Genomic DNA, 72,089 nt, shown 5'->3' on the forward strand with positions numbered 1-72,089 from the left:
AAATTTATCCAAATGAAAAGGGCTTCTCCATTCAGGTTCATGGCTTTTCTCCTTGAGGATTTTCTAATTTAATGGGAACCATATATAGAACTGATATTTGACCAACTGGCCAGTATAAAACAGGGTGCTTCGTCAATGGTGTTTCTACTAACCTCAGCATTACTCAGGCTTGCATAAAGCTTCTGGTTTGTGTTATCAGCTGTCTTTGGTAGGTTTATACTTTATATGCCTCATATGTCACGACAACGACAGAATCTGGTTTATCATTCATGAATTATTGCCATGCAGGATCAGATATGGATTAAGACTGAAACAAATTAATAAGATGAATCAAAAGGATGGTGCTTCCAGCCATATATATTATGTGATTGGTAAAGCATAGTAGGATGCATCACAAGTTCAACTTTTATAGACCAGTGTGTGATAGGTCCAAGGATGTTTTAATGAGAAAGTTGGCTTCTCAGAACTAATCGAAAACCGACTCCAACCTGCTTGACGAATTGTATATGGTTTTATTGGTGGACTTACACCCTGTCCACTAATTCTCAGGTAAAGTGAAAAGCTAGGGTTCAAGTCTATATATAGCCTGCACAGATATTATCTCTTAAATTATAGCACTGCACAGTTGAGAATAATTAGGAGGCTTGACCTAATAGGTTAGCCAACCCTTTCTATATATATGAGTAGGGCAATATACAATAGTAAAGGTGGAGATTACCACATAAGAATATGACTACAATATTTCCTATATAATTACATTTTATAATACGCCCCCTCAAGCTGAGGGTGGAGGATCAACCCGAAGCTTGAATCTAAAAGCAGTAAATGAAGCAGCAGGAAGTGGCTTAGTGAAGACATCGGCAAGTTGATCATGAGAGGAAATAAAACGAATCTGAATCTCCTTCTTCGCAACTCTATCTCGGACAAAATGATAATCAATCTCAATATGTTTTGTGCGAGCATGAAATATAGGGTTTGCGGACAAATACGTGGCACCAAGGTTGTCACACCAGATAATAGGAGCAGAAGGAGTCGGAATCTGAAGATCCGTTAACAAGTACTGAAGCCAGATAACTTCAGCCGTGCCATCGGCTAAGGCTTTGTACTCAACTTCCGTCGAAGAACGAGCAACAGTGCGTTGCTTACTTGATTTCCATGAAATTGGCGTCTGACCAAAGAACACAAGATAACCACCTGTAGACTTTCTATCCTCAATACTACCTGCCCAATCTGCATCTGTAAAATCGTGTAAAGCAAAGGAAGAGCTGTGAGTAATATGTAAACCATGTGATGCCGTACCACGGAGATAACGCAAGATGCGTTTCACGGCAGCCCAATGGGATTCTGTAGGAGCATGCATAAATTGACAGACCCGGTTAACAGCAAAGCAAATATCCGGGCGTGTGAAAGTGAGATATTGGAGAGCACCAACAAGTTGCCGAAAATGAGTAGCATCAGAAAACAATGGATCCGGCATAATGGTGGCTTTGGATGCCGAAATAGGAGTATCAACTGGTTTACAGGATAACATACCAGCTCGTGTGAGGATATCAAGTGTATATTTATGTTGACAAAGCATAAGTCCCAGACCAGTACACTGCACTTCAATACCCAAGAAATAATGAACATCACCCAAATCCCGAAGTTTAAATTCGGAGCTCAGTAGCTGAATGAGTCGTTGTAGCAGAGTTCCATTATTACCCGTAAGCAGAATATCATCAACATAAACCAAAAGATAACAAATGTCACTACCAACCGAGAAGATAAACAATGAGGTATCCACTTTAGAAGCACGGAAACCAATGGATAATAGAAAATCATTCAGACGAGTGTACCAAGCCCGCGGAGCCTGTTTTAACCCATATAGAGATTTATGCAATCGACATACATGACCTGGGAGTGCAGAATCAACAAAACCTGGAGGTTGTTTCATGTAAACCTCTTCATCAAGGACTCCATTTAGAAATGCATTATGAATGTCAAGCTGATGAATTTTCCAACCACTCGAAACTGCAATGGAGAACACTAAGCGGATTGTTGCCTGTTTGATAACAGGACTAAAAGTTTCTGAGTAATCAATACCTTCTTGCTAAGTGAAGCCCCTAGCAACCAGGCGCGCCTTATACCTCTCAATGCTACCATCAGATTTGCGTTTAATTTTGTAGACCCATCGGCTACCAACAACATTCATGGACGGATGAAATGGCACTAAAGTCCATGTTCTGTTTGCGCGTAAGGCCTGAATTTCCTCTCGCATAGCATTATGCCACGCCTCATATCTGTTAGCATCAGGAAAAATAAGTGGCTCATGCGAGGGAGGAGAAGTTACCCGACTGAAGGAAGCAGCAGAGGTGGCTGCCGTGGTGGTGATCAGCGTTGTCTTGGGTTGTCTCGGACGAAGAACCATGGGGTGTTTAGGAGCAGCGGGACATGGAGTAGCAACACCTGTACCTGGAATGTGCTGAAGAGGATAAGAGGAGAGATCAACACAAAGTTGCAGACCAGGAGGTGAAGCCGGGGAGGTGCGGGGTTGTGCCGCAACTGAATCCTGCAAGTCAGAACCTGTTCCTGCACAATAATCATTGGAAAGACAAGCATGTGGTGATAGTATGGCTGTGTGGGTTGGTGAGGCAGGGTCGGCTAAATCAACGGGCAGGGGAGCAAGCTGAGGGGTTGCGGCAGGGGGCAAAGGTGAGTTGTGTGTTTTGCCAAGTTGGGAAGGAAGAGGCTGAAAACAGGAAGGGGGTTGCAGTGATGGAAGATAGGTAGGTGGAGTGGGGGGAACCGGGGGTGTTGTTACCTGTTCAGACTTTTGAAAAGGAAAGACACATTCATGAAAACGAACATGACGGGAGACATAGACACGACCAGACTCTAAATCAAGACACCGATAACCAAGATGAGACGAGCTATAGCCTAAAAACACACAAGGAGAAGACCGAAAATCTAATTTATGAGCATGATATGGACGTAAAAATGGAAAACAAAGACACCCAAAAGTGCGTAGAAAATTATAATCAGGAGTGCGATGAAACAGACACGCAAAAGGAGATTTATTTTGAAGAACAGGAGTAGGCATGCGATTAATAAGATAGACCGATGATTCCATAGCATAGTTCCAAAAACGCAATGGGGCATTACACTGTCCTAAGAGGGTTAGGCCAGTTTCGACAATATGTCTATGACGACGTTCAACTGTGCCATTTTGTTCATGAGTATGAGGACAAATTAATCGATGATGAATACCAATTGTTTGAAAAAATGTATTTAATTTACGATATTCACCACCCCAATCAGTTTGAACAGATTTAATTTTAAGAGAAAACTGACGCTCAACAAGTGTCTGAAAACGTTGAAACGTGGAAAATACATCAGATTTCGCAACAAGCGGATAATACCAGATATATTTAGTGTGCGCATCAACAAAGATAACAAAATAACGAAAACCATCAGAAGAAAACATTGGAGCAGGGCCCCAAACATCACTAAAAATTAATTCAAGTGGGGTAGAAGTTTTGTGACCCGTCGGTCGTAATGACAAACGGGATGACTTGCCTAAAGGACATGCTTGACATCGAGTAAAAAATCGTTTAGACGTACAAATAATTTTATGATCAGAAACTAACAAATTTAAAATGCGAGGAGTTGGATGACCTAAACGACAATGCCACAAGTCGGCAGTCGCGGAAATGCAAGGAGACCAAAAAGCTTGAGGAACTGACGTAGCCAAGGACTCGGAGAGAACATAAAGACCATTATGACTCCGACCGGAAAGAAGAACTTCCTTGGTGACGAGATCCTTCACATAAAACACAGAATCGTGAAATTCAAAATAAACATGATTATCACGACAGAATTTCTGAACAGATAACAACGGTTTGGTAATGTGAGGCACACGAAAAACATTAGTTAATGTAAACAAGCGTTTGGGGGAATATAAAGTAGTATGTCCAACATGGGATATGTCAAGGGCCTTACCATCACCAACATGCAAGAAATCATTACCAAGATAAGGAGCAAAATCAGTTAGAGTTGCAAGATCAGGCGTCACATGTTGATTCGCGCCGGTGTCGGGAAACCAAGTCGTTGCAGCTGAATCATTCGCAACAGCAAGGTGAGCAGAGGGCTGTTGTGTGCTGCTGTGAAACTGATAGCATTGAAGAGCTGAATGGCCAGGAGTGGAACATAATTGGCAGCGGACATGTCCAGACCACTGCCCCTGATTTGGCCGAAAATCTGCAGCAGAGGTGCGCCTGTTCTGCCACTAATTTTGCCTCCAATCTGCAGCGGAGTGACCTCTGTTTGGGGCCTGAAATCGGTTGGTGTTTGAGCGCCAATTACCTCTAGAACGTCCCCTGTTTTGGTTGTGATTAGTCATGGCATAATAAGCAGAATTCGGAGGTGTTGGCAGCAATGGTGGCTGCTGCGGCAGAGAAGAAGAAGACAGCAGTGATGAAGAGGATGAACCGACAGCCATGGAGTGAAAAGAGTTCTTGTGCAGAAACTCATGGGTAAGGAGATGGCTATGAAGATCAGCATACGATAACGGTTCAGCCTTGGTTATGAGACTAGTTACCAAGTCTTTGAACTCACCGCGAAGTCCACGAAACACATAGAGATTGAAATCTTCAAGGGATATTGGGCGACCAGCAGCAGCCAATTTGTCAAATAACGATTTGGCTTGCTGCATATACATACTAACCGATGCATCACCTTGCCGAAGGTCTTGAAAGGAGCCATGTAGTTGCATGATCCGAGAATTAGATGGAGAGGCAAGTGCCTTCTCAAGCGTGCGCCAAACACAATGTGAAGTAGAACAATCGACTGCAAGATGCAGCACATCCACGGAAAGAGAGGAGAGTAGAGCACTCAAAATAAGTTGATCTTGTTGCTTCCAACGAAGAAAAGAGGGGCTGATGGCAGAAGAAGAATCAGCCGAAGCATCAATCATATGAGATGGAGGACACGGCAAGGAGCCGTCAACAAACTAAAAAACACCTTGACCAAGGAGATATGGCTTCATCTGCATTCTCTAATAAAGATAGTTGGTGTTCGTAAGTTTCAACGACACAACATGGTGGGTGTTTGATAGAGGAACCATTGGAGATTGTGTTCCCATAAGAGGCAGAGGAACGGCAGAGCCAACAGCAGGAAGAGGGCTAGCCGGTGATGATGCATCACCGGTGGAGGGAGAGGTTGGAGCAACGGCAGCAGGAGGAGAGTCCATGGGGGAGAAAATTAGGGCCGGCTGCAAAGAGAGAAAATATTAGGAGGCTCTGATACCAAGTTGAGAATAATTAGGAGGCTTGACCTAATAGGTTAGCCAACCCTTTCTATATATATGAGTAGGGCAATATACAATAGTAAAGGTGGAGATTACCACATAAGAATATGACTATAATATTTCCTATATAATTACATTCCATAATATGCACAAAGCTGTTTTATGCACCATAAGTCCAATGGCTAACTTAAGATGTTTATTGTGCCTAGTCTTGGTACTGTTGCTTTTGTCAAGGGTCAATAGTCGCGCTTTCAATTTAAGGGTAAAGAGGAGGAATGTAAGCCAAATGTTCGAGGCATTCCATAAATTTGCCAGTGCATCTAACCAAACCAGGTACAAGCGGCCTGATAGGTAGTTGAGCCCTGGGGGACCTGATCCACATCATCACTAACTTGTTTAAAATCAACCAAGAAAGGATACTGCATTCTTGAGAGTTATATATTAATGTAATCTCAATCGTTGTAGCATTTGTTTTTATGAGAATGATTATATCATGTTACTGTTATTTATCAATGTGTGGATCTTGGTTCTTGTTCGTTTTCTCTTTGGATAAGGGGGCTTTGTTGGAAGAAAATTAGTGTAGGTGCTTATTATGGATAGTAATCCATATTTGCAGAGCTGAAAAACAAGAGAAAACTTATACTTTTTTAAGTGTTTTTCTTTAAGTTTTTTTTTCTTTTCTTTTTATATACACTCCTTTTAATTACAAGCTTATATATAGGCCTAAATTTCTAGATAAATAAGGAATTAAACTAAATAAAGAAGAATCTAATCTAATTAGGAAAAGTAATTATGGCAACTTAACTGAATGACTGATTCTTGACCGGTAGATCGATTCCTTTATTTCAACCAATCGACCAATTCTTAATTGATAGATCGATTCCTTTGTTTTTTAGAAAAACTAGAAATCTAGTTTATTTTCTACATCTCCCCTTAAACTTGATTTATAATAACTCCTAACATATTTCTCAGATAGACAAATACATCATGCATGTTGCTTTGTTAAAATATTTGCAACTTGGTCTTGGATCTTTACATACTTAACTTCCACTTTTTTGTATGTAATGTAATCTCAAGTTAAATTATAGTTTGTGATAATTTAATGAGCAACCAAATAAGGTAGGCTCCTCTACTATTTATACAATTAGGGAATTATACATGTGTTATGGTGCAACCTACCACACAAGATAAATCTATACAAGGAAAAGCATAATATTTCCTATTTTACAATACATCCCATAATATCTCATAGGTAATCAAATCTTGTGTCAATGTGTTTGCATCTGTCATGTACAGGATTCTTTGGTAAGGTAATGACTGATGGATTGTCTATATAAATTTCTGTAGGCTTCTCTTATGATATTTGCAACTCCTTCAACAATCTTCTTAGCCATATGGAATGAACGCATGTTGTAGTAGCTATGTATTTAGCTTCATAAGTTTATAATATGACTATAGATTGCTTCTTCAAACTTCAAGTAAATACTATGTCTCCTATGTAGAAGACAAAACCTATACTATTTTTTTTATAATCCATATCTCTAGCCCAATTGCTATGACTATAAACCATAAGATCAAACTTGTTAGAGTAACTATAAACAAGCTAAAATCTATGGTACCTTTGATATATCAAAGAATTCATTTGTGTTTTGAGATGAATCAAAGTTGGTGTCTTTATGAACTTGCTCACAAGCCCTACTCCAAAGAGAAAATTTGGACAAGTGCATATCAAATATCTCAAACTCCCAACTAGAATTTTTAATGTTATAGAGTTTATTTTTTCTCCTTCATCATTTTTTGACAACTTCACTCCACACTCAACTAGAGTATTTACTTTTTTTCAATTGTAGCAAAAACTTCATCATAGTCATCTCCTTATTTTTTTACTATAGCTTTTTGCCACTAATCTTGTCTTGTACCTCTCCACTTGTCCTTTGACTTTCTTCTTTTCTTTGTAGATCCACTTGATATCTATTGACTTCTTTCTTTTTGGTCTAGGAACCAATTTCCATGTGTCATTCTTCTTAAATATTGATGCAATCTCTTTATATATAACAATTCTCAACTTTTCATCCCTTAAGGCTTCTTTAAACACTATAGGTTCATAAGTCTCATATATCAAAGCCAATTCTCATCTTTCACACATGCCTTTAGGTACATCTGTCTCTATATTTAGCAAAAATATTATGTTCTTTGCCGTGGTCACCTTTGCAATCATAGTTCCATGAGTATTAAATAATGTTAAAGTATGATCTTTCATCTTAATTTCATAACTCTTCTTTAATAATTGTCCTAAACTCAATATATTACTCTTTATAGTTGGGATATAATAAACATACTAATAAATTAATGACGATCATCTTTTATTTAAATTAGAATTATACATTTTCCTTTGATAGAAACCTTTTAATGATCTACAAAGGTGACATCACTTTTAATTGATTCATTAAGCTCCATGAACTTGTCTTTGTCTACTATGTGATTGTTGCTCCATTTTTAAAATACCATATTTTTTCTTTGGTTCTCATTTGTTCATCGTAGACTAATAATAGGGTAGCTTCCTACTCCTCTTCCATTACTAGATTGGCATTCTATTTAACCATTTTGGTTAGATTCAAAGAACCATTGACATAATGACCTATTTTTAAAAATTACAAGACTTAAATGTTTCTTTTATCAAACCTAGGTCTTGGATTGCTACCGTCTGAGGATATGGTTGATCAATTAGCTTCAATCGGTCAACTAGTTGATCTATTGAGGCTACCCCGACTTCCTCTTCCAAATCCTTCACTTCCTCCTCTTCCTCTACCTTGTCCATGACCTCTACCTTCTTGGCTATATCCATAGCCATCTTGCTTCTCTTTTGTAGAGAATTTTGAGAAGAGTACTTGTGCACCCATGTCTTTTTTAATTTTGTTGACTCTTTTTTCATGGGCTTGTATTTTTCCCATGAGAACTTGAATTGTTAAAAAAAATCCATATTTTGTAATTTCTCTATCTTAACCACCATATTGTGGAGTTTCTTCTGCAGCGACCATAAGATACTTTCTACCATATGCGTTTCTTTCATATTCTCCTCATATTTTCATTTGATTGTATGTGGATAATACTCTAGCAAAGTAATATGAAATACTCTCTGATTTAAGCATTTGTAATTTTTCAAAGTTAACTTATAACTTTTGTAGGCGTACCTTTTTTACATTAATAGATCCTTGGTTTGATTGTTGCAAAACTTCCCATGTTTGCTTAGCGGTGACTGCGTTAGAAACTATCTAAGAAGTGGTATCATCTAGACATTGGTGGATGATTATGATTGCTTGTTGATCATTTCTTCATGCCTTTTACAAAGTCTCTTTTTGGACCGAAGTCAACATCACTACTTCCCTATGCTATTCAAAGCCCTTTTCAACTGTTCCCTACACATATTAGGAACCTACCCAAGCTTTATTACAAATACACCAAATTTCATAGTTATCCTTTATCAAACGAGGACATTGAAGTGAGAAGTTTAGATTGACCATGTCAAACAATCAAAACAAGCTCTGATACTATTTATTGAAAGAAAATTAGTACAATAGCTTATTATGGATAGTAATGCTAAATTGCAAAGCTAAAGAACAACACAAATTTGAGAGGAATGTATATTTTTTTGAAGTTTTTTTTTCTAAGTTTTCTTTTCTATACACTTTTTTAACACTTACATTATGCTTCTTATTACAAATTTATTTATAGGACTAAAATCCTAGACAAATAAGGAATTAAACTAAAGAAAAAATAATCAAATCTTATTAGAAAAAAGTAATTATGCCAACTTAACCGGTCAATCGGTAGGCCGATTTCTCTATTTTTGAAAAAAACTAAAAATCTAGTTCATTTTCAACAGCAATTCCTAAATAATAGATTGATATAATTATCACAATCCATAAATGATTCAAAACCGACTTATAAAAGAGTTTCTTGAGATGATCTAGGTGCCAGAAAAGAGAAAATAATCAAATTGCCTATTATGCAGATCAAATAAGACGAGGAATCCTGAATTTATACAGGACTGGAGAATGGCAGCGACCAAATGAAATCCCTGCTTGCAATAAAAGCAAACTTCTTGCCCTCACAAGCTGCTGAAGACTACACAATAACATGGATTCCAATTTCATACCTAATTAAGAAATGCAATACTTCATTTTTAGTGTAACATGGATTCGGTTAATTAGTTTTCTTTACTTTATGTGATTAATCCATTTGATTTGTCATTACATGGCTGCAACATGTACTGATAATTTATCTTAGCTCCTAGTAAAAAGTACACATGATCTAACTTGTTCATTTTTACTAACATTGCTCATACGAGAATCTCATAATATAATGTTTGTTTTTCTTTCGTCAAGTTTGCTAAAATCGATACATTTCATTGCCTACATGGGTAATTCGTAGACAGGCCACAAAAATGGAAATAACACAAGAAAAACAATAAGAACAAGTAATATAGAATTTTGCCAAATAAAATTACCATACAGAAACTATTTTGAATATTTTATCTTCAAGTGGGTTGCCTTTTTAAGAGATTAAGAACTATTTATATCAACCTAAAAACCAACCTAAACAAATTAAAAAACTGAAAATAAAGAAAAAAGTAATTCAAATCCTAAACAAACTATAAAATCTAAACATAAAGATGAAAAATAACAAAATTAACATGAACAACTATTGTAGAATAGGAAATTAATATAGGATGTTGTTATCATTACAGTTACTCATGTATCTATCAGAATAGGAAAGTAATATAGAATGTTGTAATCATTACAGTTACTACAGTGTTCTACTGCCTCTATATAAATAGGAAGGTTGGCTAAGGTACAACCCAACACATTCTATTATTTTCAACTTGGTATCAGAGCCACAAAACCCTAAAATAAATTAAAGCTACATTTCTCACAGCCTCCCAGCCTCCCTTCTTCAATGGAACAGCCGCCACATACATCTTCAAATTCTGCAGCACCAGCAGTCCAGCTTTCTTCTTCTCCGGCAGTGCAGCCCTCTTCTCTTGCAACGCCTTCTTTGCTTTCCTCTACTACATCACCGCCTGGATTCTCCTTTGCCATGGCCGGTGAACGCCTCCTATTGCAGCCCACGTCTGCTGCCTCTATTGCCGCAAGCATTATCTCTCTTTCTCATACTCATCAAGTCATCTCCCTTAAATTAACAAACACCAATTATTTATATTAGCGTATGCAGATGTTGCCTTATCTCCTAGGGCAAGGAGTTTTTGGTTTCGTTGATGGCTCCAACACATGTCCATCAACACATGTTCTTGCCCATGATGGTATCTCTCTTCAGGTAAATCCGCTTTTTCAAACCTAGAAACAACAGGACCAACTCATTCTAAGTGCTCTTCTTTCCTCCCTATCTATGGAAGTTTCCATCTTGTTGTTGGCTATTAAAGTTCTTGTTCAGCTTGGGGCACTCATGAGCGAGCTCTCGCTTCCACCTCCTACTCTCGTATTATGCAACTTCACGGTTCTCTTCAGGATGTTCGACAGAGTGATGAATTAGTAACTCAATTTATGCAAAAAGAGAAGGCCTTATTTAATGAATTGGCCGCTGCTGGTCGGCCAGTTTCACTTGAAGATTTCAATTTATATGTGTTTCGTGGTCTTCGGTGAGAGTTTAAAGACTTAGTTACCAGTCTTATTACCAAGGCTGAACCTTTATCATATGCAGATCTTCACAGCCATCTCCTCACACATGAATTTCTTCACAAATCATCTGCTACCATACATGCTCCTCTGCTGCCCGCACCCAGCATTCCATCTTCTGCTCTTGTTGCGCAGCGCCAGACTTTTGGCAATTCTGGTCGCAGCAGGGGCCGCTTCAATGGTGGCTAGTGTACCAAACAGTCCAACAGCAGAGGCAACCGATTTGCTGGCTCGAGACCTGATCACGATAGCTTCCAAAAGTCCTCCTTTGGTGACAATAGGCAGGGCTCTTGGTAGGGCAATAGGGGGCAGAATCCACGCTGCCAACTATGTCAGAATTTCAGCCATACAGCTCCCCATTGCTCTCAATTCCAGCAGCGAGGTTATGGCCAATAGCCTACTGCCAACCTGGTGTAGCGCAATCTCTCCTCAATCAGTTCTGTTGATTGGTTTCCGGATACTGGTGTCATTCAACACGTCACACCTGATCTTGCCACCTTGACTGCTTCAGAACCGTATCTTGGTAATGATAATTTGCATGTTGGTGATGGTAAGGGCCTTCCTATATCTCATCTTGGTCATACAAAAATATATACACCACATTGTTCTTTCACCTTATCTAATGTTCTTCATGTTCCTGCAATCACGAAACCTCTACTCTCTGTTCAAAAATTTTGTCTTGATAATAATGTTTATTTTGAATTTCACCCTCGTGTGTTTTATGTCAAGGATTTCAACACCCATGAAGTCCTCTTAGGTCAGAGTAAAGATGGTCTCTATGCCCTGACCAAGTCTTCCGTCACGTCAGTTCCTCAAGCCTATTGGTCTCCCTGCACTTCTGCCTCTGTCGATTTATGGCATCGTCGACTAGGTCATCCTACTTCATGTATTTTTCAATTGTTAATCTCAAAAAATAAGATCATTTGTAACACCAAACGTCTTAATTTTCAATGTCAAAGTTTTCATTTAGGAAAATCATCGTGTTTGTCTTTAGGGCCTACGGGTCACAAAACTTCTGCTCCACTTGAATTAATTTTTAGTGATGTATGGGGCCCTGCTCCTCTTTTTTCTTCAGATGGCTATTGTTATTTTGTTATCTTTGTTGATGCTTATACTAAATATGTATGGTATTATCCTCTCGTTGCCAAGTCTGATGTTTACTCTGTTTTTCATCAATTTTAGACTCTTGTCGAACGTCAATTTTCATTAAAAATAAAATCTGTTCAAACTGATTGGGGCAGTAAATACCAAAAACTATCCACATTTTTTCAGACCATTGGTATTCATCATCATCTAATTTGTGCCCACACTTATGAACAAAATGGAACAGTAGAGCGTCGTCATAGGCATATTATGGAAATAGGTCTTACTCTTTTAGGGCAATGTAAAACACCGTTTCGATTCTGGAATTATGCTTTTGAAACCTCTGTTTATCTTATAAATCACATGCCTACTCCTATTCTTGCCCATCACTCTCCGTTTGATTGTTTATTTCAACGGTCTCCTGATTATCATTTTTTACGTACCTTTAGGTGTCTTTGTTTTCCTTTTCTGTGTCCATATAATAATCATAAATTGGATTTTCGTTCCTCTCCATGTGTGTTTTTTGGATATAGTTCCTCGCATCTTGGTTATCAATGTCTTGACATTGCATCTCACCATATTTATATTTCTCGTCATGTTCGTTTCCATGAACATGTGTTTCCATTTGATAATTCTGAACAAATTGCAAAGGTCTCCACCACAACCCCCACCCCACCCGCTATTGTCACCCTCCCAAATTTGCTACACCGCCCACTACCACCCACTTTCACCAGCCACCCAAACAGCCCACAACTCTTCGCTCTGCCACTCCAAACAGCCACCCGACCACAGCCTCCACCCATCCCTTGGCCATCATCCCATGCTTGTTTATCTAACCCTTATAATGCAGGTCCAGATCGTCAATTGGTCTCCTCTCCTCATGGTCTTGGGACACTTTCTAGTCCCTCCTCTGCTTCGCCCTCCCTAGCCAGCACTCCTGCATCTTTAGACTCTGCTTCCAACCCCTCCTTTGCTGACAGTCCTGTGCTTGAGGCTACTTCTTTATCATCCTCTCCCGCTGGTCTGCAACTTATGGTTGATTTGTCTTCTTATCAGCTGCCACAGGTCTCCTCGCTACAACTATGTTCCCCTGTGTCTCCACCAGCACACAGCAGACATCCTATGACTCTTAGACCGCGGCAGTCGAAGACAGCTAATCTGGTTGCTTCCGCTGCCGCTACTTCTACTTCCACACGGGTACTGTATTCTCCCTCTTCTGAGCCTTTTTCATTCTCTGATGCTGACCGGTCTGCAGTTTGACATAATGCTTTGTGATGATATCGCTGCTTTACCGAAAATCTATTCAAACTGATTGGGGTGGTGAATACCGAAAATGATCCATATTTTTTCAGACCATTGGTATTCATCATCGTCTGATTTGTCCCCACGCTCATAAACAAAATGGAACAGTAGAGCGTCGTCATAGGCATATTATGGAAACAAGTCTTACTCTTTTAGGGCAATGTAAAGCACCTTTTCGATTCTGGAATTATGCTTTTGAAACCTCTATTTATCTTATAAATCGCATGCCTACTCCTGTTCTTGACCATCACTCTCTGTTTGATTGTTTATTTCAACGGTCTCCTGATTATCATTTTTTGCCTACCTTTGGGTGTCTCTGTTTTCCTTTTATTTATCCATATAATAATCATAAATTGGATTTTCATTCCTCTCCAAGTGTGTTTTTTGGATATAGTTCCTCGCATCTTGGTTATCGATGTCTTGACATTGCATCTCATCGTATTTATTTTCATGTCATGTCCGCTTCCATGAACATGTGTTTCCATATGATAATTTTGAACAGATTGCAAAGGTCTCCACCACAACCCCCACCCCACCTGCTACTGTCACCCTCCCAAATTTGCTACACCACCCACCACCACTCACACAGCCCACAACACTCTGCTCTGCCACTCCAAAGAGCCACCTGACCATAGCCTCCACCCATCCCTTGGCCATCATCCCATGCTTGTTTATCTAACCCTTATGATGCAGGTTTAGATCGTCAATTGGTCTCCTCTCCTCATGGTCTTGGGGCACTTTCTAGTCCCTCCCCTGCTTCGCCCTCCCTGGCCAGCACTCCTACAGCTTCAGTCTCTGTTTCCAGCCCCTCCTCTACTAACAGTCCTATGCTTAAGGCTGCTTCTTTATCATCCTCTCCTGCTGGTCTGCAACTTATGGTTGATTTGTCTTCTTATCAGCTGCTACAGGTCTCCTCGCTACAACCGTCTTCCCCTGCGTCTCCACCAGCACACAGCAGACATCCTATGACTCTTAAACCGCGGCAACCGAAGACAGCTGATCTGGTTGCTTCTGCTGCCACTACTTCTACCTCCACATAGGTACTGTATTCTCCCTCTTTTGAGCCTTTTGCATTCTCTGATGCTGACCGGTATGCAGTTTGGCATAATGATATGTGTGATGAGATCACGTTTTACACGAAAATCACACTTGGTCTTTGGTTCCATTTTATCCTTTGATGAATGTTGTTGGTAGTAGATGGGTATATCGGATCAAACATCGTGTTGATGGCAGTATTGAGCGCTATAAAGCGCGCCTTGTTGCTAGAGGTTTTACCCAGCAGAAAGGTATTGATTATTCTGAAACCTTCAGTCCAGTTATTAAGCAGACCACTGTCCGATTAGTTTTCTCTATCGCGGTTTCACGAAATTGGAAGATTCATCAGCTTGATATTCATAATACCTTCCTCAATGGTGTTCTTACTAAAGAGGTCTACATGAAACAGCCTCCAGGTTTCGTTGACTCTTCTCTTCCATCTCATGTGTGTGGATTACACAAATCATTATATGGTTTGAAACAGGCACCGAGAGCATGGTACACTCGTCTAAGTGATTTTTTGCTCTCCATTGGTTTCCGAGCTTCCAAGGTTGACACCTCCCTGTTTATCTTATCTGATGGTACTAATATCTTTTATCTCCTGGTGTATGTTGATGATATTCTGCTCACGGGTAGCAACTCTGCTATGCTCCATCACCTTATATAGTTACTTAGCTCTGAGTTCAAGCTTCGTGACTTAGTGTTGTTCACTACTTTCTGGGTATTGAAGTTTAGTCTACCGGTATGGGTTTAATGTTATGTCAACATAAATATATTCTTGACACCCTCACCCGAGCTGGTATGACTTCCTGCAAACCAGTTGATACTCTAGTCTCCCCTTCGAAAGTCATTTTATTACCGGATCATTCATTCTCTGATCCTACACGATTTCGTCATTTCATGGGTGCTATTCAATATCTTACCTTCACCCGTCCAAATATATGCTTTGCTGTTAACAGAGTCTGTCAGTTTATGCATGCTCCTACAGATTCTCATTGGGCCACTGTCAAATGTATTTAACGTTATCTTAAAGGTACAACATCTTATGGTTTCCATATCACTCGAGGCTCCTCTTTTGCTCTACATGGCTTTACAGATGCAGATTGGGCAGGTAGTATTGATGATCGCAAGTCTACGGGCGACTATCTTGTCTTTTTTGGTCAGACGCTAATTTCTTGGAAATTCGGCAAGCAATGCACTGTTGCTCGCTCCTCTACTGAGGCTGAGTATAAAGCCTTTGCTGATGGTACCGCTGAAGTCATTTGGCTTCAATACTTGTTAATAGATTTGCAAATTCCCTCAGTCTCTGCTCCTACCATTTGGTTTGATAATCTTGGTGCTACCTATCTCTTAGTAAATCCTATCTTCCATGCTCGTACTAAGCATGTTGAAGTGGATTATCACTTTGTCCATGACCATGTTGCCAAGAAAGAAATTCATATTCGTTTTGTTCCCTCTCGGGATCAACTTGCCGATGTCTTCACTAAACCGCTTCCTGTTGCATCCTTTACTTCTTTTTTGTTCAAGCTTCAAGTTGATCCCCCACCCTTAGCTTGAGGGGGCATATTGTAGAATAGGAAATTAATATAGGATGTTGTTATCATTACAGTTACTCATGTATCTATCAGAATAGGAAAGTAATATAGGATGTTGTAATCATTACAGTTACTGCAGTGTTCTGCTGCCTCTATATAAATAGGAAGATTGGCTAAGGCACAACCCAACACATTCCATTATTCTCAACTACAACTCTTTTTATGCCTAATTCAAAGGTCTTTTGAACCTCAAGCAGTCAAATTTTGTTTTTATATAACTGAACTTTTAGAATTTTCAAGAAAAGTTTGAGCATAGTCCGATCAAGTGGCGGAACAAAAGTTATAGGAAAATTAACCTACACAAAACATCTCTTCAAAGTTATCCTTGTAGCTCAATTATAGCTGATCCCTGGCTGACTAATTAGAAGCAGCAGCAACAACAAAAATATTGGATAAATGTTAAAGTAATATGTTAATTTTAGTGCCAAATTTCTTTGTCATCTAGGTAGTCAAGGAATTAGTCAAGTCATGAGTTTCAATGAGAAACCTAAAATTGCAATCCTTCTTGCTGATCAAATAACATTTTCCAAGTCCTGAAAGTCTACTATTTTAATTTTGAGCGCCTCCGTGCATTTAATTACTTGATGTGCTCTGCTTTCCCGAGTTTCTAATTCACACACTAAGAGACTATCAATAGGTGGAAAATCTTCTCTGCCTCTGTAGCAAAAGTTGCATTTGAGTGCATATCATGAGCGACCCATGTTCATGATCAATATATGATTTAAGTGGGATCTTTATATCTACTAGCTATAACTTTTTGAATGGATGATGACATAATCATTCCTTTTTTTCAATCATGGGCAATGCCAAGTTGAAAGTATTCAATCCCTGACTATCTTCAGCTTCAAAAGTTTGCGATCTTTATCCAAAAAAACAAAACAGAAAAACATTCTCCCTCTCTCAGGTTGTCTTTTCTTGTCGTGTCCTGTATTGCTTTAGAAACTTAAAAGATTTCTAATGGGACTGTGCATGAGCCAAAATAATTAGTTAAAGTAAACAGCATTAACTGCTAACCAAATGAGGCATCAAAGGAGGTAATTTTATATTTGCAATGACCAGGTGGAAAGACATTAGCCAACATCAAAAGTTGGAACGCTTTTGTATGTGGCGATTGAAATGTTATTGAATGAATTAAAAAAATGTGCACTCCTTTGTTTTATTGTTCAAAGGCTTCCGTACTCCTAGCATTTCTTGATAGTTTATCAAGAACTGTCCAAATTTTCAGATATAAAAGAACAGATGATGAGTAGACCAACAAGTTCTAGTTGGCCAATCTAAGATATTAGCAGCACCTGATTATCATTCATGGGTGATTTTTAGTGCGGACTATAGACAAAGGATTCGAGTAATTTAAGGTGACGGCGGGTTACATGTGCAGACCTCCAATGAAGAAAAAAGGCAGCAATACACAGGGGATAGAAGTGATATTTGTTATTGTTTAATCTACAAAATCTTGGGTATTTCTTACGCATTTGCATTATAAATCCATGCATGCTCTTTAAGTTTGCTTCAGTGATCCTCTCAAACATTTTCTTAGGGAATTATACATGGCTAATTCAACTGTCTTGCGAGTTTCAATGCTGATCCTGGTCATTTTATCTGCAAATATGATTAATTTTGAAGCAATAAGTTATCGAGGGCTCGAGTCTATACCTAAAAGGATTGCTAGCAGCTCTCACTTGCAGAAATTAGGCTATGATATGTCAAAAAGGAATGTGACCGATACATCACCTTCAAGACTTTCACCTGGAGGGCCAGATCCTGAACATCACCTGTTCCAACCAATGTCAGAAAAGCCTTAGTAGAAGCACAAATAGCCCAGCACAAGATGGATAAAACCACCTATTTCTTTACATTTGGTACAAATAGTGATCAGTGTTTGCAAAGTATTAACAAATTATTTTTTAACATCCCGAGACCAGAAACGGGATAGTCACGGTTAGCCTCACAACCTTTTTAAAAAATAGTTTGGCTATTCTGTATGCATCTGCGTTTTCTTATAAGTTAGGAAGTGTGTCCTTTTAAATGTTTAGAACACTTTTCAACCACAACACAAACAAATTAAACTCATTACTCGTTGAGTTGGAGAAATGTCGAACACAAAAAACATAGACAAATCCTTGTAGATGTGCTCAGGAACAGAAAACGGCATGTATAGACTGGTATATTGGGACGGGAGTGGACGATGGCATTTATAGAGCAGTATTTTGGGACTTTTCCTTGAGTCTCTGACAGAATAGAACTGTGCAAATTTTATAGCGTCCTGCTTTAGCTGTAGCCAATAGATATGTCTGCAACAGTTAAAATATTCTTATCTCTGCTTATACTCCCAGCCAGTCTGCCACCATATAGGTCACAGATCAATTTCTCTCTAAGGGATGATCGTGGAACATAGCGTAGGTTACTTTTTCTTGAGTAATCATATATCATGAATGTGGCAGTCCCCTGTTCGCTGCTTTAATCAGAACTTGTCCCAAGTCTCCTGAAAATCTTCATCAAGAGCATATAATTCTTTCAGGACATTGAACCCTACAGTTTCAATATACTCCAGATCACTAGAAAATCTGTATGCCTACTCAAAGCATCAACCATTCTATTTCGCACGCTAGATTTGTGCTGTGAACTGAACGAGAATTTCTGTAAAAAGTAATACATATCATTGTTAATCCTCTTCAAACTGTCCAAGTGCTCAAGTGTCTGATGATCAGAATACAGGACAAATGACATGATCAAATAGTGCTCCTAGTGTTTCAAATCCTGCACTGCTTTCTAAATTTATTAGTTGGACCACTTCAGTCAAGCCTCATTCAACTGATGTTCTAAATCAATGCTGTCTACAGAAGCTCAAATTGTAGACATATGGCCAAATGACCAAAACAAATTCAAAAGGGAGCCATGTTAGAAGAAAGAAATTCAAAAAGACTGAAGAGAACCTCACTTTACCCCCTCAACTGTAAACTGACTCTTAGTATTACTCAACCTGTGATCATAAGAGTGTTACTCCTCAGAAAGAAAAATATTTTGGGTGTAATGGCTACAATCTCAAGAATCATTCTCTATATCAAAGTGGATTTTCCAAAGATATTTCAAAGTTTAACAAAATAAGGAGCACTATAAATTATTCAATAATAGAGTGAGATAGAGATGCGATACGATCCTTGGCTTTCATAATCTAGAAGAACATAACAACAAACATGAATATTATGACATAACGAGCTACATTCATTGGAATTCAGAGAGTGAGTCACCATTCTGAATGTTTGAAATTGTGCTTTTCTCAAAATGATGTCAACCTTTGAATAGTGCAACTTATAAACAGTACATTAATAACCCTCAAATGCCTTGAGTGGATCCTTAGGGTCAATGTCGGGCTCCTCCAGTATCTTGACCACTTCCTCGAACACAATCCTGTTGCCAGTCTGAGTAAGATGCAAGCCATCACTGCAATTCAAAACAAGTATTGATCAGAGTTACCTAACCTGCATTTTAGTTTAATTTATTCAATCCACGGTAGTGGAAAATCGCAGAAATGGATGCCAATCTTAAATACCAGAAAAAACCCCATACAAGAACCAGATATTTTACATATTTGAACCAAGAAAGCGATTACTCAGATTCCCAAATAGTTCATTAACATCTTTGCAATAATAGATGATAGGATTTACAAATACTCATACATGTCTCTGAACACTATAGGGTAACATTGATATAGAAAAAAACATGACCAGCAAACAAGCGCATATTTCAGTGTTCAAGACGTACAGAGTATTCTTCATTGAAAGAGGTACATAGTAGGCCTCCCGTTTTTTTTTTCTCTTTCCTCTTTTCTTCTTGTAGTTTGTGAAGAGAGAAGAGAAAGAAAAAAAAAAATCATAAAAGTCATAAAATCCTGGAAATAAACTAAAATTCTGGTGACGACATTACTAATACCATTAAAAAAATCTATTAAAATAAATCTAACAACATTAGAAAAGGTTTTCAATGGTGAACAGAGCATGCCATATGAGCCGTCTAAAAACAAATAAGCCCCAACATATTTAGATGGCTTGTGTAATTTACTCCGGTTACAATTTGTGACTTTTCTTGATGTTGATGGATTCATACCGTTAATATCTTTCCAACAATAATAATAATGTCATCATTGAAATTTTGATATGTCTTCAAAGTTTTTTTTCTTGTTTTCCTTCCTTGTTCTTTTATCTCTACTCTCTTCTCTGGAAGAAATTCAAAGAATTCGTTAAATGAATTTACTAGCAATAGAGGATTAGTTATCAGCTATTTAGAAAATACATGATATTGAAACATCCATCATGTTCACCCCTGCAGCAAACTATGAATTGTATATAGACAAGCAAGATAAAATCTAAAATACCATAGACAAACTTCCTTCCAGTCAGGAAACTCTTGTATTTTGGTCCAGAGATCTACCACTGGGCATCCACATTCTTTGGCAACAGAAATGCATATCTGAGCATAAGCACCAGCAGCTTCATTTGTCCTCTCAGGTAGACCTGATGGGTTCTCCATGTATGGATGTCTGCAAAATTTTAATGCATGTCTGAGCATAAACCCTGTAAGGCTGCAAGAATATGCTTTGACATCTATTCTAGCTAATAGCAACGACATAAGCATAATAATTATACATAAGACATGCATAAAGCTGTTAAGGGCATCCGTATTCCTACCGGAGGCGTGCATCTTCGTCAATTGGAGGAGGAGTGACCAGGAGAATGACAGTCTCTGCCCAACGCTTCTGATATTAAACATAAACATAAAGATGTTAGCTTTAACTTCAAATCATTTAAAATGTATTGGTAGAGGTTTGATGGGTACGAATCCAAACTACTTGATATTAAAACATTTATTCTATAACAAATTAAGCAATCGTCGATCATATAGCAGGTTCTTTCAAAAAATTAATAAGGCTGACAGCGGACAACGCTATAGGGGTACTAAATCTTTTTGTTAAATTTTGCTTACCGAGTGTGATGCACTAGCTTGCTAATATATATATATTTTGATTGGCGAGTAAGGAGATGATGCAGCAACTTAAATTATTTTATTATATGTATTTTTCACTTGATGACTAAATAGTCACCTTTACTTAACAGGTGAGTTGCCTTGTGTTTTCTAGAGTGTTTGTTTTTTAGATAGTTTTTGTGGTTGTAGTTTTTTAAAAAATAAATTTTAAAAAAGTGTGGTTAGTTGGATTTAGATATGTGTTTGGTAAAATTTAGAAGTGTGGTTACGGTTACTTTTCAAAGTGTTTTTTACTTGGAAATGCATCAAAATAATAATTTTTTTATTTTCTAAAAATTATTTTTGATATTAGCGCATTAAAATGATATGAAATACAAAAAAAAATAATTTTGAAGTAAAGAAAAAATAAAATAAAATAAAATTTTAAAAAAAATACTTTTGAAACGCAAAAACAAACACCCTCAATTAAAAAAACAATTAAAAACTGACTCACAAAAACTGCATTTCAAACTCAATTTTTTGGTTGAAAACACATTTTTATAATTAACATAGGTTTCACAAAAATTATTTTTGACATTAACATATCAAACTAATCTAAAAATAAAAATAAAAAAGATTAATTTGAAGTAATTAAAGAAAAAAATAAAAAAAATTTCAAAGTTTTTGCAAAAGCGCTTTTGAAACGCAAAAACAAATAGTATTTTATGAAATTCAGTTAAAAAAATATGTAAAATCTGCTTCACAAAATTTTTATTTCAAACTCAATTTTTTAGTAGATATCATAGTAAAAAATACAGTTTGATGTATTACCAAACATCTTACTGTATTTTTTACACCACAAATGTAAAATTTAAAGTTAAACAAATGCACCTTAGTGACATCTTTCTCTGGTATAAGAATCTGTGAACATGAGCTGAGAAGAAGTTTTGGTGAAATTTTACAGTGTGTATCTATTTATAACAAAAAAAAAAACAAAAACAAAAAACATGTGCATTTGATCAAGAGAAATTATTGCTTTATTTTACATATTGTAATTTTCTTTTTTATCTTTATTTCTTTACTTTCTTTAATAACCTGCTAAACAAAATTAAGAATTTCACATTCGTTTGATTTGCAAGATGGGGTAAAAAGAAATCTTCCAAGAATAGAAGCCTAGAATACATGTTATTTGCTATTCGGTGAAAAACTTGTTTACGTGATTTGTGATTTTTTATGCGTTTAAAAAATATTTTAATAAATTTTTAAATTTTTTTTTTTGAATTAATTTGTTTTTTAATTTTAAATATTTTCACGTGTTAATATCAAAAATAAATCTTAAAAAATATTATTTTAATGTATTTCTAAATAAAAAACACTTTAAAAAATAAATTTTATAATAATCTTAAACATAATTTAAGATATTTTTTATAAAATGGCTATACCAAATTAAAAACTACATATTCTAGCGCCCAAAAAGTTTTTAGGCTTGAAATAATGTGCCAAATGAAAGAGTAGAAAATGCTTGTTCAAAAATATGATTTCTTCTCATAGCATGGATTTAAAATAAAAAAAAAAGATATTACACAAAAACATATAGACGCTTGACAAAATATTTATTCAACAAGTTTATGAAAATGATAATCTACAAGATAGCCTTCCAAAATCTCAAATATACAAGTTTATGAAAATTATTTTAATATATTTTTAAATAAAAATAATTTTTTAAAAAATACTATATTATACAAACAAGAGAAGAAGACAACGAAAAACCCAATAAAACTTGTGACGAAATCAACTAGAATCCAATCAATGACCATATACTCATTAAGAATCATGACGAGCAAAAAATAAAATAAAATAAACCAACAGCTCATCAACTAGATGTTAAATAAATTTTTTTAAAAAAAAAATTAAGAAAGACAGGCATTGGCTACACGCGTACCCACTCCAAGCACACTTTTGCATGTTGCGCTGAGCCATTATTATTTTTCGCATAATATATATTATAGGTAGTCATAAAAGCACAATGGCCAACAATAACAGCGACACCTGGGCTCACCCACCACAGCAAGTTTTAGCACCATCTTTCTATTAAATTTTTTTAAGAGAAATATTATTTTAATATAATTTTAAATAAAATAAAAATCATTTTTATTACACTTCCAAATAGCTAAATAACATTTAATAAATACTATAATGCCCAACTTCAACCCTAATATTTCATCGTTGAATTAATAAGTTTCATCAACTTCATGTACGGTCCTGAATATGACATCAAGCTACCAAACAGAGAAAGTCATTATTTTGTGTGTGTGTGTTTAAGAACCTATGAACCTACGTTAAGATAGGTCCCATATTTCCTAATTAAGATGTAAGAGAGTTGTATGCAAAACCTACCTAACACCAAGTATATAATTTTCATGGCTGATCTATGGCTATTTAATCTTGAAAAGACAGAGAAAGTCATTGTTTTTTTTGTGTGTGTGTGTGAGAGAGAGAGAGAGAGAGTGAGGTAAAGTGTATTTTTTTAATCACTTTTTGAGTAAACCAACACTAAATCTCTTATCAAAATGATAGTGAAAATTTATCCTGAGGCACGAAAATAAATCTTTAATATTCAAATTTTAAAAGTACGGTGGTATTGCGGTTGGAAAGTTTTTTAAAAAAAAATAATTTTTTTAATTTTTTTTAATTTTAAATTAATATAGTTTTGGTATTTTTAAATCATTTTAATATATTGATATCAAAAATAATTTTTAAAAAATAAAAAAAAAAATATTATTTTAATATGTTTTAAAATAAAAAATATTTTAAAAAACAACCACTGTAATACTCTCAAACAGCCTCAGAAAAAAGACTCCTTGGCCTTATATTACTATTTGTTTTTGTACTACAAAAAATATTTTAAAAAAAATAAAAAACTTTTAAATTATTTTTTGTATTTTTAAATTTTTTTGATGTATTAATTTAAAAAATAAATTCTAAAAAAATAAAAAATATATTATTTTAATATATTTTTAAGTAAATATTACTTTTAGAAATAAATATTATTATAATATTACAATATCATACATTATTACATTATCAGAGCGTTATCTTTTAATTGCTCATAATAGTAATAGGTGATAGTAAGTTTTGAGAAATAAAGCATTAATTTAATTTCTGCATTACCAAGGGCATGACTGGACTCCACATGTCCACATGTCCACATGGAAAATGATAGGATGAGCATTGCGTTTTTAAAACTAATCTAGAAAACATATATAATTTTTTAATTTTATTAAATTAACCTTCCAACTAGTAGTATCTAGACCATGACCAAATAAAAACGATCAATTACTATAATAATTTACATATAGATAACATAAAAAAAAATGAAAATAATGTATGTATATACCTTGAAAAATGAGATGAGAGAGTGAAGGTTCTGCTTGTATTCATGGAGAGGCACGTGTTGAAAGGCAGCGTATCTATCGGAAAGGCAAGCATCGTTAGCACCAAAAAACACAGTAACAGCCAAAGTGGGGGCACCACCACTTCCCACCGGCGGAAATATCCTCTCTGCCACCTTAAGAGCCCACCTGGTATTGTACCCACTATGCCCTTTCAGCACCACATCAACCTGGAAAACTCAAGAACCAAATACATAACTAAGAAACATTAAGACAAGAAATATATTCAGAACTCCTTAATTAGCAGCTTGTAATAAGAAAATTTAGCAGAGGGTGAAAGAAACAAGTGAGTTACTACCGTGCGAGAGAAATGGTTGCTGAGAGAGGCAGCCCAACCACCATCACCAAAGGAAACTTCAGTGATAGAGTCGCCAAAGAGATAAATCTTTGGTCTCATCTTTAACAAATCTGTAGATGCGCGCAGGATACACTATTTCTTCAAAGTGATGTTTGGTTATGCCCCAAAAACACTACTTGAACAAGCACTCAAGAAACAAAATTCTGAACTTTCGTTTTGCCTTCTTTTATTATATATAGATGGTATTTTGAATAGCTTATATGCACCGAACTAAATTATTATATTTTAAATAAAACTTGTAAAATAAGATATACACCATGTAATTCGTGTCCATTAATATTAATAAATAAAAGGAATCTAACTGGAGTCTATATATATAAAAAATATACCTCTTGGCATTATTTATTTACCAACCCAACCACCCAATATGGTTGTTTTGCCTTCTCTTCAGTATTTCCTTTAACTTGTTTTCTCACTTTTGGCTCTCTCGCCTATTATAGGATCAAAAAGCTGCTTTCTGAACTCAAATTATTAATATTTGAGAGTTACTAACTCAAATTAAATAATAAAATAAAAGGTTAATCTTTATTGTAAAGATAAAAGATCGATAGGAATATAAATATTTGACATAATCTATCCATTTTATTTTACACATTCTCATTTGTTTTATGTTAAAAGTTAATTCACGTTGCTAATAATAAATTATTTTTTATTTTTATAAGTTCTTCATGAAAATACAACTCATTTAAATAAAATATTTTAGAAAAAAACTACATTTTAAATATTTTATAAGTAATCTTTTCAAAACATTATGAAATTAAAAAAATATTTCAAAAGATCAACCATCATTTTAAGAAAATTTTAAAAAATAATAAAAAAAGGAAATTAAGCAATATTTAAAAAGAAAGAATCAGTGGAAAAAAAAACACAAAAAGGTGATACATTGTTGGGTTTAGCCAACAATCAAAGAGTCTCCATGAGCCTCGGCTTGGAAGCCTAGGTTTGAGTGCTTGGCTTTTTTTATATATATATTTATCTATTTTGCATGAATGGAGTCCAATTTTTTTTCTAGATAGGTGATAGGTTGCCTTTATGACGAAAAACTTGTTGCTTGTTAGACTATTTTATGGTAATAAAAAATTAGGGTTTAAGTTTTTAAATTCTAAATGTTTATTTTTCAACTAGTTTTTTTCTTATAAACATCTCAAAAATACTATAAGAATCTTAATATACCCATATCAAATTTCAAAATATCCTTTAATTACTTAAAAAAAAATTAAATGAATTAAAAAAAATACTAAACAGATCCTAATTTAATTTTTGCAATATTGTTACAGGCAAATACTATTTTTATTGAGCTCCTTTAAAGAAAATGACTTGTTAACTCAAATGTCGATATTTTGACAGTTAGAGTTAATATGATCATTTAAGTATTTTTTTTTTTTAAGTTTTTTTTTTATGACTTTCTCTTTCATTTTTCAATATGAAAAAACTGAAATACAAAGAATAAATTTTGATGTTGAAATGTTAATTTTGTTTTCTTAAAATAATTAATCAAATGGTAAGAAAACAAAAACACAGGGATTAAACTTGTTTTTCACAAAAAAGTCTGGGTTGTGTTTTTAAAAACATTTATATCCTCAATCTTGATTCATCTTTGATGTAGCAAAATTAAAACCCTATTAATCTTTCTTCTTTTTTTTTCTTATTCAAGTATCCTTATACTTTTTTAAAAGATTAAATTAATCATGTTCAGGGTTTATGGTTGCCCCTCCCAATAAATATGCTTCCTAAAAATCAAACTTGTATTTTCATCCTTATAAAGATATCAGTGCCTTAACCACTAAATCAACACTTCATTGATAAAACCCTATCAACCTTGTAATACTAATGCAAATCCGACATGAGAGATAATGCAAACTAAAAAATATATATAAAAAAAAATCATGATAATGTAACTTCCAGTAATGTAATTGAAAAGTTAAAAGAAAAATGTTTAAGGTAGTGTTTGATATTATGATAGTAGTTATTTTTTAAAATATTTTTTTGTCTAGAAATATATTAAAATAATATATTTTTTATTTTTTAAAATTTATTTTCTACATCAACACATCAAAATGAATTAAAAATATAAAAAAATTAATTTAAAAATAATTCAATTTTTTAAAAACATGCGGCCAGCCAAGAAAACAAACACATCTCATCTTTCGGTTTCTTCTGTAATAATGTTCTTAACTTTCATTCACATATTAGAACACACCTCATTAAAATTGACATGATGTTTAAACATGTAATTGAAACATAAAGTCAATAACTTTGTGTTATAATGAAGTTATTGATAATCCGGAGTGAAAGCACGGACTTCCATCAAGAACAACGCTAAATTCAAAAAAAAAAAATTCACTGATTAAACAGTCTCAATTGCATGTTTTGTAAAAATTACAAAACCAAGGGCAGTTTTTCATTGTATGTACTCGGATTTTTTTCCCAACTATTTGGAATATGTAACCTTACATCTTTTCTTCTTCTTGTTTTTTTTTTTTTTTTTTTTTGAATAATGCTATGATTCAAAGAAGTTCTTGTTCTATCCCCAAGCCATAACCAATGCCTGTGCCATTACTTTTTCCTCAAAACGACCACATTTCTCCCAAGCTTCTATCAGCTCTGTCAAATAAAACGATTCTTCATCACAGGCAACTGAACAAATCAAATGGCAACATGAAAGAGGTCAAACTAGCCACAATCAGACCGTACATTTTCTCATCAACCCGTAACTACACACCTCTTCGCCCATCAAATGTATTCCCGCCAAATCAAGAAGACTACATCACCCACCATACTCCCACCACTCTGTCCTCAGCTCTTCAACACTACATCAACTCGGATACCCCTTTTCATGGCCAAAAGATCCATACCCATATTTTAAAAACTGGGTTTCGACCCAATATTAATATCTCTATCAAACTTCTGATCCTCCATTTAAAATGTCGGTGCCTGAAGTATGCACACCAGCTGTTTGATGAATTGCCTCAACGAACTCTTTCAGCTTATAATTATATGATTGGTGGGTACTTGAGACAAGGGTTATTTGAAGAGTCGATTAGTATGGTTCGTAGGTTGGATCTTGATGGTGAAAGGCCTGATGGGTTTACCTTTTCGATGATTTTAAAGGCTTCTACTAGTGGTGCTAATGTTATGTTGCCCCGTAATACAGGGGGTTTGGTGCATGCCCAGATATTGAAACTAGATGTTAAGGCCGATGATGTTCTTTATACAGCGCTTGTTGATTCGTATGTGAAGAGTGGGAAGGTTGGCTATGCAAGGAAAGTTTTTGATCTGATGTTGGAAAAGAATGTGATTTGTTCGACATCGATGATTTCTGGGTACATGAATCAAGGCTTTGTGGAAGATGCTGAAGAGATTTTTTGGAAGACAGTTGAAAAAGACATCGTGGTTTTTAATGCAATGATTGAAGGATATAGCAAATCTGTTGAAACAGCTATGAAAGCTATTGAGGTATATGTTGATATGCAACGGTTTGGCTTGAGGCCTAACGCTTCCACTTTTGCAAGTGTCACTGGGGCTTGCTCTGTGGTGGCAGGATTTGAGATTGGTCAGCAAGTTCAGTGCCAGCTTATGAAGAGTGGGTTTTTCAACGGTGTAAAAATGGGAAGTGCTCTTATAGACATGTATTCAAAATGTGGTAGAATTGAGGATGCAAGAAGAGTTTTCAACTACATGCCAGTGAGAAATGTGTTTTCCTGGACTTCAATGATTGATGGATATGGGAAGAATGGAGAACCCTGGGAAGCGCTTGAGCTATTTCATAGGATGCAACAGTGTAATATTGAGCCCAATCACGTTACTTTCCTTGGTGCTCTGTCAGCCTGTGGACACGCTGGCTTGGTCACTAAAGGCCGTGAGATCTTTGATAGTATGGAGAGAGATTATTCCACGAAACCACGGATGGAGCATTATGCTTGCATGGTTGATTTGTTAGGCCGTGCTGGAAATTTACAGCAGGCATGGGAGCTTGTTAAAGGAATGCCTGAGAAGCCAAATTCTGATGTTTGGGGAGCTCTGCTTAGTTCTTGTAATATGCATGGGAATGTAGAAATGGCACGTATAGCTGCCAATAAACTTTTTAAGATAAATGCTATAGGTCGACCTGGTGCGTATGTTGCGTTATCGAATACCTTGGCTGCTGCTGAGAGATGGGATAGTGTGAGTGAGCTTAGGGAGATGATGAAGTTAAGAGGGATATCAAAAGATACTGCTTGTAGTTGGGTTGGGACTGAAGTTGATTTATAAGGTTTCGAGTTGCGCAAAAGATGTGAACCAGCCATATTAAATGAGAAGGGCTATCTGTTTGAATTTATTTCTACATCATTGTTCACACGAGTCATCTATCTAAGGGCATTTTTTAAAAATATATCCAATTTTGTTGCCCTTTGCTCGTAATGCTGCCATTGAAGCTTGCAAGATACACTAGATTAATTTACATTCTCAATCATGAAATTGCTTTTACTATTACAACTTCGGAGCATTGGATTGAGGTACAGACACTGATGAATTTTTTAGAAGTCATAGAACCATAGAAGTCAAGAATTGGGGTTACTCCTGAGAAGTTCAAGAAATTACCCCAGTAACTCCCTTCATGTTATCAAGTGTGATCTACAGCTGCCTGATTCATTTACGTTCTCAAGGATTATGTGTCCTGCTCAATTCTCAATAGACAAAAGAAAAGTCTTGTATCCTGGTATTTGGAAGTCCCGTTTCCTCGCCAATGCATGATTTTTAGTTGAGCAAAGTTAGTCATTATTCTTATCGGTGCCATTTCCTTTTTGCACAGAAAATTGAGATGGGAGATTTCCAGAATGGATTAGAGGTTTCATCTATATATTTACCCAGTCAAAGTCATTGGTGTCCAAAAGGGAGATGAAGAATAAACCACAATTAGTCTCCTTAGACATTGATGTGAGTTTGCTCTCAGTTGTGGTTCTCATCTGGTGAATCAGGGGGAGGGAAAAAAAAACATATGTTCTAACTATGTTCATTGTTTTTTGTGGTTTAATAAATTGATTGTCTTGAAAATAAAATATAATAAATTGCTGCTTAATTACTAGCCTTTAGTTAATAGTCAGTCAGTCATAACCAAATCTTGTCTTGTAGTCACGATCATGGATCAACATATTTTGTTTTTGTTTTTTTGTTTATTGGTTATCATTAAGAGTAATATTTTGGACTTAATTAAGCATTAAGTCCAGTTATATATGGCTATTGTGAACTGTCAAACCTAATTATCCCGGGCTCAGCCAAGCTCTTAACCCAACATGAATGGGTTTTACGACCTGTTAAACCCAACATCTTCTAGATTCAGTCAAGCGTTAAGCCTAATCATGTATAAGTTTGGTCATTTGCCAGACCTAGCTTTCCTAGGCTCAACCAAGCATTGAGCCCAGGTTTGAGCAGGTATGGTGATTTACCAAACTCAACATCTCCTAGGCTTAGCCAAACGTTGAGTCTAATCATGTATGAGTTTGGTTGCCTGACCAAGCTTTCCTGGACTTAAACAAGCACGTAAGCCCAAACATGAATGAGTTTGGTGGTATGTCAAACTCAGCTTTTCTAGGCTCCGCCCCAAGCGCCAAGCCCGGGCATGAATAAGTCTGGCAATCTGACAGATTCAACATCTCTTGACCTATACTAAGCGTTGAACCTAATCATGTTTAAGTATGGTGATCTGCCAGACCTAGCTCTTTTGGGTTGAGCCAAATGCCAAACCTAGGCATGAATGGATCTAACAACCAGACCCAACATATCCTAAGTTCAACTAAGCTCTAAGCCTAATCATGTATGGGTCTAGTGATCTACCATACTTAGCTCTCCTAGGCTAAGCTAAGCACTAAGCCCAATCATGTAGAGATATTTTTCCTCTGATCAAGTCAGAGATATGTTTTCTTTTTGACAAAAGGGAAGGGGGAATGCAATAAAGAAAAAGAGATAATGGACTATAAAGATTTTATCTTTAGAAAAGGGGTTCTTAATTTTCATTCTCTACTATATATTTATTTTTAGTCTCTCTCTAAAATATTATTGTGTTTTCTTTTAAATAGATACTTAAGCATCAAAAAGTCCTTAAATTCATCAAAGAGAACTTTTTACAGGTATCGGACACTAACCACCTTATATAGGAAGAATGGATTAGATTGTAATAATTAAGAAATAATTGATTATCCAAGACGTAAACCTTGTCCTCAAGCTACTTGGAGTTTTTAGAACATCATTGGCTTTGTTTGTGGAAATCTGATAGAAAAAGGCATTAATAGTATTCAAGAACTTGTTTATTAATGTTCCCAATCACCATCAATGGAGGATAATCAAAACACTCTTGAAATGGGACGTGTTATAAGCTTTTCTATAGTTGTTTGCACATTTTTTCCATTAAAGCCTTAACAACTCTTTAATAAGAAGGAAAGGTTGTGTAGTAATTTGATTGCCCTAAGTATGGTTTTTCTACTTGCGTATGGGCTTAATGAGACAACCAAATTTGGGTTAGGTGTTTTCCAACTTTATAAGTACAGTTGGAGCCTCAAGATTTTGGGAAAGCTTTCAAAAAGTGCAAGTAAAATATTGGTTCAAACCATAAAACATATGAAGTCTGTTTATTAATCATCTAGAAAACATCTACTGAAAAATCTCTTTTCTCACCTTTTTTGGAGCTAAGACTATGATGTCAACAAAAATATCACCAAGATAATTATACCGTAAAAGGCAACAAAAATGTATCATGGTCAATAACTAGAAATGTAACTTTCTTATATATAAATTAAATTATGCATATTAATGATGTCTTTTTTTTTAAAGTGATATCTAGGACAATGGTCTCACAACCTTTCAAGGACAAGATGGATACAGTCTCTCTAATGCGATTATATAAATTACCTTGAAAGTGATTGATTTGAAGCATCCCTAATATGATTGCACCATTCTTCAAGAATGGGATTGACATGATACTTTTTCAAGGTAATGAGGCTTCACAACCTTTCGAGGATAGGGTAAACTACCTCCACAATGATGTTTTTCTTAATGACAATAGCATCAATCCCCACTTTCTACCTAGTGGTTTTTCAACAATCCACTACAGATTCATTTGGATTTTCAAGAATATACCTAAAACCATGATTTCCTCTTGATTTTAGGCAGGGGGCAAATCCCTTCTAAATCTTGATTAAGGTTAGACAATCAAAGTTTAAATTTGATAAATACTTTTTTATATGCAAGTGTTAGATCTATATAAAATTTTAACAATTTCTTAAGGGTTTGTGGACCTTGTATGTAATTTTTAATATAGGTGTTGGAGCCATACAAGTTCAAGTTTGATAATTTTTCTATGTTCGGGTGGTGGACCCATACAACTTTTTAATAATTTCTTAAGGGTTTATGGACCCTGTATGAGATTTTTAATATGGACATTGGACCCATACAAGTTCAAACTTGACAAATGTTTTTTTATATACAGGTGTTAGATCTATACAAAATTTCAAATGTATTCTAAGGGACTTGAACCGCACATGAAATATTTACTATGGGCGTGAGATCCATACACAAGAGTAAACCAAGAAATAAATATGAATCAAAATGTTATAAAATGAAAATGCCATATAAATAAACCCCTTAAAACTGGGGGTGTGTACATTAATAAGGGGAAAGGCGGAAAGAAGACTTAAATATCTAGTTTGGGCTCATCGACTAGATATTTCCCACGTTGGGCAACAACCCTAATTGTTAACACATCCACAAAGTTAGGCATCAAGACTAGATGAAAGGCAGCACTAAAATCCACCTACATTCTTCTTGATTGATTGAAGAAATACAAATTAGATATTGCAAGGAATATTTTATCTCTAACTGTTTCAATCGAAGCTGTAAACCCCCCTAAAAGATTCCTGAAAATCCTCAGGAGAGTTCCTCAAAACCTTAAGTTGAGCCTAGGAACTTCGAGCTTCTTTCATGATAGCAAAAAGCTCAGCCCTAAAACTGTATTATATGGTCTCCGACTCAAGAATCTCTCACTTTAGGGAATTCACTTAGTTATAGGTGCCCTGAAGCAGCTTATCATTATAATCTAACTAAAGAACAATGTCTTATATTTGTTCTTTCAACATTGAATAAACCACCTCGAAACTCTTCAGTTTGGCCTCTACAGTAGTTTAATAGCTTGAGGGCAGCTTGGTTTGCCTAGTTTGGCCTCCCTTACATGATTCATCTCGGCCACCTAACACCTTTACGAATAAGTTCACATCATGAAGGTTTTCCAAAAAAACAAGTGTTAGGAACAATAGTCACAGAACTAAATAAAAGGTGAACAAGAAAGTTCCTTACATTAAACATCATTTGACCAACTATAGCTAAATAATGGTTATAACTCTCATCAGACATCATGAAGATGTTTGATGGGATGGTGATAATATTTTCCAACATTCTTTTCACGTCAAAGCCAACATCTCAATGTCTGACCTTCCACTAACATAGCTTCCATAAAATGCCTCTTCTTATCAATTAAGGCAAGGAAATTGAAGGGGGATTGATCAAGAGCAAGGTTAGCAAAAGCATCCTCAAATTTAGCTCTATCAGGAACATTCTAAGTAGAATGCCTAGTTGTTGCAACCTTTGCCAATAAGGCTAGAAGTTAAGGCAAAGAAAATGCTATCGTTGGAGCCTCTACAATCAAGATCAGAACACCAGGCTCCATAGGGGTGGAGACTATCTTCCTTTTAAAATGGGTGGCAACACCGTGATCATTTCAGGGGGAGTCAAATCTACTTCACCCTCGGTTAGGAGAGTACGACTACCTTTAATTTCATTTTCTGTGGGAGTTTTGACTCTCGTTGTTGTTTCTTCGAGAATAGAGAGTTCATCAACAATGACAGGGGTAATCTTTCATCACTTTTTAAGCCCTACCATCAACCACAACAAGAGATGAAGACTTTTTTTGTGAACTTTCTTCTACATACCTTGCTGAAGTTTCTCCCTATCTTTTAGTTGTTAGCCCTATATAAATAAAGAAATTAATAATCAACTTGGCAATAAAGCGACAAAAGAATAAATAATTGATATACTTTGCAAATCAACCTAATAATATCCTTTGGTCATCCTATTGACTTCATACTTTGTTGAAGTCGAGGCTAGCACATCACATGTTTTCTCCTCATCTTAGCACAAACAAGGCTTGCAGTTTGCATCAAGGTGATGAGCCCTCTAGTAATGAGAACAACCTTAGATTTATTGCATTATACCTCTGTGATTGACTGGCCTATTATACCTCATTGTTAGCCATCTTCTCCTTTATTTTTTAACATGCATAAGCTTTCCACACAAAGTTCCCTTCATAGCTCATATGGGTCTATTGGTGAAGGTAGAAAAACAACGTAAGTTGTTACCACCATTGGTGCTAACAACCAAATAATAGAAAAGGCTCAATTCCAATGAGTCTACAAAACTTGTCAAAAGTGAACAAAATGATCCACCTTTTTGGATGAAGCTAGTCGAGATCTAGCTGGTAATATTTGAACACTTCCCTCATGAATCCTTGGACAAGGAAGGAATACTCCATCGTATACATGCAAAAAAGGGCCATAATCTCAAAATAACCCTAGACAGAGCCCAAGGTCTCCTAACTAATATGCTCAACTTGGTCAAGCATCCAAGTTGTGTACTCAATATGAAGGCGAGAAACAGACTCTATATCCTCCGCACCTAAAGTGCTTGGAACATCCTCCTCATGGGTTTGAGGTAGCCTCCCCCTCTCTTGGGATTCTTTGGTAACAACAAAAGAAGGACTTTTGAGAGGAGAGATACTCTCCTCCTAACCAGTTGTGAAAACTAGGGTGTCACTCCCTCTAATCTTATAGCCTAGTCTAATGGACCCCTACCCTTTGTCAATTCTTCAAGTCTCGAGTTGGAACTTGAACTCCTTTTTTAGGGTAGCAACACCTTTTTTTTTAGAGATAGATTTTTTTTTCTTCTATTTTTTGGGTTTGAAGTAGAGAATGAAAGAAGTTGCTGATGGAGAATACTTAGAAATAAGTTTGTCTTCTTGTATTGGAACTAAAATAGTTTGGGATCATCAATAGAATGTTTTTAAAATTTCAAAAAGTAAAAGAAAAGATAGAGGCAAAAAAGAGTAGGGTTATAAAGGAAACATCTTTCTACCCTCATCATTGGAAGAATGGCATTTCATGCCATTTCAATTCTCCAAACATCCATTTAGTTATTGTATTAAATACATGCCTCCATTTTGCTTCCTAAGAGATGCCTCCTTCAAATATAAATGAGCCACCTAGCCACGAGGAATCTTAATAGTCTTTAAAGGACAAAAAAATCTTATAGAAAAGGTAAAAAGGGCTATCATTTACTGCTGGTAACCTTTTCAAATATTTACGTAATAAATATGCAAAGACTTATGGCACTATTGATGGATCAACATATTTTATTTTTGTTTTTATTTTTATTTTGAGTTCTCATTTAAAGGAACCGGAGACAATATGATAACCCAACATCCTTATGCTCAACCAAGCACTGAGCCTAACCATGTATGGGTCTGGTAAATTGCCAAACCTAATTCTCCTAGGCTCAGCCATGTGCTAAGTCGAGGAATGAATTAGTCTAGTGACTTACCAGACCCAACATCTCCTAGACTCAATCAAGCATTAAGCCCAGGCTTCAATGGGTCTTATGATTTGTTAGAACCAACTCTCCTAGGCTCATTCAAGGGCTAACCTTAATTATGTATGGGTATGGTCGCCAGAACCAACTCTCATGGGCTTAGTTAAGTGTTGAGCTCGTGCATGAATGGGTCTAACAATCTGTCAAACCCAACATCTCTTTGGCTCAACCAAGCACTAAGCCTAATCATGTATGGTTCTAACGATCTATCATACCTAGCTCTTCTTGGCTCAGCCAAGCATTGAGTCCACGCATGTAGAGATATTTTTCCTCTTATTAAGTTAGAGATATTGTATCTCTTGGATAGACGAAAGGGGGGAATACGATAAAGAAAATGAGAGGATGGGCTCTAAAGACCCATTGGTATCCTTAGAAAAGGGGGTTCTCAATCATCATTCTTTACAATATATTTATTTTCAGAGTATCTCTAAAATATCATTGCATTTTCTTTAAAAAAGATACGTACTTAAACATTGGAGAATTTCCAAATTCACCAAAAAAACCTTTTGCATGTATCAAACACCAACCACCTTTGTTTAGAAGAATGAATTAGATTTCTAGAATTAAGATATTAACCAATTATCCAAGATGTAATTCTTATCTCTAAGCTATTTGAATTTTTTGAAATATCATTAATGGAGAAAGTGACTGAGAGTGAAGATTTACAAGTTTTTTTTTTTTTTAAAAAAAAAAAAACCTCTTTCACGGCATCAAATATATAATTTGAGTAAAACGTTATTATTTATATGGAAATAAAACCATATGCAATCACATCAGATTAGCAATACCTACTAACCAAGTCACTTTCTGGTGGATTTCTTTATTATCTATCCATGTTTTTTTTCTCTCCTCAAGATAAAGAAACAGAACAGCTAATTTGAGTTTAAAAAATCTTCATTGAATAAGGAAAATGGTTCACTCACAAGGAAGTTTCAATAATCCTCCATTAAGAATACTGAAACTTACGTGGGAATTTGGCATAGTTTGGTTGGTCATCCGTTTCTTTCAATGATTGTGGGCTCAGCAGAGGCTACACGTTACGTATAAATAAACAAGTTCTTAGCTGTTTGTCTCATTGATGTTTTTCTTTTGCACACTCCGTCAAACTTTCATGTATTTGTTCTACCTATAACATAGACTTCCAACAAAAACAACCAAACCTCATAACAAGAAACCATGTGTTGCTGCTGCTGTGATGATGATTGTAAATGCAGGCCTCTAGGCTTTCTCTTAGGCCTGCCTTTTGCTTTCCTCTCCGTAATCCTCTCTATCATCGGGGTTTTCGTGTGGATTGTTGGGTTAGTATCATCAACTTTCTTTACAATTTGATTCCTTAAAGTTTGAAGAACTTAAATGTTATACGATGGGTAGATGTCTGCTTGTGTAGCACTAGATTTTTATGGCATGAAACTAATGTGGAGTTGGCTTGTTTTTTCATGTGTTACACAGATTGGTGTTGACTTGCATATGCCCTTGTTGCTTGTGTGTGACCATCATAGTTGAGTTTGCACTGGGGTTGATCAAGGCTCCCATTCTGGTTATGAAGTGGTTCACCTCAAAGATTCCTTGCTAGGGTTCTTGATTCAGAGTGCATATAGATGTCAAGATTCGTCAATTTCTGTTTTCCAGTATATGCGATTGCATTCATTGTTGATTATTGTTGGATGTAGTTTGACTTCTTTTTTGGACATGGGAATATGATGCCTGTATTTTCTGGCCCATCTCGATTCCCCATGTTCTTTACCTCATGTTAAATTTGATTCTTCCTTCTTTTGATTATTTGACATATTATAAGATATGAACGTAGCTCGTCTTTTTTTCTTTCTAACTTTATTTCAATTATTAAGTTGAAAACATAATACCTAGTTCATAAGAAAAAACTATAAGATTTTTCTTTCTCAAGGGGAAAAAAAAAACCTGCAGTCTCTCTGTGTATGATGATATTTCTTTTCAAATCCAGAAAATCTCCTCTCCAAAACTGTCTTTTAAAAAATACAGACTCACTGAAATTTGATCGTTCCCTTGCAGAATGGGTTCACTAGTAGGCAGGTGCATGCCAACAGCGAAATAGACTGCATGGAAAGCCTATCGGGCCCAAACTTGATTGGGCATGATTAGACTGATAGGCATAATGGGTCAATCTTCAAACCATCGGACTGGAACTGTGCATGATGATGGCGTTTGCAGCAGATAGAATTATTATCATCCAAAGTTTCTTTACAATTTGCTCAGGTTGAATTTTTTTTTTTTATCTTGAATAATCAGAATTTAGATCAAGTTGCAACAGGTAAAATTTGGGATGGCAGCCGAAATTGCATCAGATAAGATTATAGTTAAGTGGATTTATTAACGAAAACCTAAAAGCTATGGAAAAATGAGTGTGCGCCAAAACAGTTTACTTGGATTGGAATTTTGTTTTTTGTTTTTTTATGGTTTTTTATTTTTTTTTCTTTGACCATTAAATTTCTTTTTATTGATTTTGTCCATTTTGCTTTAATTTTTTTTTTTATGAGATTATGAGAATGCCAGAAAAATCTCATCATGGGGTTGATGTTTCATTTTGTATTAAAAAAACTTGATTTTATTACATAAGAAAAAAAATTTCATTGAAAAGTTGATGATCAAAATTCATAGAGGCAAGCGAATAAAGTCTTCCTTTCCCGGTGCTGTACATCCAGCGCATTGTTAAAAGAAATTTGCCTGTGAATTTTGTTTTTCATTTTTTTTTTTTTTTTTTGAAGTTCTAGTTTGAAGCTCTAACATTTTGGTTCAAAATATAAATTTGTATATACTTTTGTCCATGTGAGTGTGAGATGAGTGAGAGTCATCGCAAAACAACAAAAAAGAATAAAGTGATCAATGAAACTTAACTTCCTCTTCTTTTATATTCGTTTTTTGTTTACTTTGATTTGTTTAACATAGTATTAAAACATATTTCATAAAACAAGGCTTAAAACAAGGCTTAATCTCAAATATAACTTTCACATGTCTAATTTTTTAGAGTGATGTTTGTTCAGTTTCTGCAAATCTGGTATTTCATCTTTCTTTTAGTTTCAACAATTTGGTATTTCATCTTCTCTTTAATTTCTGTAATTTGGTATTTGCGTTATGTTTCTGCAAATTTGATAGATATTTTTTTCAGTTTCTATGATATTTGTTCAATTTCTATAATCTAGTATTTTTGTTTTCGTTTCTTTTGCATTCTAGTTTTCTTTAGTTGTTGATTATGGCTACTTAAAAAGATAATTCGCTTTAATATGTGAGTGTAAAGTTGGATGGAAAGAACTATTCATATTGAAGTTATGTAATAAGAAATTTTGTTAAGGGTAAAAAGATGTGGGGATATGTTAATGGAACTTATGTGATACCTACAATACTGATGAAGGGTATGCTACTTTGATAGATGCATAGGAAGTAAACAATGTAAATATTGTTATTTGGATTAATAATTATATTAAGCATTCTATAGGTACACAGTTGGTGAAGTATGAGACAACAAAGGAGGTTTGTGACCATTTACAAAGGTTATTTATGGAATCAAATTTTATAAAGCAGTATCAATTAGAGAATGACATACGAGCTCTTTACTAGAAGAATAAGAGTATTTATGAGTTTTATTCTGTTATGATAGATCTTTAGGATCAATTGACTCTTACAGAATCAACATAATTAAATGCATGTGTGCTTATATTGATCGTAGAGAGTATCAATGATTGATACAATTTGTAACATCATTTCATAGTGATTTTAAAGGATTTAGAGGTTCAATTTTGCATCGTTCTCCACTACCTTCTATTGAACTATTACCAGTGAGTTACTGACTGGAAAAATACATCTCTGGTCTTATTCTGAACATTCTTAGAAAGAATGAAATATACATTTTGGATGAGTTAAAAGTGTTAGTTATTGTTATTGCTACTACTAGTGTTGATTTGTCTTTTTTTTTTTTTTTCATTTGATTCCTTTATCTTGTAATTTTTATTTATGACATTCTCATCTACATCATGTTTCGTCTTTTTATTTGAGATTTTTGGCATCTACAAAAGCTTTAGAAAATTTACAAACTTGTGATATTTTTTATTGTAATAAATGTAAACTGGCAAAATTTTCTGTTTTACCTTTTAATTGAAGTATTTCCATTTTTTCTTCCTCATTTGACTTAATTCATTCTGATATATAGGGACCTTCTCTTATTGCCACAAAAAAGGGTCTTGATATCATGTTTCTTTTATTGATGATCATACTCATTAATATTTGGTTTATTTAATAAAACATCATTCTGAATTCCTTGAGATGTATACAGTCTTTCGAGCTATTGTCAAAACTCAACATTATATTGTTATCAAATGTTTTAGGTGTGATTTGGGTGGGGAACACACCTCTAATAAATTATGTGAGTTGCTTGTCTTAGATGGAATCATTCACCAAACTTCATGTTTAGATACTCTTGAGCAAAATGAAGTTGCTAAAAAAAAACATAGGCTTATTGTCGAAATTACTCGTTCTCTTTTATTGTTTGCTTCTGTTCCTAATGAGTTTTAAGAGAAGTTATTCTTACTATTGTAAATTTAATTAATACAATTTCATCTTCTTATATTTTAGGTTTTTTCTCATTTTAAAAAGTTATATGGCTATCCCCTGATTATTCATCCTTTAGAGTTTTTGGTTGGACCTATTTCTTTATTCGTCCTCATGTAGAATGCAATAAGTTATCCTTAAGATCTGTTGTTTATGTATTTCTCAATTATAGTGAAGGTAAAAAGGGGTATCATTGTTTTGATCCAATAACTAAGAAACTTTATGTCTCGTCATGTTATCTTTCTCAAGCATATACCTTTCTTTTATATTTCATCCACTACTTATAACTTGACTAGATCTAATCTTATTCATATAAATCTTTTTTTCTGAGGATTATGATAGTTTATCATCTTAAGTTCCTAGTACCTCAGATACTCATCCTCATATTCGACCAATTCATACCAATCATTTTGCAAGTACTAACACTTTAATCTTCGGCACACCTGAAGCTCTATTCTTCTCTATAGTCTTTCGAGCTTCGTCTGAGATTGTGGATCCACCTTTACATCAATCCACACACATTCATAAGTCTACAAAGTTACCAAATTTTACTTATTCTTATTATTATTCATTATTTACTTTTTTTTAGCTTCTATTCATTGTCTCTCTAAGTCATCTTCCTATAAAGAGGCAATTCTTGATCCTATGTGGCAGCAAACTATGGATGATGAACTTTCTACTTTGCATAAGATAAAAACTTGGGTTTTAGTTCCTCTACCTTCTAGTAAGAGTGTTGTTATTTGTCGTTTGATGTATAAAATCAAGACAAATTCTGATAGGTCTATTGAGCAATACAAAGCTAGGTTGGTTGCAAAAGGATACTCTCAATAGTATGGTATGGATTATAAAGAGACCCTGTTGCAAAAATAACTACTATTCACGCTCTTATTGTCGTAGCTTTAGTTCATCAGTGGCATATCACTCAACTTGATGTTAAAAATATCTTATTGAATGGAGATCTTTAAGAAAAAGTTTATATGACGCCCCTCTTGGTGTTTCACATGATTTTGGGTATGTTTGTAAGCTCAAGAAAGCGTTATATGGTCTCAAAGAAGCACCTCGTGTTTGGTTTGAGAAATTTTCTATTGTGATCTCTTCTCTTAGATTAAGTACACTGATGCAGGTCATATAATTATGTCTTTATATGTTGATGACAATGATGGTATTTAAGTTTTGAAAACAAAGTTGGTTAGATAGTTTGAAATAAAAGATTTGGGTTATCTTTGATATTTTTTGGGTATTGATGTATCTTACTCACCCAAAGGTTACCTTCTTTCTTAGTCGAAATATGTTGTAGATATTATTGAGCGAGCTAGACTTACTGATAATAAGACTGTGGATATTGTCATTAAGGTTAACGCAAGATATTCTTCTTCTGATGGTTTACCTTTGTCAGATCCTACTTTATACTGTATTATTATTAGGAGCTTTGTATATCTCATTATTACTCATTCAGATATTGCATATGCTATTCATGTTGTTAGTTAGTTTGTTACTTTTCCTCCTACCGTTTATTGGGTAATTGTTCTTCATATTTTATTATATCTTTGTGGTACAGTCTTTCAGAGTCTTTTACTTTCATTCACCTCTTTCTTGGAGCTGCGTGCATACTTTAATGCTAATCATGACAGTGATCCCACAGATCACAAGTCTATTACTAGTTTTTGTATCTTTTTAGGTGATTCTCTTATTTCTTGGAAGAGCAAGAAACAATCTATTGTTTTTCAATCTTCAACCGAAGCAAAATATCGTGTTGTGACATCTATTACCAAAGAGATTGTGTTGGTTATATTGGTTATTTATGGATATGAGAGTCTCTATTTCTCATTTTACTCATATGTATTGTGATAACCAGAGTTTTATTCAGATTGCTCACAACTCGATTTTTTACTAACGAATTGAGCACATTAAGATCAATTGTTATTTTACTCATCATCATTTAAGCATTACACCATTATTTTGTCTTTTGTTTCTTCTTCTTTACAAATTGTAAATTTCTTTACCAAGTCGCATTCCATTTCTCGTTTTCATTTTCTAATTGGAAAACTCTTGATGCTTGTAGCTACCGTATCGAGAATTTAAAGGCAGATGTTAAGAAATATATATATTTTTTTTATTTATTAAGGGTAAAATAACATTTTTAGTTTCACTTCAGAATAAAGTGATCAATAAAACCCTAACCTCCTCTTCTCTTATATTCGTATTATTTTTTGCTTAATTTGGATTGTTTAACATAGTATGAAAGCATGGTTTTATGGAACGAGGCTTAATCTCAAACATAACTTTCACGAATCTAATTTTTTAGACTGATATTTGTTCAGTTTCTGCAAATCTACTATTTCATCTTTCTTTCAGTTTTAGCAATTTGGTATTTTTTTTCCCTAAAGTTTCTGTAATTTGATATTTGCGTTCTGTTTCTGCAAATTTGATAGATATTTTTTTAGTTTCTACAATCTGTTATTTTGTTTTTCGCTTCTTTTGTGTTCTGGTTTTCTTTGTTTGTTGATTATAGTTACTAAAAAAAATGATTTGCTTTAGTATATGAGTATGAGGTTGGATGAAAAGAAATATTCGTATTGGAATTATATAATGAAAAATTTTCTAGGAATATATTAATAGAACTTATGTAATACCTAGAAATACTAATAAAAAGTATATTGCTTTGATAGATACTATGGGTGTTCACAGTCTAGTTCGGTCAAGTTTTAACTCAAAAATTCAACCTAACCAAAAAATAGTATTCCCTTTTCCATATGACACGGACCGGACCGAGAACCAGTTAAAACTGAACTAATTTTTTGTGGTTCGGGTTGTTTTTTAGCGATAAAAACCTGAAAAACCAGAAACCAATTAAATAGGCTTGTTTTTATTGCTGTCGTTATACCAAAGCCCTCTAATTCCTTCATTTCACAATGAACCAAAGATGAGAGAGATGTTTAGATCTATAAATGCATATTGAGCCATTACAACCACCAAAAAAGGTGCAATCCTTGCTCTTTTAGCACCAGATAGAGTTCGCAAACATAAATTTCTATTACTTTCTACTTAATAGAAAAAGACTCCATTCAGATGAAAGGATCTAGATTAAGCCTGAAAAACTGAAACTGGTTCTTGATGTGTGGGTTGTTGTCGGTGGTTGTTGATAGGAGTAAAATGAAGGTTATGGATGGCATTGCTATATGGAAGAAGATCTAGATCAAGCTTGAAAAACTGAAACTGGTTCTTGATGTGTGGGTTGTTGTCGGTGGTTGATGATAGAAGTAAAGTGAATTTTGTGGATGGCGCTATCATATAAAAGACCAGAGTGATGGTAGGAGGACGTGGGGAGCTCTGGGTTAAAAACTCAAAATGAGGATTTAATATTAGGTTAACAAAAGAGAAAATGAGAGAGAAGAGGAGAGGGAGGCTATTGGAAAGTGATAAAATGATTTAGGGTTAAGGATGTTGGTTTTTATATCTTGTTTTTGAAGTTATTCAAATTCAATTAAACCAGCCCGATTTGATTTGGTTTAATTGGCTTAAGCTTTTTAAAATCAAAATCAAACCGAATTGAGTGATTTTTTAAAATATTTGTATTCAATTTTTTTTATTAGTTTAATATTTTTAATTAATTTTTTTGTTTTTTTTTTTATTTAATCAATTGATTGGTTTTTTTAACCACCATAATATACAAAATAATCAAACAATACAAATATCGTTGCTTGAATTAACAAGTATTCTCTAAATGTCAAGTCACAACAAATAAGCCACCGACAGGCTATTGAGTGATCGATAGATATTATTGTACGGAGACAATTCTGACTCCTGCAAGAATCCCCCCCTCCCATCAAAACATTTGCACTCAATTTTCAACCTTTGCTGCTTCAAAATAATTATGCATCCAGATGAACAAGAAAAACCAGCTTGTTTAAAAGAAATGTCAATAAAATGGTGATAGTTTGATGATTAAGATAATTTTTGTTTATGCGATGAAAATTTTTTTTAAAAATTTTTTATGTTTTATTTTTATTATTTTAGGTGCATGAGCAGTTATATATGAATGTGTATATTCAATTTCATTTTATGGGGTTGTGGCAGAACATAATAAATTAAAATCTCTGGTCCTTGAAAAAAAAACAGAGAATTCAGCTAGCGGCTGCTTGTCTCCAATGAGACTCTTTTGAGTCCAAGTCTAGAAAAACAAAATGAAGGCATGCCCTGCTAATTGCGAATCAATTACGGGTATAACTGATAAATATATGAATATTTTTTATTATTATTTTTAAAGTGGGATAGATATTATATTTTAAAATATTTTTTATTTAGAAATATATTAAAATTTTATTTTTTTTAAAATTTTATTTTATATCAGCAAAGTAGAATGATTTAAAAATATAAAAAAATAATTAATTTAAACCTAAAAATATTTCAAATTGTAAACAAATAATATTTTAACCACTCTGAAAACATCCTTAAAATTCATGCCTAAACGTTTACAATACGTGGAATTGTAGTAAAGAGCACTAATTTTTTTTTCCTTTTTTATAAAAGAAGAAAGAAAAGATAAGAATTAGGAAGTGTTTGGGAACGCGGCATTCCCATCAAATTTGATTTTTTTTTTTGGTTAAAATTTAATGCGATTTGTATTTTTTGGATCGTTTTGATGTACTGATATAAAAAATAATTTTTTAAAAATAAAAAAACATCATTTATATGTATTTCAGTATAAAAAATTATTTAAAAAACAATCATTACTACACTATCATTTTTAAAAAGCACATTGAAGGAGCATAAAATTCTAACACAACGCAGCCTCCATCTTTTATGTGCCTGAAAGTTTTTAAAGGTGAGAAAAAGTTTTTTTTTTTGAAAAAATTTAATTTTTAATTTTTAATTAATTTATTTTCTATATTTTTAAATTGTTTTAATATGTTAATATTAAAAATAAATTTTAAAAAATAAAATAATAATTTTAATATATTTTAAAATAAAAAATATTTTAAAAAATAATTTTTACTGCCGTAAATTTACGCCAATCCACACGTCTTTAAAACTGGTGACATCCAATCCAATCCAAGTGGAAATCCAAAACGTACGAGTTAAAAACGAGACAGCAGTCAACAATCACCATCTCTGATTTTTCTTTCTTTTTATTTTTCAATTATTGTCCTTTTTCTAGTAAAACCAGCAACAAACCAAAAACAAGAATTAAGAAACTAAAACCCACCATGTAATAATAGACCCTAGTTTTTCATGTTCCCCAGATCTTTGTTGCTAGTGGATGTCTTACTTTTCTCTCAAGCTTCCTCCTTCTCGTCTTCGCCTGCCATTTGCCCATAGCTTTCAAAACCAAGACCAGAAGAACCAGCACTTAATTTTACACTAAAACCCCACCTGTCAAAACCTATATAATCACACACACAACCCTCCAAAACCCACCAAACACTATCAACTCTTTCGTTACCCTCTTAAAGCTTCAAACCCTCACTTCATATTTTTGCATTACTTTTGTTTTATCGTGGAATTAATCTGCAAACCAACTTGGCTCAATGGCACACCCCAGCTCAGCTCTAGCTCCAGCTCCAGCTCCAGCTCCTGTTCCTGGACATACCTTCAGTGGAACTTTGGGGCATCATTTAGCTCGGCGGCTAGTAGAGATCGGCGTGAGTGATGTGTTCTCTGTTCCTGGAGACTTCAACTTGACACTTTTAGACCATTTGATAGATGAACCAGAGCTGAACTTGATCGGCTGCTGTAACGAGCTGAACGCTGGCTATGCTGCTGATGGGTATGCACGTGCCAAAGGTGTCGGGGCATGTGTGGTGACTTTTACTGTAGGTGGGCTTAGTGTGCTTAATGCGATTGCTGGTGCTTATAGTGAGAATTTGCCTATTATCTGTATTGTTGGTGGGCCCAATTCCAATGATTATGGAACGAACAGGATTCTGCATCACACTACTGGGTTGCCTGATTTTACACAGGAGCTCAGGTGCTTTCAGACGGTCACTTGCGCTCAAGTAAGTTAATAATAAATCAATGCTATACAAGCAAAGTTATTATAACGTGAAGTAATTCTGTTCGTCCATAATATTACTCATTGATTTGTGTTAGAAAAATGTATTTGAGGAAAATCATGGATCCTTTTTATGTTTTATGTAATGATTTTTGTGCACAAGGAACTTCAGTATATGTTGTGTGTGTTATCTCATAATGGGGTAATGGTGGTGGTAACGTGTGACAGGCAGTGGTGAACAACTTGGACGATGCACATGAGCAGATTGACACGGCAATTTCTACTGCTCTGAAGGAAAGTAAACCAGCTTATATTAGTATAAGCTGTAATTTGTCAGGAATCCCTCATCCAACTTTCTCTAGGGAACCTGTGCCATTCTTTCTGGCACCTAAGTAAGTCTTTTCTCTCATTTTTCTAGTCTCCTTGTTTTGACTTGTTTAAAAGTCATCACTTGTATGAAATACTTGTTATAGAGATATTGAAGCAGCTATACTTCGCTTTTCATACAGGGTTAGCAACTATTTAGGATTAGAAGCAGCTGTTGAAGCAACTGCTGAATTTCTGAATAAAGCTGTGAAGCCTGTCATTATTGGCGGACCCAAGCTTCGAGTAGCAAAGGCGCAGAAGGCCTTTATAGAATTAGCAGATGCCAGTGGATATCCCATAGCTGTCATGCCTTCTGGGAAAGGGCTAGTGCCAGAGCACCACCCTCACTTCATCGGGACATATTGGGGTGCTGCCAGCACCAGCTTCTGTGCGGAGATAGTAGAGTCTGCTGACGCCTATGTTTTTGTTGGTCCCATCTTCAATGATTATAGCTCTGTTGGATATTCTTTGCTGATCAAGAAGGAGAAATCAATCATAGTGCAGCCTAATCGTGTGACTATTGGCAATGGCCTTTCGCTTGGATGGGTTTTTATGGCTGACTTCTTAAGTGCTTTGGCCAAAAAACTGAAGAAAAATAGCACAGCTTTGGAAAATTACAGACGCATCTTTGTCCCTCCTGGCATGCCTTTGATGCGTGAGAAAGATGAGCCTCTTAGGGTCAATGTACTCTTCAAGCACATTCAGGTAAGGCTAAAAAAGAATGATGTGATGCAATATTTGGAACTGGATTATGTCAGAGAGCCTAAACAATTCCTTTGTTTATTAACAGATATGCTTCTTGTGAATAGTAAAAGTCCAAATGTATATCTTGCATGTTTGTCCTGCCTTCTTTCCTTTATGTCCCTTTTCATTTAAGAAGGGGAAAAAAATGCTTGTAAAGGTCGTTTGTGCATCCACTGTCATTTCGCCATCCATGTAATCGTATGGGGTTAGGCCACCATGATAACATGGATTGCTAGGTCTCTTAAAAGAGTTTTGATTGAAGATTCTGAACAGTAAATACTTAGGATCCGCTTTTTTGTTTATTCCTACTTCATTATTGTTTACTTCCAATTGTTGTAACAAAATTGAACATTCAACAGAACATGTTAGGGGGAGATTCTGCTGTAATTGCTGAAACCGGAGACTCATGGTTTAACTGTCAGAAACTCTGCCTCCCTGAGAACTGTGGGTAAGTTGGAGTCTTTAATAAGAGCAATTTAAGCTCCTCTATGATTTAAGTTTAAGCAGGTTGGTAACTGTTCATTAACAATTTTATGCAGGTATGAATTTCAGATGCAGTATGGATCAATTGGCTGGTCAGTTGGTGCAACTCTTGGTTATGCTCAGGCAGCTAGAGATAAGCGTGTGATTGCCTGTATAGGTGATGGGAGTTTCCAGGTGAGTGATGCCATTTGAAATACACTTCAGTAACTCATCTGCAATGATTGGAAACTCTTCACCATCATGTGGCGTTAAGGAAATACATACAAAAGGGAAGAAAAAGATAAACAAATCTACTCTGTTTGAGTGCCAAAACTTCTGTCACTTGTAAACCAGTATATTCAATCATGGGTATATAAAAAATTGTCACTGAGGTTATAAAGATAGCGTCAAGGAAATTGAAATAGGTTACTATAACCCATAGCAATACCTAAAGAAAATGTTTCAAATCCTGATCGTGGTCTAGTCTTGATTATAACTTCTCTATGCTAATTTTACCTTGTGGTTAACAGTTTTCTCCTTACTCAGGTAACAGCTCAAGATATTTCAACTATGATCCGATGTGGGCAAAGGACTATCATATTCCTCATCAACAATGGAGGTTATACGATTGAAGTAGAGATTCATGATGGTCCTTACAATGTGATCAAGAACTGGGACTACACTGGTCTTGTTAATGCCATCCACAATGGCGAAGGAAAATGCTGGACAGCAAAGGTTAGCATAAATAGATTTGAGATATTCGTTTTCCCCCTCAAATCGTTTTGACTTCTGCTCCAAATTCAGACTGTTCCCCTTCCACTTAATTTTAATGTGCATTTAGCAAAATTTTCCCTTCGGCTGTTCCCAAAGTCCCATCGTTTCTCAACTGCAGCATTGAGTAATTTCTATCGACTCCTTGAGTTATAGCTCTCTAACCACATGAAAGAACAAGTGATCCCATACCATAAACTTCTTTGAATTGCAAACCTCATAGAACAGGGTGGCAATATATACATTCAACAAGCTAAAAGACAAATTTATGAAGCTAATTCGCAAGTAATTGATTTCTTCAATATAAGCTGATGGGTTATGCTGTGAAATACAGGTGCGCACGGAGGATGAATTGACAGCAGCAATAGCGACAGTAACAGGAGAACAAAAGGATTCTCTCTGTTTCATTGAGATTTTCGCGCACAAGGATGACACTAGCAAAGAGCTGCTGGAGTGGGGATCTCGAGTTTCAGCCGCAAACAGCAGACCTCCAAACCCCCAGTAATTGAGCTAATGCTATAGCATTTCTGCGATTGGTAAATAGGAGGAATTGAAGCCACAGTAACACGAGCCTAGACATCACTTTCTACATTATAACTAGAAATAAGAGGAAAGATGGGATTCCTTTCTTTGTATGAAATTGTTACTAGTCCTGTCACTGCTTTCAGCTTCCGATTCTAAACCATCCATAATGAGGTTTAAACTCTATAGCACTCTGTCAATTATAGAAAGGAGTTGGATATGTGATGTGAATTAATTTAGTTGTCTTGTTGATGAGGTTGTTTATATATGTATGGCAAAGAGCAATATAGAGTTGATCTCAGTTTTATGATTAGCTTCTGCAATTCAGTTTTTATGTTCTGGTCTATTTACAGAGCTCATAGAACCTCTCCAGATTCAGTTCCATTAATTAAATACTAACTCATCTTTCTCAAGACCATAAGTTCCGATACAGCCCCCTTGTTAGTTTTAAAGAAAGAAAGGAGTATAACAGAGGTAGAAGTTTATGGATATGGAGAAGGGAGAAAGATAGAAATAGTAGATAAGGGAATACAAACTGGGAATTCAAATATTATTATGCAGCAAGCTTACATTAAATAGAAACAGAAAAAAAAACTGAAACCGAGAATTAAGCCATGAACATCAACGTGTGCCATGAACAGCAACGTGTGCCAACAAACTAACCACTTCCTAAAGACTAGGACAAACTAAAAACAGAATGAAAGCATAAAATAATTTCTGATACTTAGACACGTTGCAGTCCTAAAACAATCAACTAACACTCCTCCATGATTTAGGAGCTGCAAACTCCAAGTCTTTGCCTAAGAGGTTCAAACTTGTTTGCTGGCAAAGGTTTTGTAAAAATGTCTGCGAGCTGATCTTCAGATTTGCAATAAATGAGGCTCACTTCACCTTCCTTCTGCACTTCCCTTAAAAAGAAAAATTTGATCTTGAAATGCTTGGTTTTTCCATGAAAAACTGGATTGTGGGAGATTGCAATTGCTGCCTGATTGTCCACAAACACCTCTGTATCATTTTGTTGCTTCAAATGTAAATCACAGAACAACTTCCTCAGCCGCAAAGCTTGGTTCACTGCTGCTGTAGCAGCAATAAATTCAGCCTCGGCAGTAGACTGTGCTACAGTCTCTTGCTTCTTGGAACTCCATGAGAAAACTCCTGATCCTAGGCTAAAACAGTACCCAGATGTACTCCATGTCATCCACTGATCCACCCCAATCACTGTCAGAAAATCCCAGCAACTTGAAGTTTTGACAGTACTTGAATTTTACACCAAAATCAATAGTTCCTTTGATGTATCTAATGACTCTTTTTGCAGCTTTAAGATGCACTTCACTAGCACAATGCATGTAACGAGAGAGAATGCTTACAGCAAAAAGAATATCTGGCCTGGTTGCTGTTAGGTACATTAGGCAACCAATCATGCTTCTGAAATAGCCTTCTTCAACTTTGTCTGTGTCGTCCTCTTTACTTAAGCTCTCCTTTGGATTCATTGGAGTAGCCATTGCCTTACAGTCCTCCATATGAAACTTCTTGAGAATTTCCTTGGCATATTTCTTTTGACAGATGAAAACTTCATTTTCTAACTGTTTGATCTCCATTCCCAGAAAGTATGCCATGAGTCCAAGGTCTGTCATTTCAAAAATTTTCATCATTTCCCTTTTGAACTCTTCAACAAGCTTGGCATTGTCACCTGTGATCAAAAGATCATCAACGTAAAGAGAGACTATAAGCAGATTGTCTCCTTTACATTTCACATAAAGAGTAGCCTCTGACAAACTTTTCTGAAATCCTAGGCTTGACAGATGCTCATCTATCTTGCTATACCATGCTCTAGGTGCTTGTTTCAAGCCATATAGAGCCTTCTTGAGCAAGTAGACCTTCTCCTCTTCACCTTGTTCCATGAATCCCTCGGGCTGTTCAACATAGATTTCCTCCTGCAAAATACCATTTAAAAAAGCAGATTTTACATCTAGTTGAAACACCTTCCACCCATTTTGAGCTGCTATAGCTAGCACAAGCCGAATAGTATCCAATCTAGCAACAGGGGCAAATGTATCCGAGTAATCAACTCCAAAGACTTGAGCATATCCCTTAACAACAAGCCTGGCTTTGTGTTTGTTGATGGAACCATCAGCATTGAGCTTGGTTCTAAACACCCATTTTACTCCAATAATCTTTCTATCCTTTGGCCTGTCAACTAGCTCCCAAGTCTTGTTCTTTTTTATCATTGACAACTCCTCCTCCATCGCCTTCTGCCATTTTGGATCTTTAATAGCCTCTTCATAACCAGCAGGTTCACAAATGGCCACATTGCATCGCTGATAGATATCATGGAGCGGTCTTGTTCCACGAATTGGAAGATCATCTTCCAATTCTTCTTGCCACTGTTCTGATGCTTGCTCTTCTCTTGTTTGGGAGGTTAGACTTGATTTTTGCTTGCTTGTGGATGTCTCTTTTTTCTGTTCCCAATTCCATTTCTCTTCTTCATTGAAGAACACATCTCTACTGACAATTATCTTCCCTGTCTGAGGTTGATAAACCTTATATGCCTTTGAGGAAGAGCTGTACCCAACAAAGATGCCTGGTTCTGACTTTTTATCAAGTTTATCCCGCTTGACCTGTGGAATGTGAGAGAAACACAAGCAACCAAACACTCTAAGAAAATTGAGTGAAGGTTTATAGTCATACCATGCCTCAAATGGAGTTTTATCCTTCAATGCTTTGGTGGATAATCTGTTCTGTAAGAAAACAGCAGTACTGGCCGCTTCAGCCCAAAAATATTTGGGTAACTCCTTGTCATGTAGCATGCATCTGGCCATCTCCATTATGTATCTATTTCTCCTTTCACTTACTCCGTTTTGCTGCGGAGTGTAAGGAGCAGTAAGCTGGTGTTCAATGCCAGCTTCTTCACAAAACATATCAAATTCTGCTGAAGTGTACTCCTTTCCATTATCTGACCTTACAGCTTGAATTTTGCAGCCACTTTGATTTTCTACCATCTTCTTGAACTTCCAAAAGACTTGAGCTACTTCTGACTTGAATTTCAAGAAAAAAATCCAGCACATTCTTGAAAAATCATCAATAAAAGCAATGTAATATCGACTACCTGCTAATGATTCAGTTCTTTGAGGACCTGATACATCTGTGTGGATTAGCTGCAACTTGTGAGTGGCTCTCCAGGATGACTTTGGGAATGGTCTCCTATTTTGTTTACCGTATTGACAAGCATGACAATTCGGTAAGTGATCTCCAAAGGTTGGTAAGCCAACTGTGAGTTCCCTTTCCTGCATAAGTTGCATCCTTTGTAAGTGACAATGACCAAGTCGCTTGTGCCATATCTCTGTGTTGCAAGCTTTCATGGAGAATGCAGCAAGTTCTTCTTTGATAGGATCAAACGAAAAACTTTTTCCTTTCATTCTCACTTTGAGAATTTCCTCACTGTTAGCATCCAGTATGTGACAAAAACCATCTTCAAAGATCACTTTAAAGCCTTTTTCAATCAATTGGCCTACGCTCAACAAATTTTGATTAATTTCTGGTACGTAGAGAACATCAGAAATTGTCTTTGTGCCTGCAGTGCTGGTTATGGTGATTGTCCCTCTTCCTTTGACAGAGATGTGATCACCATTGCCAATTTTGACTTTAGTAATATCAGTTGGCCTCAAATCTCTGAAGAGTTTCTTGTCATTGGTCATGTGGTTGGTACAACCACTGTCAATTAACCAACTTTCAGTCGAACTACTACTTGCAAAGCAGGATGCTACAAAAAGTTGATCTTCATCCTCTTGTTCTGCAACTTGGGCATCAACTTCATGCTGCTGAGCTCTTCCCTTACAAATTACTGCTTCATGTCCCATTTGATTGCATTTTGAACATTTTGCATCAGGTCTCCTCCAACATTTGAATGGAGGGTGACCTTCCTTTTTACAGTGATGGCAAGGAGGATATTTACCCTTGAAGCTTCCTTTTTTGCTGCTGTTGTTATTCAAAACAGAAGCAAAAGAATTTCCCTCTTGGCCTTTCTTCTCTTTCCTCTTGTTTCTGTAAGCTCCGTGATGTTTTGCAAATAAGGCTCCTTCAGTGTTGACCTCTTGCCTCATATGTCGTCTTTGCTCTTGCGCCTGTAGGGAATTAAGTAATTCTGCCAAGGAAATTTTTGACAGATCCTTGGTATTTTCCAAGGTGGTAACTGTCGCTTCATACCTTTCAGGTACTGTGACAAGGATTTTTTCCACAATCCTTGAATCACTAAATTCAGACCCGAGTAGCCTGATTTTATTTGCAATTCCAAGAAGTCTATCTGAATACTCTTTAATTGTTTCAGATTCCTTCATTTTTTTGCAACTCGAAATCCCGTATCAAATTTAAAACCTGCATTCCTCTTATCCTTTCGTCTCCTGCATATTCTTCCTTCAGGTAATCCCATATAGACTTGGCTGTCTTACGGGACATTATTCTTGTAAAGATTGTTGTTGACACCGCAGCAAACAAGCATGCTTTGGCCTTTGACTTCTTCATCTTCATCTCCTTGTGAGTTTTGATCTGCGTCATGGTGGGATTGTTTGGAAGTACAGGAACATCATAGTCTTCATCCACTGCTTCCCAAAGATCCAAAGCTTCCAAATATGTCTCCATGCGTACTGCCCAAATTTGGTAGTTGTCACCATTGAACACTGGCGGAGCAATTGAGGAGAAACTTGTTTCAGCTTCCATGATACGTCAAAGTCACACACAGATCCCTTAAGAACAATAAAAGCTCTGATACCAATTTGTTAGTTTTAAAGAAAGAAAGGAGTATAACAGAGGTAGAAGTTTATGGATATGGAGAAGGGAGAAAGATAGAAATAGTAGATAAGGGAATACAAACTGGGAATTCAAATATTATTATGCAGCAAGCTTACATTAAATAGAAACAGAAAAAAAAACTGAAACCGAGAATTAAGCCATGAACATCAACGTGTGCCATGAACAGCAACGTGTGCCAACAAACTAACCACTTCCTAAAGACTAGGACAAACTAAAAACAGAATGAAAGCATAAAATAATTTCTGATACTTAGACACGTTGCAGTCCTAAAACAATCAACTAACACCCCTCAACACAGGAGATAGTTACTCAGCTCCCTGATGTTTTGAGAGCTCCAAGTGACACTTTATAGGTACTTTGACATAGAAATAAGAACATGCATGCCTTGTAGCAAGAAAATAAGAGATGAGACAGAAGCGTGCGTCCTTCGGCATAGGATCTCTCTCCTCCACCCCTTTTCTGCCTTCTTTGTGCCTCGTAATGCTAAGAACATTATGAGTTTGATTCTGTATAGAAAGGTTTTGATTTTCTAGAGCCATTGGGAGGAAATACAAATGAATGAGGTGGATACAACTGCATTTTACAAAGAAGATTATAATATTCGGTGATGAAACAGTGTTGCCGTTTATGGGGAGGAGGTTATTGTAGTTCCAATTCATCCCACGATGGTGCTCCATCCTGTAGTGATTGTGGTTTTCACTTTGGATTTAATGGACTTTCAGACAATTCGTGTGCAGCTTGTTAAGACCTTGGACCATGATGCTTGGTATTTGAATTGAGTTCGCGGCCCTATTCAGCTATTCTTTTTAGGTTCTTGGCCATTTTCTTATTACCCATCCGGAAGCTGACTCCAAAGATTTGGTAACTTGTTTTTATTTAAACAAAATTTGGAAAATTGGTTGCACCCGTGGAGACAATATCAAAAGCTGACACGAACTTTATTCGCGGGCGTGAGGGAAAATGTTTGCATTAGCTGACGTGCTCAAGCTCAAGCTCAAGCTCATGCTCTAAAGCATACAGAGTGGCAGCGACCTCTCCAACCAAAACCACAAATTTAAAAACTTTTGCTTTTAGAGATTCCTCACTGTGAACTAGTCTTCTCTTCTACCACTGTCTTCCTTTCCCATTCCTTCTCTTTTTGCAAAATGAAGGCTGCAGTGTTAAGATCTTCTCGGGCAGCATTAAGGCCATGAACATCCAGGCACCTTGTTGGCCGATCATACTCATCAACAGAGTCTAGCCCAGAACGTAAAGTGGCAATACTTGGTGCAGGAGGTGGCATAGGGCAGCCGTTGGCTTTGCTTATGAAGTTAAACCCACTAATCTCATCCCTCTCCCTCTATGACATAGCCAACACTCCTGGAGTTGCTGCTGATGTTAGCCACATCAATTCTCGTGCTCAAGTCCATAACTCTTGCTAGCTATATGCTTATATATCAACTAATGGGTCTGTTTGAAGTCTTCATGTTGCACAACCAGGGAAAACAAATGCAAAGTATTAGATTCAAGGTTTCCTTCCATTTTTATTTGTCATTTCTTTTGTTTCTTTGGAAATTAAAAAATCCTATGTTGCTTCGACCCTTCATTTTGCCTTATAGTAGCCGTGTCCCACACTAGACACTTGAACAAAGGAATGGAAAACAATCAAAATACATGGAAAAATGAAAGAGGTTCTTAAGAGAATAGCCGAGTCCAACATAAGTATGCATGTCGGACACGCACCTATGTCGGATATGTATCCCGAGTCCGAGCAACATAGAAAACATCTGTGAAGTGAATCAAGTTAGTTACATTGGTCAGTGGTTTATTTTCTCTTGCCTTCCTTTCATCAGCTAGATTGTTGTTAATTTTGATTTCATTGATGGGATTAGGCTCTGGTTAATATGGTAAGCAATCCAGTGAATTCTACTGTCCCGATAGCTGCTGAAGTTTTCAAGAAGGCAGGGACATTTGACGAGAGGAAGCTGTTCGGTGTGACAACGCTTGATGTAGTCAGAGCTAAAACTTTCTATGCTGGGAAGGTTAAAGCTCCCGTGGCTGGTATATCTATTTTCTTGCTTCAGGTTGCTTTCATGTTTCTGTTCACCTTTTAAGGAAATGTATGCCTGAGTTTTCTATTGCGTCTTCCTGTTGCAGAGGTTAATGTGCCAGTAGTTGGCGGGCATGCTGGCATAACCATCCTCCCTCTTTTCTCTCAGGTCTATCCCGCATCGTTCGATCCAACCGTTCAGAATTAAAAGTAACGTGTCTATAAGCTACTGTCGAAATCTCAGCTTGAACAAATGGTTAACGAGCTGGAAAACAAAAAATGAAGACATACGGTTCAGCTGCCTCAACTTCCTTTCTCCCATGCTCTCTGTTATCTTTGCTCTAATAAATTCACTTCAGCCGCTACAATAAACATTAGGTTTTTAATTCCAAGAGGCAGCCACGCTGTCTCTTGACAATTAATGTGGTGGTCCCCTCATTACATGGTACAGGATCACATACAACAAATCTTCTCCTCACGCACCATGTGAGGAATTCGCCATACTAATGATCAGCTTGTAAACTTCAATGAAGGAGGCTCTACCAAGCCTACTTCCCTTTTCAGAAAACTCAAACTTCTCTCTCGGTAAAAGCTTGGTCATCATATTTGACACATTGTTATCAGTATGGATCTTAAAAACAACAAATGATTTCATCTCCATAGCATCTTGAATCCATTGATATCTAACTTCAATGTGCTTTGACCGAGAGTGAAAAGTAGGATGCTTACTGAGATGGATTGCATTTTGACTGTTATAGTGCAACACAAAGTTATCTTGAACAAGACCAAGTTCATGTCAGAACTTCTTCATCCATAAAAAATCGTTGCCCTTGTTATTACTCATTTTTGGACCTCACGTGGTGAAGATGGTGTGTACCCTTTTTGAACCAAGTGAGGAGTGTAGTTCATGTTTGCTGGAAAATTGACAAAAACAGAGGAGAAAGAAATATTTTTCGAACCCTGTTTGAGCTATTTTCTACTCATTTTATCCTCCCCTTTGCTACCAAAAACGTCAAGTTTCTTAGGCTAATAAGGAGTCTTTATATAAATCCCTCAGAATTTGCATTAAAAAAAAAACTGATTTTGCAGTTGTCGCAATTTTTGTTCCAACTTAGGCTCTGATTCTGACTTGGTTTTGTAGTATATCTGACCATCCTAGCTATATTTTGTCACTCATGATATGTTAAAGAATTGACCTACACCTTTATTGGGTCCTAGGGGTCACTGTTCTTAGGGCAGACTCTATGTCATATTTGGATGCTTAACATTATCAGATCTAGAAAACCTTTTTGACCAACTAGATTCCTGCCGGATTCTATTATCTAAAATGATTTTATTTCACTTCGAATCCTTCATCAAAGTTGTATTCTAGGACATGTAGATGAATTTTATTTTTTGAATCATTTGGTTTCAATAATAGAAGCTCAAGATATTTCCTTTTGAAATCTAGCATGAAAGCAAAGAATCCTGTCTCAAGAAGGTTTCCAACCGAGTTTGGTTGCTATTATGTTCTTCAAAAAGAATTTATCTCACTTTGAATCCTCATGAAAGTTGTAGACTTATACACGTAGATGAATTTGGGTTTTTGAATCTCCTAATTTCGATATCAGAAGCTCAAGATAATCCTATGTAAATATCTAATGAGAAAGTAGAGAATTCTGCCGCGATAAGGATCCTGACCCGAGTTTTACACTAAAGACTTTATTTCCATCACAAATTTTATTGTTTGGTGTTCTTAGGTCATACTCTCAATCATATCAGGATGCTCGGTGTTGTCAGTTTCCGAATCAGATCAGGAGACCCTTTTGATTAACCAAGTTGCGGCCAAATTCTACTCTTCAAAACGAATTCATCTCATTTTTTATCCTACATGAAAGTTGTAGCTCTACAAGTTTAGATGAATTTGGGGTTTTTAATCGCTTGATTTTGATATCAAAAGCTCATGATATTTTCATTTGAATATCTAACATGAAAGCAGAGATTTCTACCGTGAGAAGGATTCTGACCCGAGTTTTGCACTAAAGACTCTGCTTCCATCACAATTTTTGTTGGTCATTGTTCTTAAGTCATATTCCCAGTCATATCAGAATGCTGGGCATTATCAGTTTTTGAATTAGATCAAGAGACCCTTTTTGACCAAACAGATTACTACCAGCATCTGTTTTTAAAACGATTTTATCTCGCTTCGAATCTTTCATCAAAGTTGTACTCCTAGACGTATAGATGAATTTGGGCTTTTGAATCGCGTGATTTAAATATCAGAAGCTCAAGATATTCCCATTTGAATATCTAATGTGAAAGTAGAGAATTCTGCCGCGAGAAGGGTTTAGCCCAAGTTCGCGGGCCTGATTCAAAGGAATTTTTTGGACCAAGGACTGAATTGAAAAGTGATAAAATGAGGATTTAATTGAAGAAGGATATTGAATGCTGGATAGGGGGGCTGGATAATTATAAATGACGGGATTTCTACCACATCGAATAAGGAAAATAAGACTTTGCAGCATGCACCCTTACCCATATGATTTCTTTCCTGTTTCTTTGCAAATTTCCTGTTGGTTTCCATGTTTCTCTTGCTGGATTGGAGAGCTGTAGACCACGCTTTTATTGCCTCATTTCAAAGGAAACAGCTGGTGCCTCATGGTCCCAGCTGTGGAAGGAAAGAAAGGATTTGTACCACCCTTTGATCAATGGAAACTAATTGCTGAAATCAGAATAGGAATCATAATATTTCAATTTCCTTTTTGTGTTTTTTTTACTAAAAATCAGCAGAGATTTACATCCTAAAATTAATGCATTGAATCTTTCCTAAATATAGATATATTAGACTATATAAGCCCCTCTAATGACCTAGTCGAGGGAGGAAGAAATAGCAGGAAAAATAGAAAAAGAAAGATAAGAAAAAAACGCATGAGAGGATAGTGTAGTTAACAAGAGAAATGAAAAGAAAAAAAAGAGAGACGGAGGCAAAACAAGGAGAAAGAAAGGAGGCTTTTCTTTGATACTAAAATGCCTTCACTGGAACATGAGAGGGAAAAAAAAGGAGGATGAAAAAAAGAGAGAAAGAGGACAGAAAAGAGGAGAAAGGAAGGAAGAGTAACGAGAGAGAGAGTCGACAACAACATTGTTGAAAGCAAAAAAAACAAACAAACAAACATAGAGGCAAGGGCGTGAACTCAACCAGCATAACACGTTCTCATCGCCATCTCCCTTATCATCTCCACCGAGAGGCAGGCAATAGGAGAAGGAAAAGAGGGAGCAGCAGAAAAATGAAAAGAGAACAGAGGGAGCAGCAGATAAAACGCAGAGAATAGAATGAGTTTTTGTTTGTTACTATGAAAAGAAAAGAAAAAAGGAAAAATAAAGCAGAACAGAGAAGGAGGGAAAGAGAAGAGAAGAAAACAGGAAGAAGCAAGGAAAAGAGGCCAAAACTAGCATGGCCATTGTTTTTTTCCTCTAGAACCAGTAGCCAGCGACCGGGTGCAGCAACTGTAGTGCCACCTCCTTCGCCTGTTTCAGCGCCAGGTAAGTCCATGCATTCTCTTCGCTTTGCATTTTAATTATATATGTTACTATGCATCCTTTTTTGGTTAATGTTCAAGTGAATTATAATTCACTTGAACAGTTGTTGAAGTTTTGTGTCCAGCCGAGTCCCTTGCTAAGGCAAGTGACCCGGCCAGACCTCCTAGTTCCTTTTTTTTTTCAAAAAAAATAAAAGAAAGAAAAGGAGATTTATGATTTTCTGCAATATTTATTTCAAGGTCTGAATTTTTTTTATGTTGTAAAAAAAAAATCAATCTTGTATTTAGAATACCCGGTTTTCGACGCAATGTGACAAATATATATATATATATATATATATATATATATATATATATATATATATATATATATATATATATATATATTCTTGTGTGTTACATACGGCTAATACCCTAACATGTTTTGAACGCTCTTTTTTATGCAAAAAATATTGGAAGTTTCGAAAATGTGTTTTCGCATGGATTTCTTAAACACAACAAAAAATATTTTCTTGCATTTATGGATCTTACAATATGTTTGTAAAACTCTAAAGGGTATTGGTCAATATTCCAAAAAAAAATAAAAAATTTTATTTTTGGGGGAATTCATCTATTATTCACCGTTAATGTTTGGATAAAGAAATACCAAATGGATGAATATCCAAAATATTATTGAGAATAACTTGTTATTATTCACTGTTAATATTTGGATAAAGAAACCCTAAGTGATAAATATCCAAAATAATTTTCTAAGAATAATAAGTCATCACACATCCTTGAAAGAAGCCTTGATTATAATCGAGGACATTTCAATTTTTTCTCCATGGTTTACGAGCCGTGAGAGTATAAAACACTAAGGCAAAAATAGGTTTTTAAAGCACCCTAAATTTCTAAATTTTTGTCCCTCCTCCTTGCAATTTACGAGCCACAAGCTCTTGAAATACTAAGGGAAAAATGAGCTTTTAAAGTACATGGAATCTCCTTAGATTTCTATCTTAATAAATTTAGTTTGAATCAAACCTAGAAAAACTGATGGGATTAGAAAACACCAATACCATAGCAATTATAAAGCAAACCAAACATCGAGCAGTTTACCTTAGGTAGGGCGTACTAGGGATGTTAATACCTTCCCTTTACGCATCTAGTGCCTTGCCTTAGAATCTCTGAAAGATTAGTTAGGGTTCCTAGTGATCAAAATACTAGGTGGTGACTCCTTTACACAAAACAAAAAAAACCCCGAAATCAATCTAGGGTTGCAGTGACGCCGCACTCCGCCGTGAGGGTGCGACAGTCCCCTTCAGTTGAATCATGGCATACATCAAGGTACCAACTGCGAATGCATAAGGAACCTTTTTCATCTTATCTATTTCTTCATCATTTGAAGGACACTGTTTAGAACTTGGTTTAAATTGGCTTGCAAATGGAGAACAAACCGGTTTGGAGTTTCTCATGTTGAATCTCTCAAGTACCTTTTGAACATATCTCTCTTGAGATAGCCAACATTTCTCTTTCTTCTAGTTACGTGTAATCTTCATGCCAAGAATCTGTTTTGCCGGTCCTAAGTCTTTCATTGCAAAAGACTTGCTTAACTTTTCTTTCGAAATCTGAATCTTCTTAGCATTATGGCCAACAATCAACATATCATCCACATACAACAAGAGAATAATAAAGTTTCCATTTGGAAACCGTTCATAAATACACAATGATTAGAAGTGGTCCTATCATAACCATGATCCACCATGAAAGAATCAAACTTCTTGTACCACTGCCTTGGAGCTTGCTTTAACCCATATAAACTCTTTTTCAACTTGCAAACTAACTGCTAAAGGCTTTTTGCTTCAAACCCTTCAGGATACTCCATATAGATCTCCTCATCTAAATCACCATGGAGAAAGACAGTTTTCACATCAAGTTGCTCAACTTCAAGATGCAAACTAGCAACTAAACCAAACACAACTCGGATTGAAGACATCTTGACCACTAGTGAAAAAATTTCTTCAAAATCAATACCCTTCTTCTGACCGAAACCTTTCACAACCAATCTTGCCTTGTACCTTGGCTGCGAGCAATGTTCATCAATTTTCAACCTGAACACCTATTTGTTCTTAAGTGCTCTCTTACCTTTAGGAAGCTTCACTAACTCAAAAGTATGGTTTTCATGCAAGGATTTCATCTCTTCTTGCATTGCTTTCAACCACTCACTTTTCTTCTTATGTGACATAGCCTCATTGAAGCATTCTAGCTCTCCCCCGTCAGTAACCAGCACATACTCATAAGGAGAGTATTTGGTGGATGGTTGGTGAGGTCTAATTGACCTTCTCAATTGTGGCTCATCTGGAGCTTCTTGCATAACTTGTTCATAAATAACATCAATATCATCATTACCTGATTCAATATCACCAACTAATGGCTCAATAAGAAAACCACCATTATCATCATTTTGCAAATCTCCCCCATGATTAGCAGGCATCAAAGGTAACTGTGGAGTAGGTCTTGGATTCAGATTAGATGGAATAAAAATAGTAGAATTTGTTTTCTCCTTCTGTTTAAAGTCTTCAATGGTTTGATCTTCAAAGAAGATAACATCTTTGCTTCTAACAATTTTCTTCTCCTTTGGATCCCACAACCTATAGCCAAACTCATCATTTTCAGGACCCAAGAAAATACACTGCTTTGTCTTGCTGTCAAGCTTAGACCTTTCATCCATTGGAACATGTACAAATGCTCTACATCCAAACACTCTCAAGTATGCATAAGAAACATCATTTCCTTTCCATACTCTGTCTGGAACATCAACTTTAAGAGGAATTGATGGAGAAAGGTTGATCATGGCAACTACAGTCTTTTTTTGCCTCACCTCAAAAGGACTTAGACAGCTTTGCATGAGAGAGCATACATCTAATTCTTTCAACAATTGTTCTATTCATTCTCTTAGCCACTCCATTCTGATGTGGAGTCTTAGGAACTGTCTTCTCCAACTTGATACCATGTTCCCTACAATACTTCTCAAAAGAACCTCTTTATTCACCACCATTATTAGCTCGAATACATTTCAGCTTTCTACTAGTTTCTCTTTCAACTCTGGCATGTAAATCCTTAAAGACATCAAGTCTTTGGATTTGAAACAAATAGCCTAAATTTTCTTAGAGTGATCATCAATAAAACTAAGAAATTAAAAAAAAATTTAATTTGTTTTCAAATAAAAAATTATTTTAAAAAACACATTCCATTATAATATCAACTATCCTCTAAGCTAATTGAATTTAATTATAACGGGATTTGATAGAGATAAATAACAAATTTAATATGGTTTGACTAGTATAGTATAAGTGCAAGTGAGTGGTAATCTAACTTGGCCCTGATTTAGTTTTTTAACTTTTTTTATGAGTTATAATTTGTTTTTAATTTACAAAAAAATGGAAATGCTTTGCTGTCTTTATATACCACGTCGTTTCAATTAGAGGGACCCAGGTAAGAATGGCTGGATGTGAAGAATCATATTTGTGCCTTAGAAAAGGCTGGTTAGTGGTCATCGATCGAAAATGATGGCATTTTCAAAAAAAAAAAGTAAAGTGATCATTTTGGTCAATAAAGTTGACAATTTAAATTTAGTGCTTGTCACGTTTGAACTAAGAAATAAGAAAAAATCAATTGTTGTCGACTTTAATTATTAATTTAGACGTGATATGTTTTTTTGCTTTTGTATTATGGAACCAAATTATTAACATTTTCAGTTTGTATTGAGCCTTTGAGCTTATGTGAAGTTTCTGATATCTTTTTAGAACTTGTAATGTAATTAGCGTTATATTTTTAAAATTTAAAAAAAGAATTATTTTTTTTTATGTTTTTGAATCTTTTAATGTATTGATGTAAAAAAAATAAAAAATAAATTATTTAGATAGATTTTCAAACTAAAACATTTTTAAAAAATAACAAATACCACTATATTAAACACGCTCTTCGTAGTTGAGTGCATCACCTCCCAGCCTGATACGTGAGTTATGGTTGATACATCATATCAAGTTCATCAGGATGATTTAAAGTGGTATTTGATATTGTAGTTCAATTATATTTTTTAAATTTTTTATTTTTTTATTTTAAATTAATTTTTTTATTATTTTTAGATCATTTAACATGCTAATATAAAAACAAAATTAAAAAGTTTTTCAAAAAATTATTTTAATATATTTTTAAAAAAACTATTTTTAAAAAATAACACATATTCTTCTATCAGACCCTTTTTCTTCTATTTATTTTCTAATTTGCTTTTCCATTTAAATTAAAACACAAAATACCCTTTATATCCCCAATCAATTTTAGAACACCAAAATTGTTCTAATATAAAAGCTATTTTACCCTTAAATATTTGTTTAAGAGTTTTTTTTTCAAGTTTAAAAAGTAAAAATTACTTTTTCTATCCACGGTAAATTATGTCTAGAAAAAGTATGTTTTCTCCGTCTCTTTTAGGTTTTTTTTTAAAAGAAAATTCAGCATTACAGGTTGCTACATCTTCATTCAACAAACCAACGTATTCTAATTCAAAAAGCTAAGGTTCCCAAGTGCAGAGATAATTAGATAATTAAAGAGAAGACATAAAATATAAGCAATATCTCTATCTCTATCTCTATGTATATCAGTTTTAGAGCTAAAATTATTATGATTTTTTAATTAAAAATATGTTTACTAGAATCCTTATACTAAACAAATCCAAACAAATACGTGTAAAGCTTATCAATTAAATAAATATTATAACATAAATAATTATGCCATAAAAAAAAATAGAGAGCTACGTCATAAGGGGACAGGGAACAGCGAGAAGTATGGTCTTTGTCGCGTGAAAAATGATGTTAGTACTTACTACTTCAATCAATCAAATTCGCACCTAATTTATGTTGGTGTCCTTATTCTTCCTCAAGAAAAAGAGAAACAGTGTCACCAAACGATGAAAATAAATTTCTTGTGAAGTTCTCTTTCTCAAACATCTTATCTTATCCACCGTCCCATGTACAATTGGATGCTGCACATCAATCTTTAGCTTTGGCGATTCACTTGCCGATACTGGAAACTCAAGGAACTTGTCACCGCCGGATAATCTTCCCCACTTTACGTTTCTTCCTTATGGAGAAACCTTTTTTCACCACCCAACCGGACGATGCTCCGATCGTCGTCTCGTCATAGATTTTATTGGTACACTCACAGAGGTAATTATATGGATGTATGTTTTTTATTTTTTTAAAAAAAAAACAATTCACTTTTTTAGTTGTTGTGTTTCTTCACGTAGCTGAATATCTTGGTCTACCATTTGTGCAACTATATTTTGGAGGAAGCATGGAAAGTTTCAAAGAGGCCGGTGTCAATTTTGCCGAACTAAATATTATTTAGATAGATTTTTGAATTAAAAACATTTTAAAAAATAACAAATATCATTATATTAAACACGTTGTTTATAGTTGAGTGGATCCTCTCCTAGCTTGATAGGTGAGTTATAGTTGATATATTAAATCAATTATTCACTATGATGATTTAAAGTGGTGTTTGAAATTATAATTCAATTGTATTTTTGAAATTTTTATTTTTGAAATTTTAAATTAATTTTTTTATACTTTTAGATCACTTAACATGATAATATAAAAATAATTAAAAAGTTTCTTTAAAAAGATTATTTTAATATATTTTCAAAACAACTATGTCGATACACGACGTTGGGCGATAACTTTGCTTTTTTTTTATCAAAAAGATTTTTTTTATTGGCGAGAAATAAATATTTTATTGGAGTCGCTATCTAATAATATGAGGGAACTAGAAATCCCAAATTAGACATTGATCCCAGAGATTCGGATACTGGGTTAATTATGATTAAGGGAAGGTAGACACCACCCTTAAAACATCCTTTCAAGAGAAAGGTTACGCTTACTTGTGTGTTTTTATATTTGATTCAAATGCTATTATATTTTGAGCTTATTTGTAATTTTTTAAATAGTTAACGTCGGTCCCTAAAAATAGGAGACACGTTAAAATGACATCAGTCACTAAAAATAGGATACTCGTCTAAATATCGACGTTTAACCCTAAAAAGGAGATTTACGTCTGAGTTAACAAAAAAACATCCTGGACATAATCCATATTTGTTTGGTATTTAAGTCTTTTTTTTTCTTGACATCGGTCCTTTTCTATAAAAAGAGACGTGTCGACAAACAATATTCGTTTATAAAAACAAATATTTTGATGTCATTAAAAAAAATAAATATAACTATTCTTGAGAAGTTGGACTTTGCACCCACGACTGATAATATGATATAATGGGTGTTGGACCCGCGTTGATTTTATATTTATTCTATGTTTTTTTTCATGCAAGAAAATTTATATAAAAAATAAAAAAAATGTTAGAAATCTCAAAAAAAAATTACCTGAGTGCCACTGCATAGGTAAAAGATTGAAATACCCTTGGATTTCTGGAAAAATTATGAAAATGCCACTCGCGGCGCGTGTGGCTCACACGCGGTTACTGTTGATGGTGGCAAAATTTTCCGGCAATATTTCTGGCCAACCGATGGTCGATCCTGGTAGATATGAGGTCGAGGATTCTGATGGTGGTGGTCTTGACGGCCGTTGATGGCTGACGAGAGAGAATCGATGACTTGAAGCTTCGGTGGCCGGCGACGATCGCGGCTTTTTTTCTGGCCAGATGAGGCGGAAAAAACGATGAAAACCACCAGGGTTTTTCTTTACAGAAAGGGAGAAACCTTTCTGTGGTGGTGTGGAGGCTGGAGACGGCTGGAAAGTGGAGATCGAATGAGAGAGAGGGAGTCGTCGGCGAGAGGAGAGAGAGAGTCCGAGATTACGCTATGGTGTGAACGCGTGCATGGTACACCGGTACCGCTGAACACTGGGCGCCGTTGAATCTTAGATGAAACGATCGGATGGTTGTGATTGGCTGGATCTGCAAGTTGATCGGACGGTCCGGATGAGCTGAGCTTTGATCTGGTGTGGCGCGGTGCACCGAAAGATCGGTACACCAGATGACGTGGCGCAACGGGATCAAATCTTGGATTATTTCAACGGCTAAGATGTGTTGGGATTTGTTTAATATTTTTCAAATTGTTTTTTTTTTAAAACAATATCCTACTCTTGTGAAGAAAAACTAGAAAAAATATTAAATAATACACTCATTTCTTTCCTTTTCTTTTTCTCCCCATTTCCCTATGCGACAACTCATTTAATTATGAAGAAATAATGCATCGTCGGCAACTAACTTATCTACCACAATAAATTTTGAATTATTAATTTTTTTTATGATATATAATAATAAATATTTACATGGGTAAGACTAAAAAACTTAAATCAGTATTAGAAAAGGCCCGTTTCAACCGCAAAAAAAAGAAATGAAACATAAAAAAAAAATTTGATGGGTATCAACCCGGTGAACCGGGTTTTGACCCAAAAATGATGGTTTGACCCGAAAATAACGGTTTTGACCCGAAACGTCATGAAAACTTATTTTTTACCCTGGTCGACATAGTTTGACCCGTATTGACCCGATAGACTCAGTTTTGATAAAAAATGATGGTTTTGACTGGAAATGACGGTTTTGACCCAAAACGTCATGAAAACTCATTTTTACTCTGGTCGACATGGTTTGACCCGTACTGACCCGATGGACTCGGTTTTGGTAAAAAATGACGGTTTTGACCGAAAATGACGGTTTTGACACAAAATGTCATGAAAAGTCATTTTTTACTCTGGTCGACATGGTTTGACACGTACTGACCCGGTGGACTCGGTTGTGGTAAAAAATGACGGTGTTGACCAAAAATGACGGTTTTGACCCGAAACGTCATGAAAACTCGTTTTGTACCTTGGTCGACATGGTTTGACCCGTACTGACCCGGTGGACTCGGTTTTGGTCAAAAATGACAATTTTGACCCGAAACATCATGAAAACTCATTTTTTACCCTGGTTGACATGGTTTGAGCCGTATTGACCCGGTGAAATCGGTTTTTATGAAAAATAATGGTTTTGTCCAAAATGACGGTTTTGACCCAAAACGACATGAAACTCATTTTTTACCCTGGTCGACATGGTTGGACCCGTATTAACCCGGTGGATTCGGTTTTTAAGAAAAGATGCGGTTGACTCGGGAAAAATATATTTTTGAATTTTAAAATTTTTCTTAATTTTTTTTGTATTTTATGAATAATAATAGAAATAAAATAACATCCAACAAAATCTTAGTGAATCCAAATTTTGGGTTACAACAAACTATTTTAAAAAATAACACATATTCTTCTATCAAACCCATTTTCTTCTATTTATTTTCTAATTTGCGTTTCCATTTAAGTTTATATCCTTTCCTTTGTAACTTGAAGGATTTCATCTCGGGATTTTAAATAATTTTAAACAGAAAAGTAAGTTTGGATACCAACCAATTCATTCAATACTTATATTTATCAAAACATTGTGAGTTTAGGATTACCCGGATTGCGAGGAGAGTCAATAGAATGAGTGGAGAAGCTATGATCGTCCTAGTTTAATATTTATATTTATCAAAAATTATGAGTTTACTAATTTTACTGTTTAGAATAATTTTAATTTGATTTTATCAGTTTTTTAGTTTTAAAATAACTTTGTATAATAAGTATTTTTTGACTTGAAAAATCACCGTGATTTTAACAATATTACTTGTTATGTAGGATTCTTTTTTATTGAGGAATATTCTATTAAATTTATTTCAAATCATTATAATTATTTAAAAGATTATCTTTTGAAATTATATTAGTTTTCTATTGAATAAACCATGGTTTTTATAAAATAATATACTGTTTGGGTTAAAGAAATTAAATTATATGAATTACAAAAGCAAGTTTTGATTAAAAAAAAAAGGATTTTGGCTCTATAAATTTATTTGATGTCGTATCTATGTAGACAACATTCGCATATTTCTTTTTACATTAAAAAAAAAAAAAAATTGATTGAGGTGTGGCAAACGTGTGTTAATGAACTAGTACTCTCTACATCCCATCAAGTCACAATGAATAAGCGACCGACAATTCTGACTCCTGCAAGAATACAAAAAAACAAAAAAATTTGATCGAGGTGTGGCAAACGTGTGTTAATGAACTAGGACTCTCTCGATGCCATCAAGTCCCATCAAAACTTTTGCACTCAGTTTTCAACTTTTGCTGCTTCAAAATAATTATGCATCCATGAACAAGAAAAACCAGCTTGTTTAAAATAAATGTCAATAAAATGGTGTTAGTTTGATGGTTAAGATCATTTTTGTTTATGAGACGAAAAAATATATATATTTTAATTATTCTACGTGTATGAACAGTTATATATGAATGTGTATATTCAATTTCATTTTATGGGGCTGTGGCATAACAAAATAAAATAAAATCTCTTGTCCTTGAAAAAAAAAAAAAAAAAAGAATTCAGCTAGCAGCTACATGTCTCCAATGATATTGTTTTGGGTCCAAGTCTAGAAAAACAAAATGAAGGCATGCCCTGCAATAGCACTGCTAAATTTTTTGCAATGTTTTATTTAAAAAAAAAAAAAAACTGTTCATATGAATAGTGCGACAGTGGAGCCATGCTCTACTGTTCATTGAAAAGAGGAGCCATGCTCCACTGTTTTGCTTTTTCCCCTACGAGCAGCATAGCAAATGTTGCTTCTCCAAAACATGCGGTCCTGCTAAGATTTTGGTGGGTCCGACCAACAGAAATCATTTTTTTCTTTTTAACCAAACAATATTTGATGTGACTGCAGGTGAACCTCAACCGCAGCCACGTTACCAAATGGGCACTAAATTAAAAAATCAAGATAAAATCCTAAAAGAAAACGATCTCTTTCAAGATACAACTTTATATGAATCACAAAGAATAACTAAACTCCTAAAAGAATAAATAGACAAAAGCTAGTACTAGAATAGTAGATTTTTCATAGAGACTGAAACTTTGAAAAGTTTAATAAAAAGCATTCACTGAGCAATAACAACACAATAATGAAAAATAAAAGCAGAGAAATGTGATCCATGAAAACCCACACTCAATCTTATTATGAACCATGAAATATATATATATATATATATATATATATATATATATATTAAAGTTTTGTCGTTTTTAGTACCATAATAATACTAAAAATAAAACTAAAATCATGAAATTGAGAGGGAAAAGAAAAGTGTATTTTAGGGAAAATTGAGAGTCGAAGAGTATACCAACTTTTGTCCTTTCCTTTTGATAAGATATGATAAGATAACAATCAATCACAGCTGGCAATAGAGATATGGTAGTAGGATCTCTGTGCTTGATTACAACAATAAAAGGATTCTTGTATTGCTGTAATTCTGCAGTTACCTGTAATATAGGCAACAATCACTCATGTAATTATATATATACACACATCTAATAACATAACCATAGTGTGGGTTTTCTTTTCTTTGTTTTACATATTTCTACATGGTATTAGAGCTTGAAATGGACTCCTCCACCTCCTCCGTTTTACCCATGTCTTCTGCCCCTGAGTTTTCACTAGCCAAAACTCATTTACCTGACATCTCCATCAAACTTGCCTCAAATAATTATCTGTTATGCAAAGCTCAAGTCATACCAATTTTGAGAGGCCATGCTCTTCTTGGTTATGTAACCAATGATATTTCTTGTCCTGACTCAACCATTGTTGGAGCAGATGGCACCTTGCAACTAAATCCAGCAGCAACTTTGTTGCGTACTGATTAGTTGATCCTTGGATGGATCAACAACTCTTTGTCAGATGGTCCTCTTTCTCAAGTCATTAATAGTGAATCCTGTCATGATGCTTGGATTGTTTTAGAGACTCTTTATGAAAGTCACACCCGAGATCGTAAACAACAAAAGAAGGGAGAGTTACAGACTCTAAGCAAAGGTTCTTATTCTTTGGAAGACTATCTGCATAGGGTTAAATCTTTGGCCTTGTCACTTCGTGGTGTAGGCAAACCAATGTATGATGATGATCTTATTGTTTGCATTCTGCGTGGCTTATGATCTGAGTTTGATCCCATTTTTACAGCACTTAATGCTTGTGATATGTTTCTTTCTCTTGAAGGCGTGATTAACGAGTTACATGATTTTGAAATCAGGCTTCAAAATGCTAAAACTACTTCATCCAATGTTGCCTTTTACACAAACAAAAATCGTTCTCATACAAAACCTCATGGAAACTTTAATATGTGTGACCGTCCTGGTGGCTATTCCAAAATGCAATTTCAAGGACGTAACAGAGATGCTTACAACATATGATCTGGTGATAATTCCTCTAGAACAAAATTGCCTTCATTCACCCATATAGGTCGCAGCTTTGGTTGCGAACGAGGAGGTATCACCTGTTTTCGCTGTGGTGGTCCAAATCACAAAATTGATGGTTGTTTTGCTTCAGATGATGAAGCTGCACAGTATAAAGCTTTTGCTGCCATTCAAGTAAGAGACAATACAGAGGATAGCTGGTATCCTGATACTGGTGCCAACAAACATATGACATCAAATCCCAGTGAGGTGCAAGGTATGGATTCCTACTCTAGTACTGATACTGTTATGTTTGGAAATGGTAATGGCCTTGCTATAGTAGGTACAAGACACATTAATCTACCTCCCACTACTCTTAAGCTCAATAATGTGCTAGTTCTTCCTGATATAAAAAAAACTATTGTCTGTATCTCAATTTACATGAAATAATAATTGCAACTTTTTTTTATCCATGAGGATTCCTTCTCAAGGACACGAAGATATAGCAAGTGATTCTTAAAGGTTCCATGGTAGATGGTTTATATCCCATCAATATGCGGTAGCTTTCACATCATTCCTTCAATTTCTTAGCAAATAAAGTTCTAGGCAGCCTGTGGCATGCACGCCTTGGCCATCCTCATCCTTAAGTTATTAGCAGATTATCCCTACCATCATTGCATGGGAAAATAGATTTTTGTGAGAGCTATATGTTGGGTAAGTCTACAAAGCTGCCTTTTCATTCTCGACAATCTTATTCCACTTCTTTTTTGCATACATTACATACTGATGTTTGGGGACCTGCATCAATCCTCTTTTTTGATGGTTTTCGATTTTATTTGAGTATTGTTAATGAATATTCTCATTACATATGGTTGTTTCCTATGGCTTGTAAATTTGATGTTGCAACTATATTTCCTACATTCATTACACAAATGGCAAATCAGTTCAATACATCTGTAAAAATTGTTCAAAATGATGTTGGTGGTGAATTCATCAACACAGTCTTGCAAAATAACTTTGTAACTCATGGTATAATCCATCGATTCTCATGTCCTAGGACACCAGAACAAAATGGTCTGGCTGAATGGCGACATCGTCATGTTGTTGACACAGGTCGCACTCTAATGGTCCATGCTTCTGTTCCAACCAAATACTGGTCAACAACATTTCGAACTGCTATGTTTCTTATCAATCGCCTTCCATCTTCAGCTGTTAAGCATAAGTCTCCTTATAAGCTTGTATTTGGGTCTTCCCCCAGTCTTGACTTCTTATGGGTTTTTGGTTGTTCTTGCTACCCTTTACTGTCCTCTTTTGGTTGATCCAAGTTGGACTACAAATCAGTCTGCTATGTTTTTATTGGTTACTCAGCCAACCACAAGGGATATTGTTGCCTTGAACCGCACTATAGTCGTCTCTTTATCAATAGGCATGTCAAATTCAATGAGCTGCACTTTCCCTTCAAAACTACTACCATTTCAAAGTCATCTAATCCTCGATTATTTCAGCTACAAACTCTTCCTAAATCCCTTGAAAATCATGCTTTACCTCGGCCACCGATCAGTTTGCCAACCAATGGAGTGTCTGCTACAGAACTTGTAACATATCAATC

General features: G+C 35.3%; 5 protein-coding genes across 6 annotated transcripts; 4 read left to right on the plus strand and 1 right to left on the minus strand.

The window, feature by feature from the left end:
- Positions 1-19,063: 19,063 nt before the first annotated feature.
- LOC118054111 (GDSL esterase/lipase At5g45920) lies at positions 19,064-24,940 on the minus strand. The gene is made up of 5 exons (XM_035065553.2): positions 24,702-24,940; positions 24,349-24,573; positions 20,678-20,745; positions 20,365-20,529; positions 19,064-19,433 (listed from the first exon to the last, which is right to left on the minus strand). Exons 1-5 carry the CDS (start codon positions 24,798-24,800, stop codon positions 19,316-19,318), a joined length of 675 nt encoding a protein of 224 aa, XP_034921444.1. The 5' UTR covers positions 24,801-24,940; the 3' UTR covers positions 19,064-19,315.
- Positions 24,941-27,195: 2,255 nt separating this feature from the next.
- On the plus strand, positions 27,196-29,131 carry LOC118054116 (pentatricopeptide repeat-containing protein At1g28690, mitochondrial). Its single transcript, XM_035065559.2, has one exon. The coding sequence runs from the start codon at positions 27,306-27,308 to the stop codon at positions 29,010-29,012; it is 1,707 nt and encodes a 568-aa protein (XP_034921450.1). The 5' UTR covers positions 27,196-27,305; the 3' UTR covers positions 29,013-29,131.
- A 7,336-nt stretch (positions 29,132-36,467) lies between these two features.
- LOC118054112 (signaling peptide TAXIMIN 1-like) lies at positions 36,468-39,342 on the plus strand. Of its 2 annotated transcripts, XR_004688468.2 has the most exons (3): positions 36,586-36,727; positions 37,458-37,661; positions 38,899-39,342. XR_004688468.2 is itself a non-coding variant. In XM_035065554.2 (2 exons), exons 1-2 carry the CDS (start codon positions 36,606-36,608, stop codon positions 37,000-37,002), a joined length of 246 nt encoding a protein of 81 aa, XP_034921445.1. In that variant the 5' UTR covers positions 36,468-36,605; the 3' UTR covers positions 37,003-37,227. The 2 variants fall into 2 exon arrangements, 1 of the variants encoding a protein (XP_034921445.1); XM_035065554.2 differs by lacking the exons at positions 37,458-37,661; positions 38,899-39,342 and adding an exon at positions 36,879-37,227 and having other exon boundaries at positions 36,468-36,727.
- Positions 39,343-45,236: 5,894 nt separating this feature from the next.
- LOC118054106 (pyruvate decarboxylase 1) lies at positions 45,237-49,177 on the plus strand. The gene is made up of 7 exons (XM_035065549.2): positions 45,237-46,003; positions 46,228-46,391; positions 46,509-47,070; positions 47,469-47,557; positions 47,649-47,766; positions 48,118-48,306; positions 48,677-49,177. The coding sequence occupies exons 1-7, from the start codon at positions 45,536-45,538 to the stop codon at positions 48,845-48,847; spliced, it is 1,761 nt and encodes a 586-aa protein (XP_034921440.1). The 5' UTR covers positions 45,237-45,535; the 3' UTR covers positions 48,848-49,177.
- A 5,158-nt stretch (positions 49,178-54,335) lies between these two features.
- On the plus strand, positions 54,336-55,907 carry LOC118054103 (malate dehydrogenase, mitochondrial). The gene is made up of 4 exons (XM_035065546.1): positions 54,336-54,436; positions 54,872-55,046; positions 55,542-55,710; positions 55,807-55,907. The coding sequence occupies exons 1-4, from the start codon at positions 54,336-54,338 to the stop codon at positions 55,905-55,907; spliced, it is 546 nt and encodes a 181-aa protein (XP_034921437.1).
- Positions 55,908-72,089: the final 16,182 nt, after the last annotated feature.

The sequence above is a fragment of the Populus alba genome, chromosome 4, assembly GCF_005239225.2.
Source record: "Populus alba chromosome 4, ASM523922v2, whole genome shotgun sequence".
Taxonomy (NCBI): Eukaryota; Viridiplantae; Streptophyta; class Magnoliopsida; order Malpighiales; family Salicaceae; genus Populus; species Populus alba.

Coding starts and splice junctions, on each gene's coding strand:
- LOC118054111 (XM_035065553.2), bottom strand. CDS start 24,800: ATGAGACCAAAGATTTATCTCTTTGGCGACTCTATCACTGAAGTTTCC. Junction 20,746..24,348: donor CTCTCATCTCATTTTTCAAG/GTATATACATAC, acceptor GTTTAATATCAG/AAGCGTTGGGCAGAGACTGT. Junction 19,434..20,364: donor TGGAAGGAAGTTTGTCTATG/GTATTTTAGATT, acceptor TTTGAATTGCAG/TGATGGCTTGCATCTTACTC.
- LOC118054116 (XM_035065559.2), top strand. CDS start 27,306: ATGCCTGTGCCATTACTTTTTCCTCAAAACGACCACATTTCTCCCAAG.
- LOC118054112 (XM_035065554.2), top strand. CDS start 36,606: ATGTGTTGCTGCTGCTGTGATGATGATTGTAAATGCAGGCCTCTAGGC. Junction 36,728..36,878: donor GTTTTCGTGTGGATTGTTGG/GTTAGTATCATC, acceptor TGTGTTACACAG/ATTGGTGTTGACTTGCATAT.
- LOC118054106 (XM_035065549.2), top strand. CDS start 45,536: ATGGCACACCCCAGCTCAGCTCTAGCTCCAGCTCCAGCTCCAGCTCCT. Junction 46,004..46,227: donor AGACGGTCACTTGCGCTCAA/GTAAGTTAATAA, acceptor AACGTGTGACAG/GCAGTGGTGAACAACTTGGA. Junction 48,307..48,676: donor GAAAATGCTGGACAGCAAAG/GTTAGCATAAAT, acceptor TGTGAAATACAG/GTGCGCACGGAGGATGAATT.
- LOC118054103 (XM_035065546.1), top strand. CDS start 54,336: ATGGTGCTCCATCCTGTAGTGATTGTGGTTTTCACTTTGGATTTAATG. Junction 54,437..54,871: donor ACCTTGGACCATGATGCTTG/GTATTTGAATTG, acceptor ATGAACATCCAG/GCACCTTGTTGGCCGATCAT. Junction 55,047..55,541: donor CTCCTGGAGTTGCTGCTGAT/GTTAGCCACATC, acceptor TGATGGGATTAG/GCTCTGGTTAATATGGTAAG.